The sequence below is a fragment of the Pleurodeles waltl genome, chromosome 3_1, assembly GCF_031143425.1.
Source record: "Pleurodeles waltl isolate 20211129_DDA chromosome 3_1, aPleWal1.hap1.20221129, whole genome shotgun sequence".
Taxonomy (NCBI): Eukaryota; Metazoa; Chordata; class Amphibia; order Caudata; family Salamandridae; genus Pleurodeles; species Pleurodeles waltl.
This window is the reverse complement of record NC_090440.1, coordinates 820,760,437-820,832,525: the sequence shown is the minus strand read 5'-3', so window position 1 is coordinate 820,832,525 and position 72,089 is coordinate 820,760,437.

Here is a 72,089-nt window from a genome sequence, read left to right as displayed (position 1 = left end):
GTCAAGGGCAACCATTCCCGCCTCTGTAGCATATCCTGTTCAGATTACTGCTAAATATCCCATAGTGCACTAATCTGAGGTACATTGAACATGGCAGCCTCTTTCTGCTCTTGGAAGTTTCTGGTATGCTATCCAGGGGTGTGCCTGGGGAATTGAGCAGTCCCTTCCTACTGAATAATATCAAACTGATTTTGAGACCCAACATACTGGGCTGAAGCCAAGCTGATAATAGATGCCCCAGAAACCAAAGGTTCATTTTCCCCAAGTACCCCTTTACATGAATGGGCATCCTTCATCCTTGTCCCCTTCAGATTAATGAAGTTCCTGAGTCCACTGCAGCCTCCCTTCCTGGGCTGGGAGGAGTCACACACCTCACATCAAGGTTGACAGTTAATGCCATTGCTACTATGCAGTGAGCAGTTGTAACACCTCATTAAATGGAAGCACTGATAGAGCCCAGTCTGCTGGAGCTTCAGACAATCTATGATTTTTTAAAAGTTACTTTTCCCAAACATTTGTCAAAAATCCAGCTTCACCAATAAATTGGACTTTTAATAAATATAAAAAATATGATTGAATCATCTTTGCAGCATCTCCTAAATGGAAAATAGCAGGATTATTATTTTACCTGAACTTTATTGTTTCTCATATGAGCTCCTACAGCCCCTTACAGTGAAATAGATTTTGGTGATTACTCTCTGTAGGTACATACCAACACAAAATTCTTGAATGTACCACTTTTAAATTCTAGACACCCTACCATGTGGGCTACAAGGCCTACCCAGGGGCGACTTGTTTATTACTTAAAAGTAAGGTAAACATCTGACAACAAAGGGTCATTTTGACAGGTTGTCCTGCAAGTTTTAAAGCTGCAGATGTCAAGCTACTCAGGAAGGCCAGAATCCATGTTGCCAGCTTAGTGGATGGAACCACTTATCATGGCCTTACTGGACAGTTAAGTATTTTAATAAGGGATTAACCTATACTTGACATGTTTTGGGAGTTCATAACACATACACCAGGCAGTGAACAGCAGTGTTTCAGTGTGCAGTGTTACCCAAAAATTCTATTCAACAAAAAATGTGGTCATGCAAAAAGAGGTTTTTTTCATACATTTCAACAGGAAATGCTATAAATAGCATCAACGACATGGTCCATAAGCAGGTTTCAAGGAGCATGGGAACATATAAAGTAGGTTATGAAATTGATAGGTGGCGAATGAGTATCTTACATGTTGCAGAATGCAGAACAAATTAATATACCAAACATACCAGTTTATAGAGTCAAATTTAGTATAGAAATATTTTTAAGTTGTGGTTAATGGTCATTGTAGTGGTTACCGTAGAAAGATATCTACATTATCTTCTATAATACAGTATGTATACACAAACGAACCTTGCACATGGCCATGGTCTGTATTCAGTGAAAATGGCATCTTGTCTACACACACCTAGAGGTCACACTAGCATCTCAACCACTCTATCTTCTCTGTCTGATTCTGTATTGATCTGTCACCTGCTTGGTGCTTGTACTCTTGAGTGTTCTCACCATCCACTCTGATGGAGTTCCATCCTTGTACTGCATGCTGACTGCATGAGGCTAACATGCCCTTCCCACTCACAAAGCTGGAACCCCATTCTTCAGTTCCCACTTGGTGCATATGGACCCCATGCACCTTCTCACTCACTATGTCAATAGTTCATGGAGCAATACCACTGACCTGGTCAGTGAACTGTTCTGCATCTCATAGTTCCACCTGCTAAGTAGAGCCCTCGCTCCTCGGAACTCCTGACCCCTGTCAGGAGTTTGAGGCACTCCTCCACCCACAGGAATCTGCCTGCGCCTCATCCCTGGTGTCTAGTGAGAGAGCTCTGCTTTCCTACTAGGCTGACTCTCTCCTCCTTCTCTATTCATCTCTCTCTGTGTGTTCTCTCTTCTGTGTCGACCCCCTGTGCCCCTTTTGGCCATTTGCTCTCCTCTGTGCTCTTTCTGACTGTTGCTTTACTTCTGCATGTTTCCCTCCACTCTCTCTCTCACTCTTGCTCTCCCCCCTCTCTCTCACCCCCACCGCTGCTGCCCCTGCGGACCCGCCCCCCTCCTCTCTCGCGCTGCACTCCTGCCGCTTCTGTCCCACAGCCCGCCCCCTTTTTTGCACCATTTTTCACCCCGTTCCCACCTCACAGCTGTCTTCTCCTCCCCCCTCCCTACTTAATGTTGGCCACTGCATGGCCACAAGCAGCGGACGCGCTAAAGGCAAGTCTGTCTGCGCCCATCTGCGCATGGACTGTGCCCAGTGCCGGAACCCCTGGCTCTTGCCCCCCCAATGCGCTACATCCGTCTTCATTACAATGCCACCACCCTCCATGCCCTCAACACTGGCCGCTCATCCGTCTGCCATCAAGCTCACCTGCAGACCCTTCTTCTGCTGGAACTGCACCTTCACCAGCCTCCACACCAACGACCCACCCACCAAGGCAGGACGCAACAATTTCAGATGCATCCTACTCAACACCCGCTCAGTCCACAAACACACTGTCAAACTTTGGAATCTACTCGACTCAGCTTCCCAATACGTCGCCCTCCTGACCGAGACCTGGATGAACCCCTCCTCAGCGCCAGACATCACCATAGCCATCCCAGATGGCTACAAGATCACCCGCAGGGACTGCTCCAACAAACCAGGAGGAAGCATCACCATTGTCCACAAGAACACACTGAGGATCGCGACCAGCACCGAGGACAAACTCAGTACCGCAGAAAGCCTGCACTTCCAAATCCACACTGACCCAAACACCACACTCCGAGGGACCCTCATTTACAGACCCCCAGGTGCCTGACAGCAGTTCAGCGACTCCATCATCGACGTCATCAGCTCTCACACTCTCACATCCACAGACTACATACTCCTTCGGGACTTGAACTTCCACCTCGAGAACACCAACGATAACAACTCTACCACCCTGCTCGACAACCTTTCCAACCTCAGCCTCAAACAGCTCGTTACGACACCCACCCACTCTGCAGGACACACACTTGACCCCATTTTCTCCACCAGCAAACATGTCTCCTTCAGCCACACCACCGAACTCCACTAGACCGACCACCACTGCATCCACTTCTCCTACACGAAACCCACAACACACCATCAGCCACAACAGATTCCCCACCACAGATGGAACAAGGTCACCGAAGACCAACTGATCACCACCCTCTCCTGGATCCCACCCATTGATACCACTGACACTTACACAGCTGCCTGCAACCTCAGGCAATGGATCGATGACCGTGCCAACACTCTCCCCAAATCAAAAATCCTTCCAACAGGCGCACCAACAGAAAGGCCTTCTGGTTCACCAACAACCTCCAAGAACCTAAGCAAACATGCCGAAGACTCGAAAAGAAGTGGTGCCGAGATCAGACACTGGACAACCACACAGCCTTCAAAAACACCATTGGCAGACACTACCAACTCATCCAAACCGCCAAGAGAACAGCCTTCAAAGAACGCATCAACAACAATGCACACAGCCACAAGGAGCTCTTCAACATCATGAAGGAGCTCTCCAACGTCAATGAAATCCCGCCATCACATCTCCCTAGCCACTTTCTTCCACCGCAAGATCGCAGACATCCATGACAGCTTCAGCACTCAGACCCCCCCCTGTCAAGCACTGACACCACAGACTCACCACCCACCGGGCTCCTGCTCTCCTGGACCCATGTCAATGACAGCAACACCATTGAAATCATGATCACTGTCCACTCCGGCTCACCATCCGACCCCTGCCCTCACCACATCTTAAACAAAGCAAGCCCCGTCATTGCGCCCCAATCCAGAAGATCATCTACACATCTGGAAATGGAGACATACCTAGAAAGAAAAAGAAATAACAAGACATCAATAAAAGTCACAGAAAGAAGACTACGAGGAAGAGAAAAAGACAGAAGGTGAGAGAGACAAGAAGAGAAACAAAAGCGAAAGTCCTTGAATAGAAATATAGAAAGTAAAGGAATACATTCTCATACTAAAATAAGGAGTCATCTGACCATTTCTTCCATAATTATAGCCCACGTGAGCATAAGTCCTAACATACCCAGGACAAGGTGCAAACACCCTTTCACTGCCACATAGCTCTGCTCACTAACATTGCCCTACCCACAACCTCAAAATCATCTCATGCGCCAATGACACCCAGCTGATCCTCTCCCTCACCAAGGACACCGCCAAGACCAACCTCCACAAAGGAATGAAAGCCATCGCCGCATGGATGAAGAACAGCTGCATTAAACTGAATTCTGACAAGACCAAGGTACTCATCTTCGGCTCCATCCCCTCCACATGGGACGACTCCTGGTGACCTGCTACACTGGGAACAGCACCGACACCCACCGACCACGCACGCAACCTGGGATTCATCCTGGACTCTTCACTATCTATGACCCACAAGTCAACGCCATCTCCTCCTCATGCTTCAACACCCTCTGCCTGCTTCGGAAGATCTACAAATGGATCCCCACTGAAACCAGAAGAGCAGTCACCCAAGTCCTCGTAAACAGCAAACTGGACTACGGCAATGTCCTCTACACGGAAACCACGGCCAAACTCCAGAAAATACTGCAACGCATCCAGTACGCCTCCGCACACCTCATCCTGGACATCCCCCAACACTGCGACATCACAGCCCACCTGAGAGACCTGCATTGGCTCCCAGTCAACAAGAGAATCACCTTCAAACTCCTCACCCACACTCACAAGGCACTGCACAACACCAGACCAGAATACCTCAACAGACGGCTCTCCTTCTAAACCCCGACCTGACAGCTTCGCTCCGCCGACCTTGCCCTTGCCACCATCCCACACATCCCCAGAACAACCACTGGCGGAAGATCATTCTCACACCTCGCCGACAAGACGTGGAACACTCTTCCCACCCACCTGCATGAGACCAAGGACCTCCTTACCATCGGGAGACATCTCAAGACTTGGCTGTTCAAGCAGTAGCAGCCCCACCCAGTGCATTGAGACCCTCACGGGTGAGTAGTGCGCTTTACAAATTCCCTGATTGATTGATTGCTTGACTAAGCTTCCACTGTGCTACTGAAGCATGTGCCCCCCTCATCCAAAATGGTGGTGCCCTATTGTCCAGGTTCCAAGGGGTCAGAGGATTTAGGAGATAGAACTTTGCACAATACCAGAACACAGGGCAGGATGCATTCCATTGCGATCATAAGCTGAAAATGAAGGTTGTTGGTGTTACAAGAGACAGGGGTGGAGACAGGAAACCATCATCATAATTTACAGGTTTTGTTCAAAGAAAGAGGTATATTTGTAATAAGTCATGTCCTTGTAGATTAGGAAATACCTTTAATAGTGTTGGAGCACAAGCAGATTTCAGAAGTACTTGAAGAGGCTTTTGCAATTATATCAGTCGGCTAAAAGAGACACAATGCTGATACAGATAGGACTACAAAGACCCAGTTATCACCACTAAAGTCTTTCTCTAAAGGCATTAAGCGCTGTGCTGTGTATGAAAGTGAAATGTAACGCCAGAGTTGATTGGAAATCTAGATTACAGCACATAATGATAAGGTCAATGTGAAACCTAGGGAAAAAACATAGACATAAAATTAGGACAGAAGCACATGAGAAAGTAAAGAAGTATGAAGACAATCATCAAGAATAGGAACCATTAGCAGAACGTCATAAATCAAGAGCAGAAATTCTGATTAAATACAGAGGCCAAGAGGAAGGTGTACCCAAAAAGCAAGTTTGGGACATACAAAACCCAAAAGTTATTCTCCATGTCTGAGCAGGTGTTACCTCATTTGTACATGATGGATTTGCTGTTCCAACTTTCAATAAACAAGTTGCGTTTTTTTCAAATGAATATTTACCATGAGTGTTGTGTTTGGAGTGGATATTATTAAGGTGTAACAAACTTATCATTCTAACAGACAGATGACATCACTACTAAAATTGCATCAGTATTGATAAAACCAATAGCAGTGACGGGTGATTGAGAAAGTGTAGTCCTGCAATCACTGCATTTTGCATGATACAAAAAGGTGGCCATTATGAAAGTATAGAAATAACGTGTTTATATTTTGAAGATGTCTAACGCTGTCATATTGTGTCATGGCATTGTGCATTCCACAGTAGCCATGTGGAAAGCATAAACATGTTATTTTCTATACTTTCAAGATGGCCACCATGTTGTGGCACGCCTTGTTGTTTCACACAACATGATAGCCTTCTTGAAAGTATACAAATATTATTTTCTATACTTTGAAGTTGGCCTCTATTTTGCACCAAATCCCCCACCTTGTATCAGACCGCATTGTGGTATGCATCGTGACAGCTATCTTGAAGGTATACAAAACACACTTTTCAAGAGTTCTGCTCACTGCTACTGGCTCTGAGAATGCTGATTGCAATTTTAAAAGCATTATACATTGGCAAAGTCAATATCAGTGATCAGACTTGAGTGGGAGAGGCACAAACAGGGGTGGGAGATTGAAAGGTCAGGGGCAGAGGTAAGTGGTAAACTCTGCTCTGCCGGCAGCGTTTGCAGAGGTTTGCTGCTCCGTCTGGATTATCGTCAAAAACTCTGCCAACCATCATGTTGCAGAGTCAACCACCGCCCAATGCTAGTTTTTAGTTACTTACCAAAAAAATGCTCTGTACACTCCATCTACTCTAGCACGTGTTTCCTTAGTTATTGCAATAAAACATATCATAATGCATTGCATGATATTCCATCCTAACATCACTCCGTGACGGAGGTGAGATGAACTGTTTCCATTCAAATGCTCCCACCAAACTACACAGACTGAACCTGCGTAGCAGACATCCATGAAAAAGGAGATGTGTATCAGCTGCCCTGGATGAACTCCACTGGTGCTCAACATTAGGAAAAGAAGCAGTGTCTGTGTGTGGTGCATTAATTGGCCGCACATGCGCAGCATACAGGACACTGTGAAATCTAGGATTAGGAAGCGGTGCGCTCCAAAGCTCGGGCACTGAATTCAAGGAGAAGTGAGCCCAGCCCCAGGAATCTATCTGCGATTTTTCTCAACTGAATTTAGCACCTAAAGAGGTGGAGGTGTAAAGGTAATGGCCATTGCCTCAAGCTTTGTGAAGTGTTTATGCATACCAATCCCTCTCGTTGTCCATGTCCGTGACTTTAACTTGGCTGGAAAAGTCAATGCTAAACATCTACTGCCTAAAGCAACATCATTTATTATTTTACATCCAGTCCACTTATGATTTTTTTTATCAAGTTAATTGCTACTAGCAACATCTTAAAAGCCTAAATACCATCTGGTAGCCTCAAAGCAGCAACAGAGGAGTATTAGGAAACCTGCTCATTGTAGCTCCTCTTGCACCATGGAATGAATAAACAAACGAAAACTAATATGAAGACATTTTTCAAATAGGACCACAAAGAAAGATAACAGCTTACTTCCGGGTTCAAAGGCCAGATATGGCTTTATTCTTCTTTGTCTTGTGTTTCAATTGGCTCTGTGGACCACAGCATTATGTTTCATTACCTGCCTGTATCCATGGGCTTCGTTGGAATTCTTCTCGTTAAGCTTTCAAGAATAGATTGCCCCTCTCCTCAGTAATTGAATCACTTTTTAAGGGTTTCAGGTAATGACGTGCTCATTAATCCTTTTCAACAGCTGTTTTTCCACCAGACCCTCATTCACAGATAAGATGCAAGAAGATGTCTTTAAATTACAGGATGGCAATGCCATATCCACCACTGGATTCAAGCTAACTGGTTATATGTTAACCCTTCACAAATGTCTCTTTGCTTTTTAGCACAAAGTTCACATCCTGAAAACTTGTGTCTTTTCTTTTTAGCACAAATGTCACATCCTGAACACTTTTATTTCTGCTCGCCGCGGCTGCGTGGACCCACCCAATTATATTACACAAGAATTACAGCTGGTGAAACCTTTGCTGTAGACTGGCAATGTGTCTGAGACGGAATGATCATAACCGGCGCTTTCTTTTCTACCTTGGCTTCCTATACAGACATGATCCTTTTCAAATACCTATGTCTTATTCACGAAGCCTTTTCTATTTCCAGACCATTTACACTTTCTCATCATTTTAACTGTTATGAACCTCGCTCCTGTCTTAGATCAGCAGGGGCACTACTCCCTGAAAAATCCTAGGTGTAGCGTGCTACGATTGGTGGAATGGTTTTCTCAGCTATTGCTGTAATCAAATCCAATCAAATCGGTTGAAATGTAGAAAATCTTTGAAAAACTAATAACAATAATAATAATAACAATACTAATGTAGTGTATTACTCCTTAGCCTGGTCAATCATACATTATTTTCTTTTGACTGTTCATCGTCTAACATCTATTTTGCAATGCACCTGCCAAAGGTTTCCACACTTCTTAAATACAATTTATATTTAACTGTTCTTTAACCATCAAGTCAACACTTAATAGAAGTAGACATTTTATCAACTTTGTATACTGTGAAGAATGCTCTCTAAGCTACTATATTTGCATATGTCGTCACTTACAAACCGGAAAGGAATTCACATGCTTATTGCAACTTTGATAATTGTGTTATACATATCCTCACACCACCTCTTTTGAACTAAGCCTGGACTGCTCTTCAGCTGAGAGTCACGGTGGCTTGGGAGGCCGACTTTCCATTGCAGATAGAGTAATCACTATCCTGATTGATGAGGAACACCAGCATATTTGCCTCTATCTTGCTTAGCTGTCACTGCCACATGAAGGGTGGGAAAAAATGACTAGTTAATGTAACAGGATCAGGTGTGTATTTGTGCGTGGGCGGGGGGCTTGGAAACTAAGTAGACTTCAATGTTTCTTTTGTTATTTTGGTTGCACATTATGTCGTAGTTGGACTCTCATTCCTAGGTGAGACTGCTGGTTTAAAGATGACAGCACTTTTGATTGTAGGCGATTGAGTCACTCCTATAACAAGTCACAACTGTCGTCCCAACTTTCCTGGCTCACAAGCAATACCTCACCAAAAACCCAAACAGTAAAAGGTGATTTCTGGCAGGCTTACTCATGGACTCTAGAGTGTGACATCTCAGGGGAGTTGTGGTTTTCTCACGTTAACAACAAGTCTCACTCGCACACAAGCAATAAAGGAGATGCAGGAGAGTTTTCACTAGGTTTATTGAAAAGACTGCAATCTACGATAAAATGCCTGAGCTGCAATGATTAGGATAATGAACAATAAAAGAAGCATGATTGTGAAGGTGAAAGTCGTGAATACAAAGACCCCCACCTTCTTGCAATAAGCATGAAGTGTAAAATCACTAGCATAGAGAACCTAATGAGAGCTAGGTGTGATAAATGTAATCTGCCAGTACCATGTCTATGAGAAGCACCCCAACCCCCATTACCTTGAATGAGGCCGAGGTCAGACTCTGTGGTGACATAAAGTAGATTTCTACAGCAAGGTGACATGCAGCATAGATGGCGTGGAAGCATCTGGTAGGAATCCCTCTGATAACCTTGTCTGTGTGAGATGTATTTATACAGATCATTTAGGACCCCTGATGCAGGTATGTTCCCAAAAAATAGATAAGGGACAGGCTTGTGGCAGCAATTATGTATACAATTCCCACCAAATGCACATTATCTTGCTGTCACTCATAAGTGGAAAGTGACATGATGTGAATATCTGGTACATCACTTGATTGTGACGCCTTCACAGAGTGGCACTGATAACACAAATCTTAAAATAAATAATAAAATAAATGGGCTAAGATAGAGCAAGAGAAGTGTGTTAAAAGTCACTAGGTGACTGGAGCACAGGCCTGCAAGGCACAGGGCTAAGATAATCTCTTGTTTCCCAATAAAAATGAATATGGATTCACCACACTCTCCCCATTGTCGTAACAAGGATGCCAATATGCTAAAAAAAGGTGTGCGAGTCCAAGCTAAAATGCTCTGGGCTAAAATCACACTAAAACCTTTCTAAAAACTAGGCTAAAAACATCTGAAGAGATAAAGGGGGTCATTCCGACCCTGGCGGTCATGGACAGGCTGGCGGTGCATCAAGGGTAATTCTGACCGCGGCGGTAAAGCCGCGGTCAGAAAAGGGAAACCGGCGGTTTCCCGCCGGTTTTCCCCTGCCCCTGTGAATCCTCCACGGCGGCGCTGCTTGGATTCCGATCCCCTTCCCGCAGCCTGGTTCTGGCGGATTTCACCGCCAGAACCAGGCTGGCGGGAACGGGTGTTGTGGGGCCCCCTAACAGGGCCCCACATTGATTTTCAGTGTCTGCCTAGCAGACACTGAAAATCGTGACGGGTGCAACTGCATCCGTCGCACACCAGCAACTCCGCCGGCTCCATTCGGAGCCGGCTTCCTCGTTGCTGGTGCTTTCCCGCTGGGCGGGCGGGCGGCCTTTTGGCGGTCGCCCGCCAGCCCAGCGGGAAAGTCAGAATTACCGCCGCAGTCTTTTGACCGCAGTACGGTCTTCTGGCGGTTCCCGCCAGGCGGGTTGCTTCCGCCGCCAGCGGGGGTCAGAATGACCCTCAAAATGTTGACCATGACAAGCACAACTGGCCAAATGCCAATCAAATTAATAAGACAATTTGACATGAACCTTTAACTTTAGAATAAGGTGAATGATCATATCATTTAACAATAGTTGTGATCTTGAAGAATGTCTCTGAGGTTGTCGAATAGGAGCGCATCCAGAAATGACTCCACATCATCAGATGTCAAATCGATGACTGGATTGGCAGGCGGATCCACAGAGCAAAAGTCTGCAGAAGCCTCAAGCGCAGGATCCCCAGCATTGGCCGCATTATCCATGGTGCCTGTTGGAGCCAAATAGTTCACAAGAGGTGGCTCATAGGTGGGCTTGCGAATCAGCCTCAGTCTCATGGGGCATGACCGTGAATGAACCCTCATCGGGAACATCAGCAGTTCCTTGTCCACAGGAGGCACTGGCATAACAACAAGACACTCCAATGGTAGATACTCAAAGAGGCACCAGGTGCAATGAAAGACAGGTTGCATGCACCATAGTGCTGGTCGGAATGACAATGACCAATCATGTTCCAATTCCTTTAGCAACGGAGCACCAAAGAACTGTACTGTGCGATTACGGCACAGCTGGGCTGGTGGTAGTAGCTCCATCACTCCGCTAAGCTGAGAAGGCACAATCACTGCATAATTAAGAATAGCAGCAGCAGTATCCTGCCCATCAGTGCCAAAGTCACAGGAAAGCTGCCAAATACACTTGAAAAGAGTGAATGGATATCTGATGGAGTGACTCCGAAGACAGTCTGGAATATGGAAAGAGCCTTAAAGAAATTTACAATCCCCAAAGTGCTTGAAGCTTTGAATATTCTGGAAAGCAACTCTCCAAAGTGCTTGGGGAAGTTGTTATTCAATAGGGATTGTATCTCGGCTGATGATCTTGCTATCTGGAGAGCATAAGTCTCTCTCTCCGATTTTAACATCTGGAACAGTAGCGCTTTAGTCTGCTCATCTTGTCATAATTTAAATTAGTAGCATCAATGTGAGGCCACATTTCTGCTACTCAATATCTCTTGTGTGGGGGAAGAAGAACATGTTCACAACAAGTTACAATTTTAGAGACTAAAATTGCAGACAATTCCTGGTCTCATCCCACAACAGCTCTCATTGTTCAGGACCACATAACTTCCATTCGAAAGTATATGAAATTCTGAACGAATCAAAGGGACGGGAGTACTCTTCAGAAAGCATGCCAAGTTAGCGACCCCCACATTGCAAAAGCCACAAAGTGATACCTGCTTGCAGATCATGGAATGACTAACAGTAATCTCACATTTGCTTCTGCTCAGAAAGACCTCTGATTCACCGTTCACACATTTGAACTTGAAAGGCAACTCCCACTTTTCTTTAATATAGCTATCTCCTAGCCACACGAATCTGCCCACAGCAAAAGCAGTGCAAACTTGCAAAATATATTTGTATTTTCTATGTTTGCGCCAATTTTGCCTCAAGAAATGCCGCAAATGTGGTGCAAAAAAAGTATAATTATGGGCCTTAGTTCTTCATCTGTAACATTTAGAAATGATTGCCAATTGGTTAATTTGCCCAGTGTGGGTATTCTGGGCACATTCATTTCCCTTATTTTTGCTAACCCTTGGCAGGCTGTTTGTTGAATTGTGTCATTCAAAAATATCATCTGAACAGGAATAAGGCATGCTCTGAACAAAGCTTCCCTACTCTGAATTTGCCAATCTTGTGTTCCCCATACACTTTTCACACCAATAGTGTTCTTCCAGTATTCATAACTTTTTACAACAAGTCCTGAAACAAAGTAATCTGAATAGCTTAATTACAGGTCAGTTAGCAAACTTTTCCGTATTTTGGATGGTGGCAATTAAAAGTAATATGACTCTGCATTTGTAGTGTCATGCGCAGAAAAGCATGCAAATCTGTCTGCATATGTTTTGGGGCTCCCCACAGGTGAGGCTGTACAATGTCCCCACTGTGTGTATTTAAGTACTAATCTATGTCTAGTTGCTCGGTGCAGATTTAATGTCCACAATGATTATAACAGATAATTTCCCCATAATTCGCTTTGTTCATGTACACATCATCACTTTTAGATACAGTGTAATCCTGTATCTCAGAAAGCAATGAATCAACTGTTTTAATATCCCAGTCATCAGAAACAACACCAGGTGTAATTACATCAATCATTGAAATTTTGAGACATGTGGAATTAAAATAACCTGGAGGCCTGTAAATATCAAATGGAACTTTATCTCCAAACAATCCCTTCTGGAATTGGTACTGCCGAAATGTTCCCAAGGGACAAGTCTCTTTGAACATTATGGCCCTCATTACAACCCTGGTGGTCAAAGACCGCCAGGGCTGTTTTGGAGGTTGCACCGCTAACAGGCTGTTGGTGCAAACTCACATATTACGAGCGCGGTGGAAGCGCCGCGGTCGCACCACAGGGACCGGTGGTTTTCCGCCACGTTGGTCCCGGTAGTTTTCGGCCACGTTGGTCCCGGAGGTTTTCCGCCACGTTGGTCCCGCCGGATTTAATCCTCCAGGGATTACGAGTCCCCTTCCCTCTAGCCTTTTCATGACGGTAGGAACCGCCATGGAAAGGATGGCGGAAAGGGTAGTCGCGGGCCCCCTTGCACAGCCCCATAAAGCTTTTCACTGTCTGCACTCCCGCGGTGGCCATCATGACATCCCCGCTGGGCCGGCGGAGGGAAACCGAGTTTCCACCCGCCAGCCCAGCAGGGATGTCGGCCGCAACATGGGAGCTGGCTCCAAATGGAGCCAGCGGTGTTGCGGCCGTCCGCGACACAGCATATATTGAGATTGAGGGCCATCGGATTGGCCCATATCAGGATTTATCGACGATAACACTGCAGCGACGTAGATCTCTCCGGCCTGTGACAGACCTCCCCAGGGAGGAAGGTATTAGATACAAATGGGGCCACCCCTTCTGCCTACACTTCACCTGGCAAAATGAACTTCGTAGCATCCGTACACTGGAGGAGGCACAAGGACTGGATGGGATGCTGCTGAACCTCGGAGATCAGGCCCTGAAAGCAACATCACAGGCACAACTGCCTGGCGCAGTCAGGGGACACCCAAAGACACACAACAGACAACATAAAAACCCACAACGGTTGAGAGCCAAAAGGAGTGAGTGGTACTGCTCCGAAGTCTACACAGCCAGGATTGCATATCAGAAGTGGATTCTGATCACTGAGATGAACTGGCTCGCTATGTGGGATCTCCCCCAGTTACCAAGCTGCTGATTCCTGGATAATTACAGCAGGTAGTCCACGCAACAATACAGGCAAGAAGACAATAGACTGGGACACCTGGCTGGTAGAGCTCCGATCCACCGGAGTAGTGATTGAACTCCCGACGGACTGATGAACAGGCACGGACCCACAGCTTTGTTGATGATTGTTCCCAGGCAGGGAACACTGTTAATAGTTTATCCCATGTTGAATGTTCATTTCTTATTACCTCTACACACTATCCCAGAGGGTGCAGCACCCTCTTACCTTATCACTCCCGAGCATATGCATGAGTACACTCACATACTGCATCAACCATACGACGTACAGCACAGCGACACCTATAAACCTTCCCACTGATAACCATACTTAGGGGGTCATTCTGACCCTGGCAGTCATCAACCGCCAGGGCCAACGACCGCGGAAGCACCGCCAACAGGCTGGCGGTGCTTCCTGGCCAATTCTGACAGCAGCGGTAAAGCCGCGGTCAGAAAAGGGAAACCGGCGGTTTCCTGCCGGTTTTCCCCTGGCCATAGGAATCCTCCATGGCGGTGCTGCAAGCAGAGCCGCCATGGGGATTCTGACCCCCTTCCCGCCATCCTGTTCCTGGCGGTTCTTACCATGCTAATGGTCCATCATTCTAAAACTCCTGCTCTTCTTATCTCCATTGAAACAGAAGAGGCATTTGACCGAGTACACTGGCAGTATCTCCACGCAGTCTTAAGGAAAATTGGGCTTGGCCCCAGTTTCCGTGAGTGGATTCAATACAATTATGACAAACCTAGAGCGATGGTCGCTGTGAATGGGGGACTATCCCAGCAATTCCCCATATTGAGTGGCACATGACAAGGATGTCCCGTCTCGCCTCTATTATTTGCTCTATTTATAGAGCCTTTTGCTGAGTATATGCGCAACATCTGGATATTTCTGGAGTGCCAATGGGTGGTAGATCGCATAAATTGGCTCTCTACGCAGATGATATGTTCCTCCACCTGACCTGACCTCAGACCTCAGACCTCACACCCCGGGGGTCATGGCGGAGCTGACAGCCTTTGGTAGGGTACCAGGTTTTAAAACTAACCTTTCTAAATCATCTATATTGAACCTCACCACTCCAGAGTTTGACAGGTCATCCTTGGAGGCTACTCTACCCTTTACGTGGGCCGCACAGGGGATTACATACTTAGGACCATGGATACTCCACACAATAGAGGCCACAATAGACAATAACTACAACAAGATACACTCAGACTTAGCAAAGTGGAAGACACATGGCCTCTCCTGGCTGGGACGCCTAGCCGCGGTCGAGATGACACTCCTGCCTAGGATACTCTATCTTATGCAGACCCTGCCATTGCAACCGCCCCCAAACCTCTTAGACAAGATGAAAACCCTCCTTTGGGAATACATTTGGGGCGGAAAGAAGGCCAGAATGTCCAGAGCTCAGGCATACCTTCCTCAGACCGAGGGAGGGTTGGGAGTCCCACACCTATTGAGCTACTACCAAATGGTTGAATGGAACCGACCCCTGACTGAGAAATACTGGTGTTTTACCGACCAGGCGGTGGCAGGAGTTCACATCTGGAAGGTACCATGGTTGCCCAAAAAACACCGACCACCAGGGGTGTATGTATGTTTCACCGATTCTGAGGACCACAATGAGCGCATGGAACAAAGTTCAGGTTCTGAAAGGGCTCTCCACACAGGTCTCCCCACAGACATCGATTATCAGACTTCCCCCCACACTTGACAACCCTACCTTCATACCCGGGCAAGAAGCGAACTGCTAGTGGATAGGCTACCTTTTTGACGAAAACAGAGTCATGGACTTCCACTGCCCTCAAATGGGGTACGGTCTCCCGACATCTGCCTATTGGCAATTCATGGCCGGTCATCACTGGACGACCTCACCCGTGATACGCCCACATGCTAGTCGACCCCTTACGAGATTTGAACAATGGTTACTGACCAAAGATACAGACAAACTGCTCTTGTCTGACATTTATGCCCTACTGACCACACCAACTACACTCTTCGTAACACCAGCGAGACGTAGATGGGAGAGGGAATGTGAGCGTACATTTACAGACAGGTAATGGCCTAATGTTCTTCATCGGCGTGGGTCACAGTGCAAGCCATGCACACCAAAGAAATGTTCTTGAAAATAGCCCACTACATGTACTAAACACCTGCATGGGTGGCCAAGTGGAAGGTGGAAGGTGACGTGAAATGCTGGCGTCGGTGCGGACAGGAAGGTACACTTACTCACATATTATGGCACTGCCCAAGGATCACCTCCTTTTGGCAGTCCATCCTCCAAGCAATAGAGGACATATATGACACAACCATACCGTGCTTCCCAAGCTACGTACTACTAGGCCTCCCAAACCCTCAAACATATCCTCTCTGCACACCTAAGGGTAGGGCTATTATCTTGGAACTGGGGGCTGCTAAACAACTGCTGCTTTCATATTGGTATATCGAGACCATTCCCACCCACACTGACTGGCTGCATAGGCCATGCTCTCTTATGGGTATGGAAAAATTGACGGCGGCAGTGACTCACTGCCCCTCTTCGATAAAACATGGGGACTATGTTTCCAATCGGATGAACTCAGGGAACTAACTTGCCCATCCTACTTACGCATCCTTCAACTGACGAGCCCTGCCAAGACTTCCCTTTGAACAGGCTGACCGATGAGATACTAAGGCTTTCCCGCTCGCAATGTACGCTCTGAGTATGCATATTGAGTGCGGTAATTATGACACTGTAGGTGCTGCACCCCCTCTCCCCACCCCCCTCCTGCCTTCCCTTTTCTTCTGTTACCTGTCTCCTCACTGGCTGTAGGTGGGAGAAACTGTATTGTTCTTGCCTTTACAAAATCAATAAAAGAGATCTTATATCTAAAACAGTTTCAGTTGCAGGTGCAATGAAGTTGAAGAAAAGTCATCTGGATTGATGAAATAACCAGAAGCAGTCTCTGTGAACAAAGGAGCCGGTGCATTACTGGTGGATGGATGGATCCACTTTGCGTGGAGGTTTATAGTAAGCGGTGTCGTTAGTTTGCTTTGATTTGGAGTAGAAGACAGCCACATCATGGACAGTTCTTGTCGTAAGGTGGCAACAGGAATCAGCAGAAGCTCATTCTCTCCCCTCCCCATTCTCGAGAAGGCATTTGTAGCACTGTTGTATGCTGATTTAATCAGAAGTAATGTTATTCCTTCTGTGAAGAGGTATATCCTGTTGAGGAGTAAGAGGGAACCGGGGACTACCCAAGGGACCTCTGGGTCTACTGTGCAGGTTTGGTCATATGATGCAATTTGATGTTGTCAATGGAGACAAATCTCTATCTTTGGAATCTGACAGCAGTGGTAGGATGACTGTTCTGGTGCCTTTGTATTTCAAAGACTGGAGCTGGTGATCTGTAGGATGAGCAGCTGAATTCCTTCTTCACAGCAATCTTCTCACAAACCAGATCCCCACCTTTAGGAATCCAGCCTGTAGAAGTTGTTGGCTAATCCCTTATTCCTAAGGTGGTAGGACTGGCAGATGAATTATCATCACAAAGTTGCTGAAGGTGCTATAATACAGTGAGACATTCATTTATGTCAAAATGTGTGTCTGCTCCCACCATACCAGGGCCATCTAAAACTGGGACATAGATAGGTATCCCGAAGAAGACCTTAAAAGGATTGCGTCCTCCCAAGGACCATCTTGTCAGAATATTCAGTGCTCTCTGGACCACATATAGGTGATGAAAGCAACTGCGGCCTGAACCTAATACTCTAGCTGTTAAGGACTGCTTTAAGTCACGATTCCTCCTCTCCACAACAGAATTACCCTCAGGATAATTTGGAGAAGAGTAATGGAGTTCAACACCCATCATCCTCACTGTGTCCCTGAATGCCCTAGAAGCAAAAGCAGGGCCTTGGTCCCTGATTGGAATGCTGCAGGGATCTAGAACGAGAATCCACAGTGACTAAGTTCTATTTGTATGCATCATCATGTTGTAAGGGACAACAGTGGTCTAGGTACACACATTGTAGTGGCCTGTTGAACACTAAGAGGGATGTCTGTGGTGAGCATTTGATGTTTGAGCCCTTTATTTGCTGGCAAATGTCACAGCAAAGGACATATTGCTTGGTCATTTTATATAGACTTGGCCACCAGAAGCATTTATGTAAGAGTGATATTGTGGCCACGACACTAGCATGAGCAGATGCAACACCCTCATGCCTGCTTCAATGAGATGTAATCTCTGATCCTGGTTGGGGATCACTCGATCTCCAACCCCAAGAATTGTCACAAACACAAGGGTGACATTCTCTGCACTGATATGATAGGAATATTTTGTAGGGTATGCCTTAGGAAGATGCTTGCCTCCAGCCTAAGCTTTCATTGCAGCCAGAATTTCATTAGCCAATCTTGTGTGGGAATGAGTCACTGCAGCAACAGAAGCTATAGCTACTGTGGATTTGGCTGCTTCATCAACCAAGGTGTTGCCAGTAAGGTGTACTTCTCAAGGTCAGTCACTGTCCTCCACAGCCAAGGTGTTTCCTGTAACGTCTACTCCTTTCAGATCAGCTGCCCTCTTCCACAGAGTTCTGTGTTTTATGGTGTTCCCCTTTGAGTCTCTGAACCCGACCAACTGCCAATGACTGATATAATCAGTGTAGGACTGGGCACAGTAGTACGAATCACACACAATCAATGTGAGCTGTTCTGGATCCGTAAGTTCTAGTGCCAAGATGAGAGCTTTAATTTCAGCCAGTTGTGCTGGGCAGTCCCCCAGGGACTGCATGTAGATATTCTGAGGTTGAATAACACCATCCTTCAACGTTCTGCTCACGGCTGCGCAAGCGGCTGAGTATTGATGTTTTGTAGGTACTGCTGGTTGTGCTGCACCATCAGTGTAGATGACAGCTTGGTATTTGTCAAGTGGCAAGATGTTAAGAGGAGCAGGGTGCTCCTGTTCCTATTGGAGAAATTCTTGTGTTTGAAGTTTTGGATCAAAGATGTAGTCAACATCAGTGGCAGTCAGGGAGTTTGCCTATTGAATCCAATGTGGGTGTAATGCTTTAGCATTAGGATGGTTTGCTTTGGGAACAGCCTTTAAGGCCAGCACCGGGGTAATGACAATATTGCATTTCCCTTGGGCAAGGGCCTCTCCTTGAGGACAGCCATCTGTACAGTAGTCAGAACTTTTTCTCTGGGTGCAAAACATTGTTCTTCATTTGGATATAAATGTGATTTATGTGCTATTGGCAGTGTGTCGCCCTCATTAAAGGTGACATAGGTGAACCCAATGGCACCAGCAATTATTCTGATGACCAAATTAGTTTTGTTGTCATTTGTGTTTAAATAATTCTGTTGTAGCATGTCTTGCTGCAATCCTATAACGATGTGTGTGTGTTCAACTGTCCAGTGTCTGTTTGAGGAATTTGGCTGAATTAATTTATAGCTTGTGGTTAATGCGTTGTGCACAATCTGGAATGTAAGTTCTGCCAAAGTTAAAGAAACCAAGTAAAGACAATAGCTTCTTGTTAGCGTTTGGTGGTTAAAATCTAGCACATTTTTCTAAAAAGTGTGGGCAGGCTCCTGCCCTCATTGGATAACTCGTATCCCAGGAATAATACACCGAGAAAGGCTATTTTTGTTTTCCTAAAATTACATTTATTACCAAGAGCTGTAAATCCTATAGCAATTCGATCAACCCTGGCAAGATAAACGTTGATATCGTCATCTGTGAGATAGAAGTAACACCCACATAGGACAATGCATCAGGATCAATATCATGCAATATTGATCTTACACTGGCTGAAAATAACCCTAGGCTGTTGTTATAACCCTGGGGCAAATGACAGAAGCATTTTTGTGAGCTGAATGACAATACATTCCAGTCCTGACTTTCATGTGCTAGGTTTCGGCAGAATAAAATGTTGGATATTCCAAAGTTGTTTTGTATTTTTTATGCACTATGTTGTTAATTAGTGCAGTACTGTGTGCATTTTGCATTACATATGTGCATGTGCAATTGTTTAAGTCTCTGTAATTTAAGACTATTCTATATGAATGGTATGGCTTTGCAATGGGGAATAACAGGCTATTCATTGCAGAGACACAAGGCTCTATTACTCCCTGGTACTCTAGTTGAGTGAGGATCTCTCTCACTGGAGCTTTAGCCTTGTGTTTAACAGGACATTGGGTCTGAGGCTGGGGTATAGTTCTAATAGGTACTACATGGTAGGGAGAATCTCCATCCCACCCTACGTGGTTGCGGTTTAGCACAGGTGCCAGAGAAAAAGCCCATTTGACAGCATAGGTTTGTTTTTCCGCTTCTGGAATAAGATCAGGTGGCCTGTCTCTTTCTGCCAATAGGATATCACAATTAAGTTCATCCCAGAAAATTACACTAATGGTGCGCTCTATTTCTCCCACAATCTGGATATTTAAATTATAAACCCTGTCAGGTGGGAGAACGTGCCCGTCCGTAGTTGTGACTGCAAGAAAGTCCTTATCTTCTGCCGCATCCTGATGATCTTTCAGACTCTGGCGACATGTTGTGACTTCTGCCACGCTGTCCAGCAGGTTTACTGCCTACGTCTTGTTCTTCAGCAATATTCTCACGTTTGCTGGCTTGTTTACTTGAAATTGCTGCCACCATTTTATTACTAAATTGTGGCTTTTGTTGTGGGATTTGTTTTCTTTCTGGTCTGAAGACCACTGGAAGTCCTTCTTCTTCAGTTTCACATAGCCAGGGTGTTGCTCTGACTGGTCCACTCTCTTACTATGTCTATCCGGTGTGTCGTGAAATGAATAAGAGGGGCGTGAACCAGTAAAACTGTTAGGAGCCTTTAAAGTGTCTCTATTTCTGAGATTATGTCTCCTATTGGAGTTGTCCGAATGCGGAGAGTTTGCTCTCCTACGTCATCTGTCTTTATTTTGTTTTTGTTTAGCCCATTGTTTTTTAGAACCCCCTTGTGCTTGTTTAGTACAGTCCTTAGGGGTGGTACTCTGAATTTTCAGGCTTCCACAGCTTGACACCAAAACTATCCTGTCCTATACTAGTGTAGGTGTCGGAAATAATTTTTGGTAGTAGACGCTCCTCTTCCAACTGTGGAATCTCCCAGAGACGCTGGCGTATAGCCAACACTACTGCTTCCCCTTTAATGTTCCTGAGTATTATTGAGGAGACTATATTGAAGGTGTGCATCAGTTTCATTGCCAAATGTAGGGCTGGAGCAGCCCCAGGATCATTTTGAATTAGTTTTAACACTTCTGGTAAATTGACAGGTGTTGGTGTACCATGTGTGGTAGTGTAAATTGCATCGAAGACCCATGTGTTGCAGTCGTCCACTGAGGGAACCATTCTGAATGGAAAGCACATTGTGAGAATTTTATGTTCATCTTGAGCTCTCATATAGGGAAACACTGCTTCCAGCTGGTTGGTGTTTTGTAATACCCAGAACAGAATCTTCTCAACTTCTGTGAGCACTTTGCCCATGATAGAATGTATAGCTTGTGGGTTAAGCCCAGTAACAGCAAATTGGTGATCAGCTGGTGCAGCCCATGCTGGGGCGGTGTTCAGGGTCCGCATAGCGAATTGTACTAATTGACTGTATAGTTGTACTAGCTAATTGCGTATGTCAGCTACTTGTAGTGCCAGTACGCCAGGATGCGGTCTGTATGTGGCAAGCATGGGCCACTTTGGTCTTTTATTACTTAAAGGACCTAATCTCATGGGCTGTATAACATTGGGTAGGGTGCCTTTGAACCAATTGTGATGTTCTTGATAGGAAAGGGGTATCTCTAGATACTGATTTGCTCGGTACCACTGTGGTACTGTAGATGAGTCCTCCGTTTTTGCCCTGGTCACCCCCAAACATTTTGGACAGATACTGGTGGTTACTGACTCTTGGCTGTGCCCTGGGCACTGCTTTCCAGTCCCAGGGCCAGTGCTCTGTGTAAAGTGGATATGCAAATGAGGCTCATTATAAATGGCAGTATCAACCTACCTATAAGTCCCTAGTATATGGTAGGACATGTAGGTTTAGGGATACCAGCATAGGTAGTGTACCCATAGTTGCACTGCTGTGGTGCCCAGTGTCATTTCAAAGGCAGATCTGCCTTGCTGGCTGCCTTTAAGCTAAAGTTATATGCAAATTCAACTTTGGAATTAAAAGTACTTCCAAAGTCTTAAACATATTAGTCGCCCCTAAGGTGTGCCCTATGTGCCCCTAGGGTTCGGTGCCATGTAACTATAAGCAGGGACCTTTTAAAAATAGTTTTATAAGCCCTAGTGAACGGCCTCCATAGGCTAACATGGGGAGACTTTGGCGGTCATCAGAGTGCCGCGGAAGCACCGCCAACAGGTTGGCGGTGCTTCATGGGTAATTCTGACCGCGGCGGTAAAGCCGCGGTCAGAAAAGGGCAACCGGCAGTTTCCCGCCGGTTTACCCCTGCCCCGAAGAATCCTCCATGGCGGCGCTGCTCACAGCACCGCCATGGGGATTCCGACCCCCTTCCCGCCATCCTGGTCCTGGCGGTAAAAACCGCCAGGAACAGGATGGCGGGAACGGGTGTCGTGGGGCCCCCTAACAGGGCCCCATACTGGTTTTCAGTGTCTGCCTAGCCATTCGGAGCCGGCTTCATCGTTGCTGGGGCTTTCCCGCTGGGCGGGAGGCCTTTTGGCGGTCGCCCGCCCGCCCAGCGGGAAAGTCAGAATGACCGCCGCGGTCATTTGACCGCGGAGCGGTCTTCTGGCGGTCTCCGCCCGGCGGGCGGCACTCGCCGCCCGCCAGGGTCGGAATGACCCCCTTTATTTTAAGTAAGTCCCCGTGAGAGACAGATACCTTGAGTTTGGTATCAAATTAATTGTCATAATAAATCCCACAACTTGCCATTGTTGGCTTTAATATAGCTAGTGCAAATAAAGAGTTTTAAAACTAAAAGTTGCCAACTTCGGCTCTGTAGTGCCATTATTTGATTCGCCCAGCCTCTGGCAGTCTGGCTTGGCTGCCAATGTGAGGTGTGAAATGGCCCGGGCTGAGCATAAAGGATGTGCCTGGGGGAGGAGAACTGCCTCAGCAGATGGTGAAACATGATGGAGAGAGCAGCCAAACTGGTCTTCAAAGGCAGTGAAGGACATTTTGAAGCAGCTCAGGACCTCCCACATTTCCTGCAACCCCAGAAAATTAGGTGCCCTCTTGATTAGATTAGGAGAGGGCAGGAAAGGGGTGTGTTCAAGATTTTTAGCCACAGCAGTGGGTGGGCTCAGCCCTGACCTTCACCTGGACACTGCACTCTGAAGGACTGCACCAGCTGCGCACTTGGGTTTCACCACAAGAAGGACTTTGCCTGGCATCAACCTGCATCACATCTTGAAGAAACTTTACCAGCTGACCATTGTCCAGTGGTCATTTTGAAGTTTGAGCCAGGTACATTTTGGGAGTTGGAGTCCTAAACCTCAAGAAGCAACTCAGAGCTTCTGGAACCTTGGGGTGAGCAGTGGACTCCTAGAGGACCTTCAAAGACCTTCTGGAAGAAGATCGTGAAGCTTGGAGAAGATTGGAAAAAGGCTCCATAAGGGACCAACCCGCCGTTGTGAGTCAAGACGGCTTACGTCGACCGCAACACGGCCTGACTTGCAGGTTCTTCCCGCTGAAAAGCTCCAGAGACCCATATTTCCAGGATTTCACCGGGTACTCCTGGAAATGCAATCTGACAATGTCAACTTGAAATCAGTTCACTGGGGAGGGTTGTCCAAAGTCAGAGAGAAAAAGCTCAAAAAAAGTGACTAAGTCCGAAGGTAAAAAGTTGACCCGGACTACCAGGGACGTTGGATCAAGATGCAGCTTTGGCCTGCACAAATATTTTTGTCCTGAAATATCATCTAAGTCCAAACTTAGAAATCTTTAACAACGCATATCTGAAGAGGGCTCCAGGGAAGCCGGATCGGATATGTGACTTCATCCCTGAAAAAAATCTTTGAGAAAACAACTAAGTCCGAAGGTAAACTTTTGGCTGAATCTTCCTGCTTGCTGTAGCCGCTCCATAGCTGTCAGCATGCATCTTTGACTTTGCCCCAGTCGAGGTACGACCAGATGACCAGATTGGCACTTTTAGTTTCTATCAACTAGAAACCCTTAATTCTTTAAAAATTCATATTCTCAATTCTCCTGATCTGATTCAGTTCATGTTTGTGTCAAATTAAAGCTAAACATATTTCCTATTTTATTTAATGGTTTTGGATGTTTAAACTGTCCTGTGTTTTAGTTTAATTACAATTTTGGGATACCTGAATGATTTACCCACTTTGGCCCTCATTATGACAATGGCGGTAATAACCGCCTACTGCCACGGTGACGGCTGCCAAAAGACTGCCGCTGCGGCTACCAGCCATCCGCCGTGTTATGACCACAGCTGGATTCCCGCCAGGAGGATGGCAGAAATCCAGCTGTGGCCATGCCGGCATGCCAGCAGCAGTGCCATGCCAGTGGTCTGCCGCAAGCCCTATTATGACCCATAATACGGCCTGGCGGTGTTCTGCTGGCAAATGCTGCTGCTGGCAGCAGCGCCCGTCCTGTCTCCAGCCGGAGGACCCCCTGAACACAGGTACGTCCGGTCTCCGATAGGGGAGGGGGGTGGGCAGTGGTGTGTGTGTGTGTGTGAGGGTGTATCTTTGTGTGTGCGTGGATGCGGGTGTGTGTTGCGTGTTGGATGCGAGTGTGCATGTGTGGAGGGGTGAGTGCGTGTATGTTGTGTTTTGTGACTGCATGTCCGCATGTATGTAAGCAAGTGTGTGCGGGTATGTGTGAGTGGATGTATGCATGCGTGGCTGTTTGTGAGAATGGGTGTGTGTATGTGTGTGTCTGTGTGTGAAGGGGGCATGAATGTAGAGGGCATGGGGGTGCTTTGGAGGCAGGGGGTTGGGGAGGTAAATGGAGAGGGGTGAGACCCCTATGAGTGAAAGGGAAGAGATTCCCTTTCACTGATAGTGCCTACCGCCATGGTTTTTGTGGTGGTAAGGAAGAAACGAAAACCATGGCAGTAGGTGGTTTCATAATCCACAGGCAGTACAGTGACGGCCGCCGGGCTTTAGATTGATATCTCCAGCCCGGCAGCTGTTACCGCCGTGGTGGTCGGTGTGGTAATTTGGCGGGTTTGCTTCAGCCAACCAGCCAATGTCATAATATGGTGGAAAGTACCGCCAGCCTGTTGGCAGTACTTCCCGCCATGTTACCGCTGACCGCTAGGGTCGTAATGAGGGCCTTTGTCTCCTAAGTTGAACCTTGTTGCTTGTTGCTAAGCTACCAATGGTTAAGCTGGGGTTATTTTAGTGAGACCTAACTGAACCTAGATGGGGTTAGTGGCCGAGTGCTAAGTGTAGGCACTTACCTGCCTTTAATAATGATCCCCTTTCCTACAGGTATGTTTACCATTTTGTATGTGTGAAATGTATATGTTGTCTCATCTTCTTCAGGAAAGAAGACCCAGGAATGGACTGTTTCTGTTTGGCAAGCTTCATGAGCTTCCAATATAAATGTGACATCCCCAGCCTCGTCTGTTAAGCCATGAGCTATTAAATGTTGTGTGACATTTTCCGGAATGTCTAAGGCATTAGCCATGTTGAATAATGGGTTCAGAAAAAGGACAACAAATGGGGAGAAAGTCCTTTCAGGTGTTCAAGCTTAAACAAGCTACAGCCTAGTGAGGTGCTCCCTGTTCAGCTGAGGAGGATTATCCCCAAGACCAAAGACGTCTCCGTATAATGGTACTTAGGGTACCTGTTGTGTGAGAAACAGAGGTACTCAGGATATCTGTAAATTAGTGCCAAAACATGAATGCTGGTGGTGGCATGTCATAGTTGGACTCTCGCTCCGAGGTGAGACTGCTGGTTTAAGGATGACCTCACTTTTGTTTGTAGGTGACTGAGTCACTCTTACAACAAGTGACTACTGTCGGCCCAACCTTCCCGGCTCACAAGCAGTACCTTACCAAAAATCCAAACAGTAAAAGGTGATTTCTGGTAGCCTTGTGCATGGAATCTAGAGTGTGATATCTCAGGTGAGTTGTGGTGGAACGGAAGTTACCCTTTTCTAACGTGAGCCACAAGTCTCATTCACACACAGGAAATGAAGGAGATGCAGTAGAGTTTGCAATGGAGTTATTGAAAAGACTGCAATCTACAATAAAATGCATGAGCTGCACTGATTAGGGTAATAAACAATAAAAGAAGCATGACTGTGAAGATGAGAGTTGTGAATACAAAGACTCCCAGCATATTGCAATGAGCATGAAGTGTAAAATCCTTAGAATAGAAAACCTAATCCGTAATGAGAGCTAGGTGTGCTAAACCTAATATGCCAGTATCATGTCCATGAGAAGCGCCCACCAGCCCTTGTTACCTTAGAATGCAGCATGCGGCAGTCTCTATCGTGACACAAAGCGGATTACTGCAGCAAGGTGACGTGCATCATAGATGGCATCTTGTAGGAATCACTCTGATAACCTTGCCTGTGTGCGATGTATTTATACAGATCATGTAGGACCCATGATGCAGGTAGGTTCCCAAACAATAGATAAGGGGCAGGCTTATGGCTGTACTTACGTATACAATTCCCACCACATTATGTTCCTGTCACACATAAGTGGGTAAGGGACATGATGTGAATACCTGCGTACATCACTTGATTGTGATACTGATAGTGACTACTTCACGGAGTGGCACTGATAACGCAAATCAAAAATTTCTCTAACTGTAAACAATAGCAGCCATCTTAAAAGAAATAATAAAATAAATGGGCTAAGACGCGTAAGCTAAGTAGGTTAAGGGTCACTAGGTGACAGGGCACAGGCTTGCAAGCCAAAGGGCTAAGCTAATCTTCTGCTTCCCTATAAAAACTAATATGGGGTTACCACAATTGCATTAAAGTAATTCCACCATGACACATTGTATGTTAAGTAAACAGAAAGCATTCATCTATTGAAATACAGTCCAAACGGCTGACCAATATAAGGCATCATAGAATATAATTTTTAATGTGCTTTTTAATGCAGCAATGTTGAAAACTGTACTGGAGATTAAAGTGCAAAGTTTCATTTTTTTCTCCATGATTCATAGTAAAACGAAATTGATGACTGCCATATTTAGCAGGCTTAAAAAGAACCGTTTACAGTTTCCTGAAGAAGATGATTACTTATTGTTGCCTTTGATGTTGACATTAAAAGCATTTTTAATGAATTGTATGAGCCTGCTCTTTCTGTCGTCACTTTAACAGGCTACTCTAGCACAGAGAAATGTATAAATGACATTTAGCTGAACTCACGAAAAACACTTGCATTGTATACTTGAAATCAAAATAGATTTGCGGACGGTTGACAATATGCAATCTAATGTCATTGTTTTGTTAATTTAAAATATGCAGTAAATCTTTTCTGACGTTCCTCTTTTCGTGGAAATATCTAATTGTTGAAAGCAACAGAAAGCAGTTAAAACATTGAAATCCGTGTACAGTTTTCCTTGCGGTATGATTCCACAAAAGAATCTGGCACAGAGGGAGTAGCTAATCTGGCAACAACATGAAATGTACATCAGTGTTCAATGAAACACCATTTAGCTGTTGAACACTTTTTGTCGTTCACATAGATTTTTGGTAGTAACTTTTCCTTCACGCTTAAATTCCATATTATGGTACAATAAATTGATGTGTGGTTTTACATTTTTACACTTTCAGAGCACATCCTACTATAATTTTTGTTAGCTCAAACTTTAAAAAAAAAATTATTTTGGTGTGAGTTGACATGGGACTATAACGTATAATCTAGATTATTTGTCGCTTGGGTGCCGGATCCTGAGATTTCCGTGTAAACTGTAAAGCACAGTTTGGGAATAACAGCTAAACTAAGAGAACTTCTTTTACAGTTCCTTTTTTTCTAAAATTTCGGGTGAATCATGAATCTACAGCTGGTCTGCGCTAGTGTCCGATTAATGGTGTTTTGTGTCGCTGTAATTTATTTGAGACTAGAAATGTTTTATAGCGCAGATGCAGGTTAGATTAAGGAACATGGAGGTAGGGTCAAAAGTGTGTTAGTTAACCCATCACTTGTTCTTGAGGGATGTCTCGTGGCGGCTGGTGACAGACACATAAGTACAAGAGAACCCTTTCTTTCAGAGCTTAATTTGAGCTATAGTCTGGAAGTGGGGCCTACCTGCATTCATTTTTTACTACAAGTACTTATTTTTCCACAACAATCTTCGATCCTTAGCAAGAGAGAGAAAAACCCAAAAAGGGAAAGAAAAAGATGGAAAAATATGGCAAAAGGCGTTAACAGGAATGAAATGGAACCTGCAAGAATGGAATAAACTAGCAGAGAGTGTCTGGTGGTGAATAAAAAAGTTATGAGGTGGAATCAAGACTTGGCAGCTTTGGTATTCAGCACCCCACCCTTTAACAGTGCTCACTGAGAGCATCTAAAAAAAATAATTGGACCCTGGCACTTCTTCTATTGCATATTTAGCATTGCTAGCTTCAATACATGCAGCTGACAGTTAATATCAGTAAGTAGTTGAGGTTTAAGTCATTGGTTATTTGCTGCCCATAAATGCTGCATAGAAGCAGATTTTATTTTTGAAAATGGTGGCAGTATTGACTACAGATTCCTCCTAAGCAAGCAAGTCAGTTAGTCAGAGTAATATGACACACAGCTGTGATGTGGCTTGGCCACTCAGTCCCTATGGGTGTCTAGTGACAGACTTTCAGAAACCACCAAGAATCTGCATTCACCAGCCACAAATAAAGTTCACCCTACCTGCAGAGACCATCAAGGCTAGACGAAGGCTTTAGTGCTTTAATACAATTGCCAGGTACACAAGGGAGAGACTTGTAAAAGCAACTTATTTTATTTCATCTTGGCTTTCCTAATATTGTCATCAGTCTTCATCTCAACTGCTCCTGACTTTGATGGTGGGGGTAAAGGAGAACTACATTAATAAGGTGGAAATGGTTATAGTCCTGGTTTATCTAAACAATAAGAATTGTCCTTCAGTGGGTAGCCCAATGCAGCAGGAAAGATGCTCTGTTCCAATGATACTCAAAGTACGGCCTGGGGGCCACATGCGGCCCTCCTGATGTTTAATTGCAGCCCCCTGGTGATCAGTAGCACTGGGCTGCTGTTCACTTTACAGTGCAGAAACAAACAGAAAGCTGTGACACAAACCGGTACACTTTATTTACACGTAAGTTAAAGTAACAGTATAGAAGAAAAGGTATCCTAGCCAACCTCTCATTAGAAACACCTTTAGTTTTAAAGACATCTTGCACTTAACATGCAGAAACATGATCAACTATGCAAATTTAAAAAAAGTATATTTTATCAACATGCATGAGCATTTTACCTTAGAAGATAAGATTATATCACTGCATTAGAGGCATTAGCAGTGACAGTTTTCAATCATGATCTTGGAAACATTCATGCCGCCTCCATTTGGAAAACAATGTCATTATTGAACCAAGTGGCAACTCATTTGTCAGGTGCACTTTCTGCGTAGTCTCGTTATATAATTGGGACAACATTATAGTATTGTACAGCACACATCCTGAACTCGTATGTGTCAAGGGGCTCTTACATGTGGTAGTGAAGAAAAAGGAGGCAAAGTGAAATTAACCAATTGCCTAGGATCACACAATTTGGTTAAGTGGGGATTCCAAGACTGATAACCAGGTTTTCTGGTTTCACATTTTGCAATTCACCTACCAGGTGATTGTCTCTTTCTTTCTCATGTTTAACATTAGGGCCCATATTTATACTTTTTGACGCTAAACTGCGCTAACGCAGTTTAGCGTCAAAAAGTTTTGCGCCGGCTAACGCCATTCTGAAGCGCCATGCGGGCGCCGTATTTATTGAATGGCGTTAGCCGGCGCAAGCAGACCGGCGCTGCCTGGTGTGCGCGAGAAAAACCACGTACACCAGACAGCGCCGGCGTAGGGGGAAAATGGCGCATGGGCGTCTTAAAATGGGGCAAGTCAGGTTACGTCGAAAAAATCATCGTAACCCGACTTGCGCCATTTATTTTCGACGCCCATCCCCCATCAACATGACTCCTATCATTGTAAAGATAGGAGTCATGCCCCCTTGCCCAATGGCCATGCCCAGGGGACTTCTGTCCCCTGGGCATGGTCATTGGGCATAGTGGCATGTAGGGGGGCACAAATCAGGCCCCCCTATGCCAAAAAAAATTATTAAAAAAAAATAAAAAAATACTTACCTGAACTTACCTGAATGTCCCTGGGGTGGGTCCCTCCAGCCTTGGGTGTCCTCCTGGGGTGGGCAAGGGTGGCAGGGGGGGTCCCTGGGGGCAGGGGAGGGCACTCTGGGCTCATTTTGAGCCCACTTGTCCCTTAACGCCATGCCTGACCCAGGCGTTAAAAAGCGGCGCAAATGCGCCGTTTTTAGCCACGCCCACTCCCGGGCGTCTCTTTTGCCCGGGAGTATAAATACCACGTAAAGGCCTGGGAGTCATTTTTTAGACGGGAACGCCTCCCTTGCATATCATTAACGCAAGGAAGGGGTTCACGCTAAAAAATGACGCACATTCCGGGAACTTTGGCGCTATTCGCCTCTAATGCCATAGTATAAATATGGCGTTAGTTGGCGTTAGTTTAGCGTCGAATTTGCGTCGAAAAAAACGACGCAAATTCGGCGCAAACGGAGTATAAATACGGCCCTTGATGTTAATGCTTTGACTTTAATTCTACGGGCATGAAAATAGAGCATTGATGGCACACAGAAACCATGAGAAGGCTCATTTTGTTGTCCATACCATGCAGCTGCTTCGCGTCCCCCTACGCCAACCTTTCATCACCCCAACCCTCGCTGTACTGGCATCTGTGCGGCCATCGGGCATGCCACAGACAGAACTTTGCGGCCCCTGGGGAAATGGAGTCTTTTCTTCCTTCCCTCTGTCTGCTGAATGTAGCTAGAAAGGATTAAGGGGCATATTTATACTCTGTTTGCGCCGGAATTGCGTCATTTTTTTTTATGCAATTCCGACGCAAAACTTACTCCATATTTATACTTTGGCGTTAGACGCGTCTAGCGCCAAAGTCCATGGAGTTTGCGTCATTTTTTTGCGTGGACACCTACTTTGCGTTAATGATATGCAAGGTAGGCGTTCCCGTCTAAAAAATTGACTCCGAGGCATGTGCGCCGTATTTACACTCCCGGGCAAAATTCACACCCAGGAGTGGGCGGGTCAAAAAAAATGACGTACGGACGCTTTTGCGCCGTTTTTTAGCGCCTGGACAAGGCAGGCGTTAAGGGACCTGTGGGCTCGGAAGGAGCCCAGAGGTGCCCTCCCATGCCCCCAGGGACACCCCCGGTCACCCTTGCCCACCCCAGGAGGACACCCAAGGCTGGAGGGACCCATCCCAGGGACATTAAGGTAAGTTCCGGTAAGTATTTTTTTTTTTTTTTTTTTTGTGGCATAGGGGGGCCTGATTTGTGCCCCCCTACATGCCACTATGCCCAATGACCATGCCCAGGGGACAGAAGTCCCCTGGGCATGGTCATTGGGCAAGGGGGCATGACTCCTGTCTTTGCTAAGACAGGAGTCATTTCTATGGGGGTTGGGAGTCGAAAAAAAATGGCGCAAATCGGGTTGAGGTGAAAAATTTGCCTCAGCCTGACTTGCCCCATTTTTGGGCGCCCAAGCTCCATATCCCCCTACGCCGGCGCTGCCTGGTGTACGTCGTTTTTTTCCACGCACACCAGGCAGCACCGGCGGGTAACGCCGGCTAACGTCATTGATTAAATACAGCGCCCGCATGGCGCTTCAGAATGGCGTTAGCCGGCACCAATTTTTTTGACGCAAAAATGCGTTAGCGCAGTTTTGCGTCAAAAAGTATAAATATGGCCCTAAATACCTTATTTGGCCACTGGAGGGTAAGCTTCCACATGCTAGGAATTGCATCTGCCATCGTATCCACAGCCAATCCTCCATATGTAGAAGTTCAGCCTTGTCAGCAGTGTTTTTTTCCTCAAAAAAGAGAAAAGCAAGAGATTCCCACCAACACAGCAGGACGTCCTTCTGCTAAAAGAAGCAATGTCAGCCATGCTATTGCGACATGGGGAGCGGACTAGCATTTTACATGTTTTTATGCTTTTGAAGGCAAATCCTCAAAGGAGGATTGTTCTTGGTTAAAGGAGGAAATTACTATCTTTTGTGTGGTGTAACCACAGATTTTTACCTTGACTGTTTTTGATGACTGTTGAACTCAGTGTGCTTTGCCCCTGCTAATCAGTTGTAAAGAGCATGTGCTCACCCTTTTGACATGATGAAATTGTATTACACGAAATTGGCATGTTTAACTTACCTACATCTCCATACTACATGTGTACTTCTCTTAACATCTCATGAAACGTAGGACTGAGAATTTATTTGGCTCTAAAAGCCTCTTGAGGACTGGGACAGACCAGCCAAGCTGATCAAATGAAGGCGTGTTGTCACTGAGCTAAAGATTTAGGTTTGCTTTGCTCAGAATTTTACAGCAGCAGCAAATATCAATTCAGCAGGACCTTGCAGAGAAGGTATCTGGCCTTGTGCAGCCCTATTCGGCTATAGTCTGCAGCCTTAGCACGTTAGAAGTATCTGTGTCCAAAAAATTGACTAAGTCTTCTTGTGTCCTTCATGATTTAGAATGGAACATTTATGGATCCTGGAGTACTCCATATTAGTATGTGACATAATCGCTAAAGAGGAATATATGAGAGGTTGCTTTAGAATGTTGGAGTACAAACAGAGGAATAAAGACATGTGATTTACAGCTTTGTGTGTGGCCTAATCATTTATTCAGTACCAGGCTTGGGAAGATGCTAAAACTGGTGACAAGGATGGGATAAGTAACTTGATGAAGAAAGTGGTCTCCTGGAGAGTTTGCTGTGGGCTAACCAAACTGCTTGTGTGTGCCACAGTTAAAAGTTAAAAGTTGTCATATATGAAGTCAAAGTGCGACTTCAGCCGATGTGAAGCATGCAAATGGAAAGAGAGCATCACAGAAAAGTCTATGCATCTTTGGTCAAGAGACTACGACCAAGATCCTACAACCAAGATCCTACAAAAAGGTCTGCGCTGCCTTGCAAAATAAAGTTACACAATATACAGAGTGTTAATGCTAAAGATGGATTCAACCAGGTTTACAAACACAGTTAAAGACAATTATCAAATATCAAAAGCGCTAAAGGCAGATCAACCAGGTGTAAAACAATACAAACCAAATTATGCAAAGAATAAAGTAAAGGACTTACCCAGCCCTCTAAACAGAATCGCTGCATAACGGCCAATGCGTGGCCTAAGAAGAAGCACAAGTGTTGTGCTAAAGGAGCAGTCTATATTTCCAGTAGCCAGAAACTCACCAGAAGGGTGTTCAGCCAAAGGTGTCCATGAGGGACGACCCAGAGGCTTTTCCATCGCAGGGCATGAATGAACAGAGTCTGATGTCCAGTCGGAGAGACTGGGGAAAGCGCTATTCCCAATGTCAGTAAGATCCACACTAGTTTAACAATGGTGCAGCCTTTCTCAACCACTACCACAATTCGACACTACCAAAAAGCAAAATATTGCTGATAGATGGACTACATGATAGAGACATTTGAAGATGTCATTGATACATTTGAAGAGACTGATAAAAGTAAGGTTATCAAATATCTCAAATATCTTGCTGGTGATGATGCAAAGAAAGTCAAAGAAAGAAAAAGAAGTCACATAGTATCAGATTGAAAATGGATTGAATTTCAAGTTCAATCTAGTAACAAACTTTGATTATGAACAATATGTTTTCAGTCAAGAACTTCAAAACGTTGGCAAAACAATCAATGAATTCATAGAAACGCTTGACACACTCATCAAACACTGTAAATTCAATTAATTTAATGATGAAAAAAGCCATGAGGCTAAGAGTTATTGATGTATGCTTATCCAATCAATTCAGACAGTGAAGGCTGAGAGAAACTCTTTGTCTGGAGCGAGTGTTGATGGTTACCAGTGCTGAGAAACATGCTAAGAGACAAGCTGCCAACATGGAGGCAGGAGTTGCCCAGAGCAAGTCAGTCATGAGTGTGAAAAGTAATTTGAAAATAAGACTGAAGGACACAAAGGCCCTCAGTATGACATCAGTGGTTTCCTGAGGAAACCGCCGATGCCAAGGGCGCCAGAAGATCACCAGTGTTGGCAGTCTTCCGCCCACCATAATATGGCTACTGCAAGATTTTTGCCACAATAAGGGTGGAAATTCGGGAGTAGGCTTGCTGGTGGGCGAGGTGTCTGGCCAGTGCTACCACCTTCACAGCCCTGCCAGTAGGACACTGTCAGTCGTATTTTGACCAAAAAGACGGCCTGGCGTTGTCCTGCTGGTGGGGCGCTGCTGGCAGTATCAGTGCCCTGTCCCATTCCCTGCTGGATGACCACCTCGCCAGACAAGGTAAGTCAGGCGTCTGTCAGGGGAAGAGGGATGGAGGGTGGGGCGTGTTGTGTCTTCATGTGTGTATGAATGTGTGTGTGAATGTGTGTATGTGTCTGTGAGTGTTGTGGTATATGTGTGGTTGTATGTATGTGAGTGAATACTTGTATGAATGTTACAGTGAGTGCGTGTCTGCATGTCAGTGTGAATGGGTGTGAGCATGTGTGAGTGAATGTGTGTATGTATGAGTGTAAGTGAATGTGTGTGGATGAGTGTGAGTGAATGCGTGTATGGATGTGGTGATGCATGGGTGCACACGTCATGAGTGTGGGTTTGGGGGGGTGCATGATTGCAGGGAGGGGGTTTGTGGGGGTTGGGTGGCATTGTGATTCTGGGGGGAAGGGGGTTAGGGCATGGTGTGATTCTGGGGGTGGTGGGGTTAGGAGATTGCTGAGGGGTGGGGGTTAGGTGATTGCTGGATGGGAGGGGGAGTCTTCTACCGGTGATAGGAAAGGAATTCCCTGTCACTGGTAGCCGGCTCATTATATCACTGGCGTTCATGTGTGGACCGTCAACCTGTTTGCGGTGATACCGCCACATTATCCCTGGTGGTCAAAAGACAGTCAGGGTTAAAATGAGGGCCAAAGTGATGTATAAACGCAAAAATGAGTTGTGTTTCAGATGTGGATTTGCATTTTCACATGAAGGAAAGTGTTCCGCCATTGATCAGATATGCAAAAGCTGTGGTAAAGACTAGCCCTGGGCCAAAAAGGCCCCAAAACTCAGCTGTACTACATGGAGTTCTGCAAGCTGTGGAGTGCATTAGGTCATGCTATTCATGCTGATTTTTAGCACCAAGTGTTTGTCCCATGCTGAAAAATCAGCGAGAACAGCACCAGGTGCAGCGCAAGAGGGTGCTGCTTCTTTTCTACCCCTTGAGTAGATTTTCAACTCGAGCGGCAGCTTCCTCAGCGCAAATGGAAGATTTCTCAATGCAAGTTGTAGCAACAATCTGCCACCTCCCGCGCTGGGAAATGTAACTGGACAGTGGTCTGTAGTAAGATTTTCCTCACTTGTGAGGAAAAAACCTCTGTGCTCTAAGCAGATTGGGAAGATCTCTACAAACTCCGCAAACAGAGCAGAGATCACTGCCCACCCCTAGTAAAGACAACCATTTTGTGACGATGTGCTGAGCAAACAAAAAAGCAAGTGTGTTATGGTGCAGAGACAACATGGCTGCCAGAATGTTCTAGAAGGAACATTCAATGCGCACCCAGAAGAACAAGCAGAAACATCCGTTGAGGCAAATAGACACTAAACAAAGCTGATCATCATCTAATTTATCGTCAAACAGTTTTTCAGCCTCAGTAACAAGTGAAAGTGAAGAAAACAATTTTGCCATGTCAAAGCTTACCCCATAAAAACATGCACTTGTTGCACTAGTTGCCTGTGAGGAGAAAAGTCAGTCAATGAAATGTTGAAATGTCAAAATAACAAAATCATACAAACACTGTCCATGGATTAGACTGAAAATAAATGGATGTTTAATACCTTTCATCATTTATAGTGGTGCTTCAATAAATTTGATTTCTTAAGAAAAGTACAGTGAACTCTGTCCGTCACTGTAGCTCCTGCTGTCAAAGAACAAAGTACACACATGGGCTGCATCAACACCCATGAAGAGCTTAGGTCCTTTAATGGCAACAGTGATACATAAGAAAACAAAAGTCCAAGCACCAATCCATGCACATCAATTTACAGCAGTAAGTGCCTGTTTGCTCTGTTTTAATACGGCTGCTGAAATGGGACTGATTTCAGTGAATGCTCCTCACGAGATAGCAAAGCCAATTCCCTTAATTGTTTGATGGTTTGGGAAAGTTAAAGACTATGAAAAGAAATCTGCATATTATTGAGGATGTCCATCCTGTGGCTCAGAGACATAGACAAGTTGCTTTTCATTTACAAGAAGCTGTTGAAATTAACTTGAATCATTGCTAAAGCATGACATTATTTAATGTTCCATTGGTTCAATACCCTGGGTTTCTTTCATAGTAATAGTGCCTAAAGAGGACCATGAAGGAGATGTGCGCATACTTTTGACATGCGCCCAGCGAACAAAAGAATTTAACAAAAGCGACAACCAAGGCCTCACATTGCAGACAGGATTATGCAATTAATTGGTGTCAACATTTATTCTCGTTTTGATTTGAATAAAGATTATGAATTAGAAGAAACTGCTGATATATTACAACTTTTGGGACACATGTTGGTCTTTCTTGCACTAAGAAAATAGTGCTATCTGCTGGATGAAGATTCTTACATTATTACCCATAATGACAAACAATTTGGGGTAATTATGAGTAATTAGAATAGAGAGAATTACGACAGGTATGCCCACCCACAGTCGAATCTCACGTCTGTAGCCGACTCATGCTCCACAACTGTCAGTCTCAAATTGGGCCTATTTGATAGTGCACCATGACCAGTTGACCACTGTTGGTGCTTGGCACTTTTTGCACTATTTTAAACTTTAAACTTTCAAGATTCATATTTCTGTTCCCCTTAGTGGATTTGTGTCATTTCGTCATCATTTCTTTAGTTAAAATGTATGCTATTTTTCTAAATGTGTTTGGGTTTGTGTTATGTGCTAATAATTTTATGGTAAAACATAAATACTTTAACTATTGTCTCTATTTACATCTGCCTGTTCTGTGCCTTAACTACCAGAGAGAAGAGCTCCGATTAGTTTACTAACTTTACTGCTTCACCCTGACAACGATTGCTTAAGGTTGGTCACCACCCTACTTAACGTATATCCCCAATGTCTTATAGTAAACAACAAATGAATGCCTCTGACAAGGTGAGATTTTTCTTTCAGCATCTGCGGATCTAGGTTTCTGCCCAGGGCCACATGCTGTCTTTTAGACCACACTGTATGAAGTCTGCTTCTCCAGCCCACTTAGGCCATGCTCACCTTTGACACTGCAATGCAGAACACTGTGTGGCTGAAGTGTGGCGCGAGAGCCCATATCCATAAAAGCACTTTGGATACAGCCAGGCAGGAAAAGTACTGGGTGGTTCTACTGAACTTAGGAGAGTTGGTAGGGTTCAGCAAGGGCAACGCTTGTGCAATAGGAAGCAACTTTTAACGTCACCAGAACACCCCCTGTCTGTATTAATTTGTTGTATTACTTTTTAGCAAGTGACATTGCTTTATTAGATAGAAGAGGCTCTCTTGGAAGGTAATTATCATGCAGAGTTGTATTGTACCCCACAGTCTGAAGCTAAGCTACTACCAATCTGTTACCCTTGCATCATTTTAGATGTCTTTTCCTGCTATTGAATCTCTACACCGTCTCCCTCTTCTGTTTACTTCAACTCTGTGTGTAAGCAAAGTATTATCCTTGAAGTTAAGCCTTTCAGAGCATCATGCTGCTTCTGTGGAATTATGGACCTGACATTGTGCATAGTGGTGGCCACAGTCAAAAAATTAAGGACTTGGCATCATAAGGCCTGCCCTAAATAGGGTGGTCCATTTGATGCATTGTCCACTAGCTGCTGTACAACATAAGGATGTTTCAGATGGAGAAGCTGGTTGCCGCTCCACTGTAGAAACCTAACACCCATCAAATGAGGTATGATGACTGAGAGGATAGAACATACGGCATTTACCAATTTTTACCAGATGTCCAGTTACCAATATCTAAATAAGGTCCTAGTTCTTGTTGGGACTTAGAAACAACTGAAGATGGTGGTTTATGTCCTAGTAGTACTCTCTAAGGATGAGCTTCACTTGCTGAAGACCCTTCAGGTAGACCTGATATAAGCAAAACTGTAAGGCCAACTCTTTTCATAACACAGCAGCGTTATCATGCGCTGCATTTGCCCGTTTACATAATTCCCTGACTCTCAGGATTCTGGAGAGATCAGCCTTGAAAAAGTCCGTGTGGACGAAACACGTGTTGGCTGTTTCTGAACACTGATATGCTTTCTCTCTAACATATGGACATGACTATCTTTGAGCACTGATTGGAGCTTTTCCAACATAAAGGATTAAAGTATTTTCTGCAACTTTACTCACCGTGGACTTATTATTTGGAGTGCCCTGGTTGCTCTTTTGTCTTGCATTTTGTATTATACAGCACGTGACATAGGTGGTGTTTGTCCGCCTGTGTTCTGTGCATCTCGAAACCCATGATGGTTGGGTTTCCGTACCAGGTTGGCACCCTTCCCAGGACTTTACATATGATATTTGTACTTTTTAGCTCCCTGTTTTAGATGTGCGACGTTTAGCATCAACCACCTTTCTAGTAACAAAAACTGTAAGGCTAGATCCTTTTGATTTCAGAAAAAATCCAGATATGTAGACTCCAATCCACATTAAAAATATCTTATACAGACCTCAACCAGGCTATGTGGACTGGGCCTTATGGAGTTTTCTCTTCCCTATGCAAACTATTTGGTCTTTCTCATTGACTTGTTAGTAAGTGTAAAGTGCTCTGAGCAGACTGGAAATCTGGGATGTAAGTCTGGGTAGGTTTGTGTACAATGTGGCCTTTGATGACATAAGAGTTTCAGTATTGGCAACAGAGATGAGGTGTCAAGCTGGCAGCAAGCAAACATGTAAAACTGATGGACTGAATGTAGAACATGGACAGAGTTTTGTCTCCTCACTGCAACCTATATGGGTCAAAGCTTTTGTTGTAAGAGGCACAGGATGTCCAACTCATTTAAGATCCAGACATATGCACAGTCCTTTCTAGACTTTGAGCCAGATTTAAAAGAAAGTGGCATAGCGCTAAGCTGAGCCAAAATTGGTAGTGCCGCCCTGCTCCACTTCAGAAACACAGGGATGCACCGTATTTACAAAAATAGGGCACACCCCTGTGTTTCCCTTAGTGCTGGTGCTAAATTTAGCTGCCTAGCGCCAACGCAGGCATCCTTGCAAGGGTCCCTGCATTGCAGGGGATGATTGTTTATTTGCAAGAAGGGACACTTTCCTGCACATAAACAATCATTCATGCGTTTTGCTCTTTCTATGTGTGCTGCAGAATCCAGCACAAATAGGAAAAGGAGAAATATAAGTATTTCTCCTCGTTGCACCATGCTAATGCCACCCCTGAGTTGGTGTTAGTTTTAAGCACTGCCCAAATTTTACGAATCCTGACAAATCTGGGGCAGCGTCAAAATTCACTGGGAGTTGTGGTGGAACACCCACGGCAACACCCATCGCAGAAAACTGCATTGGGGCCCATATTTACAAGTTAGCAAGATACAAATATGGTGCAGGGCATTGCACCACCAGAGCGTCGCTGAAAGTAATGCACTGGTGGTGCAATGGGCTTGAAAATATGCAATGATTACTCATGACACAACAAACTTAAGGAATTCCCTTCTACTGTCACTCAGCATCCAACCACGTCTGCTCTCCTAGTCTGGTAGGGGCATCCAAAATGTGCAGAGTTTGCTTTCGGGCATTTACAAAAATATTTGGGAAAATTACACAAAATTATGCAAAATGTGAACCCATCTTCTAGAACTACATTTTAAAGTGAAATGCATCCTTAGTCAAAACAATTGAGCAAAAAAAAACATGAAAAATGTAATTGACACATGCAATAGCCATTTGCTTTCTGGTTGTTGAAAACAAATATTGGGAACCCTGTATTCCTGGGAATCTGGGTGTAAATTGAAAAATTGAATAGAACAGAAACAATCATTCTCTTGAAGAGAGCCTTAAGCCTGAGCCCTCCCGGCAAACCAAAATGCAAAAAGACAGATACTATTTTTTTTAATACCTTTGTGCATATATTTTTTACTCACTTACATCAAATGAATCAGCACAGTCATAAACAACAACAAATAGTAGGTGCTCCAAGATGTAACACAGTGCAGGTAAAAAGTGACAAAGGTGATTTCTGGTGCCAAAATCCCATTAAAGGAAATACAGAAAAAAGTATGTTGACTGATTTTTAGAATGTTGGAAATAACCAAGAAGTGTACTAATGAATATTCCAATTTTTTACACATTGAATGTAAGTTACAATATGATATATCAATGTTTCGACCCACATGTAAACTTTACCGGGGTTTTCTTCAGGAAAAGAATGGTACCAATCCTAGTACTAAATCCTTGAGATATGCAAGGAATTAATCTGCGCTGAAACTAGTGAATGTAGGATTTGTCCAAGCTCATCTGACTCAAGATAGGAAGTCCAACATGGCCCGTTGCCAGTTTGCAATTGAAAGGCCCAACAACACCATCCAGCAAATCACTGTGGAAGTCAATTACTTGTTTATTGCAAATTTGCAGTGGGCAACCAACACCTTCCAAATGATTGTTAAAAGAGATATTTGCAGGTGGCAGTGAGCGAAGTTGTGACTACTTGCATCATTAGTTGCCACCAGCATCACGTGCTGGGGCACCTTTCCTTTTTGTACCTAAGAAGCATCAAGGTCTTTACACTAGTAATGATTTTTGAAGCTTAAATCAGATCATGATCAAGGATAGTTATCATTTGGAAGGACTTATACAGGATATCTTAGAGACAGTACATGGGATTCAGGTCTTTACTAAACTTAATTTGTGAGGCGCTTATCGGCTGCTGTGTGTAAATGGAGGCAAAAAGTATAGAATGGCTTTATGAAACCTTTTTGGGTATTTTTAATATTGCATAATGCATTTTGAGTTGTGTAGCACCCCTGTCATTGTTCTACACATTATGAACTCAGTATTCTCTGATGTCTTATATCAGTTAGTTTTATTTTATTTAGATGATATTCTAGAGTGCATAAAGAATCCTATGGAACTTCAAGACATGTGAGTTTGGTGCTGTCCTAAAAAGGTTTCAGCTATTTTGAGTTTTGTTTTTACCTAATAATAGTTAAAAGAATCAAAGCATGTTTGTATTTACAAACTTACAGAATATTTCAGAAATAATTAGTGACAATACCCATGTTTTAAAAAGGAAAATAAGAAAATAGAGTTTGCCAGGTGATCAGGCTTTTCCTACACTGAAGCTGATGTTTACTCAAGGACCAACCTTTCATTTGGATACTTCAATGAAATTATTTGTGAAGTAGACTCTTCTGAAATGGCAGTTTGTGTATTTCTGTTAACAGAGCCAGAAACCGCTGGTCCTTAATTTATCCTACGTTGTGTCACAGCCTGACCAGAACTGCTCAGTACTTGAAAGGGACTAGTCTGAAGAGAGCATATTTCAGAACACAGGAGATATACACTGAATCTGAGTCTGAAGGATTTGTAAAGCGCATAGCCACCTGAAGGCCTCCAAGCACTGGTGCAGAGTCACCTGACAAACAGTGGACATTAGGGGCCTGATTCTAACTTTGGAGGACGGTGTTAAACCGTCCCAAAAGTGGCGGATATACCACCTACCGTATTACGAGTTCCATAGGATATAATGGACTCGTAATACGGTAGGTGGTATATCCGCCACTTTTGGGACGGTTTAACACCGTCCTCCAAAGTTAGAATCAGGCCCTAGGTGTTGAATAACGAGGTCTTTAAGGCCTTGTATAATAAAATCTCATTGGTGACTTGCTGTGTTTCAAAAGGAAGAGAATTTTAGAGTTTGAGGGTTAAATAACTGAAGGACCGGCCTCACCAGTGGGCCTTCCTTACAGTAGGTATCTGAAGCAGCTGAGTGAAAGAGGATCTGACCAGTCTCTTTGGGAAATAAGGAGAAGCAAAATAACTCAGTAGGAGGGGAACTCTCCCATATAAAGCTTTGTGCATAATATATAAAGCTTTGAATTTGAATCAGTTGTTGGACCGGCTGCCATATGTAAAGTCTTAAGGGCTTTTTTCACTAGTGCTGTCTTGCCAAACCTATCAGCAATCTGGCGGCTACATTTTGTACCACCTGTAACCTATTGGTAGCGTATCCTGGTGAGCCAAGATATAAGACATGATCATAATCAAGCAGTGAAAGAATAAGGGCCTGGTTGATAAATCTTTTTGCCAAGAAAGGAAGTATAAAAATAACCTTTCTCAAAAGTCTCAGTACTCCAAAATATTGGACAGCTAGCCTGCTACCTTGGTATTCCATGGTAGCATTGCAGTCAAGCCATATTTTGAGGCTTTTTATCACCGCCTTTGGGCTTGGCAAACATTTAAGACAGGCTGAAGGGGTAGTCAGAATCCCTTTGCTGAGATGATTACCTAAGATCATGACCTAATTTTTATTCTCATTCAGCTTAAGCTTGCTGCTTGTCATTCAGCTGGACACTGATTGTGAACAGATCAACAGATTATGATGACTGAAATGAGAATCAGGTGAGATGGACATTACCATTGAGTGTCATCAGCATACGAGAATAAGAACAGTCTAAATGATGGCACAATTTTAGTTAGTGATAACACATATAGATTGAAAAGAGTGGGGCAGAGAGAAGATCTCTGCGGAAATGCACAACTTAAAGGAAGACTATCCAAGTAATAGGATTGGTCGAGAACTTGAAAGGTCATATTTTCCAAAAAGAGGATAGCCACTTTAGGGCAAAACCTGTGACTCCGGCCTTGGAAATTCTATGGATCAAGGTAGAGTGATCCACCGTGTCAAAAGCAGCACTCAGATCCCAAAGGACAAGAGCTGCTGCACCTTCACAGTCCATCAGGAATTTCATTTTTTTTTCTCTACCATGAGCAGGGCTGCTTTGGTACTTTGTTGAGGCCTGAAGCCCATTTGTGAGGGGTGGAGGATATTTTTCACTTCAAGAAAAGATGACAGATGTATGTTAATGTGTTTTTGAAGAATTTTTGATAAGCCTGGTAAAAGACAAATAGGTCTAAATTTACTTAGGCAGTCTGGATCAAGCCCCAGTTTCTTTAACAGGGGCTTGACAATGGTGTGCTTCCAACTTTTCCCTGAAAATAAGCACTCAGTTTATTGCTATGTTCGAGCAATGCTTCCCAAGCCGAGTTCATAGACTTTGGTTTGGTAATATCCTTCAGAATCTGAAAAACCTCCCTGGTAGAATTGGCAGATCGCTGAATTTTTTTCAGAATAGTAGGCAACCTGGGCTGATTTTATAGCAGCATGGTAGCATCTTATCAAACTTCTGCATGATTTCAGATGATTGCATTCCTTTTTAAGGGCGAGAAGATTGGCATTAAACCAAGGGGCCTTCTTCCCCAGAGGTGATGACCACATCTAAGGACATTGAAATCCATTCATCAAAATAATGGGCAGAAGGTGTAACAGAGTATACAAGGCAAGGTCTGGTAGATTGGGGACTTACAGACCATACCTCAGATTTTAGTTTTGACAAACAACATTCCAGTCAGGCAGTTGGAGACTTAGGCATCAAAGGTAAAGGGACCGATAAGGTAAACGGAATTAAAAAGTGATCCAACCAGATTAAGGGAATGGGATCCTGAGATTGAAGATGGTTCTAATTACTAAAAACTAAGGACCTCATTACGAGTTTGGCGGTCCCAGGGCTGACATGTTGGGAGTGGCAGTCATACCACCAACAGGCTGGTGGAGAAGACTGCCAAATAGTGACTTTGGCGGTATTCCGGCTACAGATGACTAAAGGCACCTGCAGGCCGGCAGAGACCATGTTAGCACTGGACATATTAGGAGGCTGCACATGCCAAGATTTTCACCACGGTCGCACCACCACGGAAACCCAGACAGAAACAAACTCTATCAAATGAGACACTCACCTTCAGGAAGCCATACACGCCTGGAGCCGCCATGGAACTACAACTAGACGTCAACCCGCTGCTCCTGCTCGCCGAAAGACTTTGGAATCTTCACTGATGTTGACGACAGCAACTGTAAGTACACAACCTTACCTGTTACTGTTGTATATTGGTAATGTTTTGCACACTTACACAAGATATCATCAGGAAGGGGTTGCGAGGGTGACACTCACGCCTAACTGTGAACTGACATGCACAAAACATATACATTCACGTAGACAACAGCACATACACAGTACGCACACACACGTCAAAAACACACATGCATGGAAACACAGCACAGGCCCAGTCTCACACAATAACACACATCACCACTTCACAACAACACCAAAACCTCACCATTGTCAGCACATTGGCAAGCACTCACAATAGACACTACCCAGGAACACATCACACATACAGCATAATGTTCAACTATTAGAGAACAAACACATACACAATTACACAATCAGACAACTTTCCGATCAACACACAATTCACACACACAGCACATTGTACCTATCATATCATGCATAAAACACGCACACTCACACAGTTAAAGCACACAAGCTTCACAGCACAGCACAGCAACAAACACATGTCAAAACAAACACCACACAATAGAGAGACATGTCTGCTACATACACATGCCCATCACACAACACACACCCTATCCTTGGGGGGCAAAAGCACTACACATGCCCACACATACTGGCCATACAAAATAGGAAGCACAAGCACCGCACACACAAATACTGACATACAAGTAAAGTCAGCCAGACACAACTCTAACCTAGTAAAAGAAATGCAGGATAAAGATGTAACCAGGAAACGAACAGCTGGTTGGTCTGAAAATATTGTCTGGAAAAATATGAATAAAGTAAAAGGCCATAGGCCAGTCCATAGTCCTAATAATGTACACTAAAGGCACATATTGGTGTAACAAACTTGACTCCTGATTGCCATGTAACCTCTACAGGTAGGGACATCAAAGGGGCAGGTAGGTACCTCAGGGATTATCTGGGGGTGGTGATAGTGGGGGCAGGGTTTGGGCTTAGGCTTGGGGGAGGGGGAGACTTCATGGGAGGGGTAGACTTTTTGGTGGGGGAGGGGCTTGGATACTTGCAGTGGGGTAGGAGAGGTCTTTGAGGTGGAAGGGATGGACTTGGGAGGGTAACAGAACATTTAGGGGTTTCACTGGGAGAAGAGTAGGGAAAAGGGCAAACTCAGAAAAAAAAGATTTCACAGACAAACAGGGGAGGTCATAGCAAAAGGACGTGGGTGTGGATGGAGAGAGATTGCTTGTATGAGGTGTTGGTGTGGATGTCTTGGGTGCATGTTTGTGGGAGGTATGCTTGTGGGTGGTGGGTCCCTGTTGGGTGGCTGAGTGAGGGTGTTTATGTGTTTTGGGCAGAAGGGGTGGGAGTACTGAGAGAAGCCATGATGGGTGAATGGCTGTTTGTTGGTGTGGTGACTACAGGTATGGTGGATGTGCTGCATGTAGGAGTGCCAGTGGTTGTGGTGTCTGCAGGTGTGGTGACTGAAATGGATGTCTGAGGGTCTGCTGTGGTGTTCTCTATAGGTAAGAAATATGTAGTGGTTGCTCTGTGAATGTTGGTGTGTTGTCTGCAGGTGTGTCAGGTGTGCTGTCTATGATGCTGGAGGTGGTGGGGATGTCAGGGCAGGCTGTGACTGTTGCTTTGTGTGCATCTGAATGTTGCTTGTGTGTATGCCAGCTGGTGTGTCCTGTGGTGCTTGTATGGATGTTGAGGTGGATGCATGCCTATCTGTTCGTGTGTTTTGTCTGGGTCCGGGAAGAGGGGCTTGGGATTGGGAAGAGGAAGGTAGAGGGGGAACAGTAGACAAAGGGTAGCGGGCTACCGTCACTGTGAGGGTCAGAGCGTGAAGGGATCTCTGTAGGCCAGCCAGTGCACAGTGAATGCTCTCCAGAATGAATTACTCTGTTGGATTTGAGTTGCCAGTCCCTGGATGGCATTCACAATGGTCAACTGACCCACAGAGATGGACCTCAGGAGGTCAATAGCCTGTGATGGGATTCATAATGGTCATCTGACTCACAGAGATGGACCTCAGGAGGTCAATAGCCTCTTCACTGGGGGCAGCATGGCTAACAGGGGCTTCAGCAGTTGTGCCTGGGGCAAAGGCGGCGCCCACCCTCTTGGGTGAGCTGGCACTGCCAACTGGGTGGGGAGCTACAGGGAGGGCGGTTCCAGAAAGGTGTGTGGTAGACAGAGAAGGTGCTGAGATGGTTCCTGATGGGTCCACCACCGCCAGGAAGTGTCCAATTGAGGAAGATTCTGAAGATGATGAGGTAGATCCTGTCTCCCCTGTGGCACTCCCCTCCTCCTTCAGGAAATTGGGTCCCTCGGTGTTGGTGTTCACATGACTTGCGGTCCCGTGGCCAACAGCTTCCCCACTCAGCTGTGCCCCGTCTCCTTTACCTGACGATGCTGATGCTAGGAAACAGAAAGAGAGGTAGGATCATCACATTCTTTTCAAACACTAACATCACACTATATACATCATGTACATTACATCTAGTTGTGCTACACCCCCAAGTAGAACCAGGTAAGGGCCAACACCATATCAAACAAGATACAATCTACACCCGTACATTACAGAAATGTCAGACACCAGCTAGGACACTTATCGCACACCTACAATACCATCATATCAGTAGAGCTATCACACATATTCCATGACAACCTGACTTGGCAACATGATTGAGTCCCCATTCACAGCAACATAGTCAACCAACAACCAATATATGAGAAATAGTGGTGACATTGATTTCCACATATCACATACACAAAATCTACACATGCTTACAGTATTACCTGATGTCATGTACCAGGAAAGGAACCTTATGATATGCTAAAATCAAGACAGCATGTTGCATACAAGCCAAAGCCATTTCATGTCACAGAGTCTACAACCTTCACATTTGAAATTTTCAAACATGCACCTACTATATTTGGCATATCCAAATTTGAAGTATGATAGAATCTAAACATGTCACCAACAGAAGTACCAATAGTGATGTAGGAAGGGATGATGCGTACTTTGTTGACCTACTCATCTTAGTCATTTTCCATCTGTAAACAAAGTCTTGACCACTCATAGGGGCCTATTTAGCCCGTAGCCGTTACCCCACAGACAACCAGATATAGCATGACTACTCCTTAAATATAATGGATACCTGTCATGTGCATGAAGGCCACATACAATGCAATGTATCATGATGAGTAACAACATCAATAGCCCAATGTTTGAATGCCAATGTCATTATCCACACTTCATAAATGAGTAGTCTTATAAATGCATAGGAATATGTCAATAACATCAAACTGCATCTGGGGATACCATGATAGAGGCATATACATTAAGGCTAGCCAAATGGCTGACTATACATACCATCCCACCCATGTGAATGTGAATTACCACAACCACACCTGTACCACAATGTAGTCTGTGCAAACAGCAGGTTTCCATACAAAAAGCATTCAAAACACATCCAAAAATGCAAAAGAAACTCTCTATGATACATCCCAATGTTTATTTATGAAAGAACCTTAAAATGTGCATATGATGTTGGCAAAAACCAGTGAATAATGTAACTGTTCATAAAATGTCTTGACCTTTTTAGCATGACCACAACACAACAACTAAGGAAATAGCTGTGTATCCACTTACCATCCAAAGAACATGTCCATTGTTCTAAAATTCAGAGCACTGATATCAATGTACGGATTGCAATACTGTAGTAGTCTAGCAATATCTAAATTGTTTCCAACATGTAGAATGTCCACTCAGATGACACGTTATTGGGGCGAATGGACCGCCCTCACTTGCCAAATGGTTCACCTTCTAACAGCTCTGAGCAAGTATAGCAAGTGTAGCATGTGAAATGTCAGATGAAGTTGTCACTCCTCAGAAACCTCATGAAAAGTAGGTATGACTTAAACTTGTCAGACTCTATGTTGCACATAGACATGGAACAAGGGGCATTCTAATGGACAGAGGGTAAATACCTTCAAAACTTACTATCATGATATTGGTAGAATGGTCCTGAAGGTGGCAAGTAACAACCACCAGGGTATATAAAGCAGTATAGTGGTACACACATGACACAGTCACATGTGCATCATCATATGCTTTTATACAGAAGGGATACATAGGAGAGTAATATGTCCCAATACACAATAGTGTGTGCACACCTATGTACCAATGTTGAAGATCTTATATCTATGTGTTCCTTGGAGATCTTTGACCCTTTGCACTTACCACATTGTCACAGCTTAAATTCTATCACTTCATACACTGACCTGGCATAGGGATGAAAATGTGTTAAGTCAGTACTTACCCCCCTGTGGCTGCTGTGCTGCCCTTAAATGCCAATCCAACTCAGGGCAGGCCACCACCAATATGCGGGCCATTAGGGGGGTCAAGGTTCAACGGGCACCCCTTCCTCCTTGGGAGAATATTCCCAGCTGGGCCTCTTTTGTCTTCCAGGCCCAGAGTCTCAGGTCTTTCCACCGCTTCCTACAGTGGATGATCTGCCAGCTGTGGACCCCCAGGGTCTGCACTTTCTTGGCAATGGCACATCAGATCCTCTTTTTCTGGTGGGTGTTGACCTGCAGAGATAACACAGACAAGAGGAAAAAGTCATGTCCACATGCACCATCCCAAAACAAGAAGGGTGAAAAGAAAGTCAGTGCAAGTAGCCATACATACACTTCCTCCAACATCCCCTTCTAAGTGGAATGACCATCTGTAGACAGGCCATGTGTGAAGTGGAGTCAGGCATACAACAATCATATCCAGTACCAGGTCTTGGCTAGAAACATATGACTAGCCCACAAGCATGTCTTTAAACATGGTATAAGTATACAACTATTTCATACACCACCCTCATTTATTGTGTTATACAGTTTTTCGGTGGGTCAGGATACATACATCACACACTCCAATCATGTATCGGGTCTAATCACTATCGAAGCGCGTGTGCACATGTCCATCTATCCACACATATCTTCCCAATCCTTCATTCCACCACATTTCATCAACAACATCATACATTGGTATTGCAGTGCACTTACCTGCTCCTCTTGTGCACCATAAAGCTGTTCATATAGGGGTAGGACCTCCTCCACAAAATGTTCCAGCTCATCAGGCGGGAAGATAGGAGCCTTATCACCTGTAGGACGTGGCATGATTGCTCCCAGAAGCAGTACACAGTAGCTCAGGTCCTGTATGTCTTGTTGGCAGCAGTATCAGGAGTCCAGTGAGGGATGAAGTATGTGATGGCGGTAACATCTGCCACACACAGGACAGACACCGCCGGTGAATGTCTTCATTGGCACAAGCCTGCCAAAGGCAGCAATGTGTTCCAGTGGCAATGCCCACCATGGTTGCGACTGCCTACCATCATGACAACATCTGCCGGCAAAGTTAGGTCACTTTCTGATGTCCAGTCCAGTAGGTCAGGCATTTTGAGGTTCATATATGTACGTTAAGGTTATTAAAGTTGCGTCAATAACTAAGATTAGTAGTTATGATAATGTGTTAACTGCCGGATTAATGCAAACATGTAGCAATGTGCATGTAATATATATAGGATGTTAAAATGGTGAATCTTGAGTTATGTACATGTAACAGTATTGTCAGCAGAGTAATGATGATCTGAACATAGTATAGTTGTTCCACATGTGTCACATGTTAAATAAGATGATGTCAGTTTTACAGTCAGTGACATGTTTCTCCATTCAAAGAACATGTTAGGGGTTAGAGGATCTGATTACAGTATTTAGACAAATATTGGCTAGATATGTGCTGAGTACAACTTTTTCACTGTTTCATGTGACATAATGCAGCTTTATTCGTGAAATTGATGGGATCACACTTATGATGTATAGATTGAGTCATACACATACATTCTGGTGTTGTCCCACATAGTTACCCTGGCCTGAGAAGAGCAAGACAACCTCCATTGTACCGTCCACTAGCAGACGTATACACAATTGAGGAGCGACAAGTCATCCAAATATACCGCCTGGATAGGCAAACAATCATCGATCTCTGTCGTCAGTTGGAGCCAGATCTGATGCCTGCCATTTGTAATCCCAGTTCCATATCTCCCATTGTCCAAGTCATATCAGTTTTACACTTCCTGGCCACTAGGTCCTTTCAAAATACAGTGACCCTAACTGCAGGGATGTCTCAGCCCATTTTCAGTCTGGTTTTGAAGGCTTTATTCTCTGCATTATTGAAACACCTAGACAGCTACATAAAATTTTCCCAATGTGAGAATGTGGCCCATAAAAAAAACTGGCTTTTATGCTTTGGGACACATTCCACATGTGGTTCAAGTTATCAATGGCACCCACGTAGCCTCAGTTACCCCAAGTGCTAATGAATGGGTATACATAGGAACAGGAAAGAATCCACTCCATCAACGTCTGGCTGGCCTCTGCATTTGACATGTTTGTGCAAAGTATCCTGGGTCATTCCATGATTCCTTCATCCTACGAAACAGCAATATCCCACTGCTAATGACATGACTATATACAGAGAGGGCCTGGCTGGTTGATAAGTCATATGTGTCATGTGTATCTGTACCTTTTATCTTCTACCAAAAATGTGAATGTCCAAGATTAATCTTTTGATTGTTGTTACCATACCTCACAGAGGACTCTGGCTACCCAAACCGTCCTTGGTTGTTGACACCAGTCAGGTACCCAACCACGCCAGGTGAAGTCCGCTTCAATCAGGCCCACGAAAGGACAAGGCGTGTCATGGAGCGGACTTTTGGGCTCCTAAAGGCAAGATTCCGCAGCATTGATAAGTCTGGAGGAGCCCTCCTCTACTCACCCAACAAGGTTTGTAAAATTATTGCTGCCTCCTGTACATCCCACAACCATGCCCTGAGACATCAGATACCATTTATACCAGATGAGGGGGAGCCAGCAGATCCTGTGGGTGGAAATACAGTTTTGCCAAGTGAGGATGAGCTTGATGAGGATGAAGCTGGAGACGTCAGGGCTGATCTCATCAATCAGTACTTCAACTGAGTCAGGGTATGCAATGTGATGTAATAAAAGTGATTCAGTGGTGTATTGATGAGGTTAGGAAGGCCAGATAATATTCTTATTATGGCACTCAGATAGGTCATAAGTGACTCAAAAGCCCATGACTCAGATATGTACAAAACTGTTGTGTACATTGTCTAATGTTTTCACAATGCACTATCAAAGTCACATTTATACATATGATTTGGCAGTGTAATGTACATATATCAATGTGACCTATACCATAGGTTGGTCAATTACAGATTGCAGATTGAGTGTTTGGCTCATCCTCATTTGGCAATGTAAACCAGTTACTGTCTGGCAAGAGATTTGTGGTGTGTGAGTTCTATGGCTAGACTGTCAGGACAGTGGGATGCTTGTGTCCTTTTCCACACTAAAGACCCGTTTGGTATTGAAGGTGGGGCCAATGGTGCAATGTGTATGTTCATTTTTCCCTGGCACATGTCATAATGTGGTATCCAGACCCTTTAACATCATAATGGTTTACAATGTATGTGAACTAAATTGTAAATAGCTGTCAGTGTGTTGCCACTTTGCAGAGCTATTTCCATGTTTCTGAAGACTAACAGAAGTGAGTGGCAAGCCTACAGATACCTGGCCATGGTATGTGGAAAGGTGCATGACTGGGAACATTAGTAGTGACCTCTGGCTGTTTCATGGGCTATGGTCACTTTGTAGCTATCGTTTAGGTTTGTAATAAGGCTTTAGCTGATGATGCATTGAACCAATCTGTTTGCCTCCTAGGATACTAAAATACTGACATGTCCCTAACTTCAAAAGTCTGTGTGTTGGTGGTGAATGACACCTATGCTGAAACAATGAAGTTTGCAGACGTTCTTCACTATGTGGTCATTTGAATTCTCCAAATAAATATATGGGAATGTACAATACATGCGATTCGCTTCATGTATGATACATTGTCAATGCAATATGTATCATGGTTATACAGTACATGTGTAATGACCATGACAAATGTTTTACATTAGAGAGGAACATTTTGATACAAGACTTGTCATACATGCCAGTTGTAGATGGTTGACAAATAACACTAACACATGTTCTGTGGTTAAGTGGTATTTATTGGGGAGTGCACTTCAAATTGAGTGATAAGAAACAAAAATTACACTACACTAAACAGTGAAGGGTTCAGTCATGGTGGATGAAATTATCAGTGTAGCTTCTACGCCATTTGGAAACACAAGTCCAGTGTCCTTGTACCATAGGAAAATGGAGATAGGTTTCAGAACAGTCAACAGGGTGTACCTGTGCCACACAAGGGGAACCAATCAGTAGAGGTTCACTTCCCCGCAGTGGTTTTGGTCTTGTCATCTGCTCATCCTGGATGTCTGAGTGGACTTCCACGTTTGTGGGGGGTTCTACTGCTACACAGGGTTTCTGAAGCATTCCCTTCCCCTGGCAGGGCCTCTATTTCACTAGCAGCCACAGATGTAGAAAGGTCTGATGTTTCATTGCTAGTGGACAAGGCCTGGTGTTGGGTACAAATCCTACTCATGGTGGTGTTCATGTCCCTCAGCACCCCAGCAATGGAAGCCAGGATGGCTGTTTGGACCTGCCACTGTTGCATGGCTTCCTGGTGGTGGCCCTCTGCAGTAGTCTGATCTCCTCCATCATGGTCAGTACCTGGCCCATCATGCCTTGGGAATGTTGTTAGGCTCCCAAGACTTGGGAGATAGTGTCCTGGTCAGTTGTGTCCCGTGGAGCCCCCATCGTCTGGCCCACACCATCCTTCACACATGCCCTATCCCCACGTACCTGTGCCTCTGGCACAGTGTGCCCACTCCCACCGGTGGCAGGACCATCATTGTCAGGGATGACAACAGGAGACTCAGATGCCTGTAATGGGGGGCACAAAATGGAAGACACTGTCCTTGGGGCACAGGTTTGAGGGACAATGGTTGCCTGTGATGTGGATGTAACAGGGCTGGGAGGAGTCGATGGGGGTAGGGTATGGCTTACAGTTGTTGATTGACCAGGTGTCCCTGATGGGCCAGCTTCATTCATAGTGTCCAAACATCAAGGGATATTTTCCTCACTGGGGCCTTCATCCAGAGGAGTGGTGTCAGTCTCTGGTGCCCTCTCCATGTTGAGAATGGCAAGGTTACCTGTAGGATAAGAGGAGCAAATAGTTGATGTAGGTGATGCAACAAGTGATGTTTAACTTTGACAACTAGACATGCTGTGTGACATGCACACACTGCCTTTATATGATCCCTTGACAATGACAGCTGCTTCCAAATCTGGGTTAGAGCAAAGTGCGACACAGATATTTGCAATTGCATTCACCATGCTCCAAGCTCTTGTACATTTCTCTCCTAGTACAGTGTATGGCATCATTGATGCAAATGACAGCTGGACAATGCACAATGGTGACAGAGCTGGTAAACAGTATGGGAGTTACCATTCGACAGGGGCCTCTGTATGGATGAAATGCAAGTACATCCAGTTTTCCATACAGTTTTCTACCCAGATGTGTATTGCCATTGTTAGCAAGGGTTTTTCAAAGGCTAGTTTGGTAGGGGACACAGCTGTAGCTGTGTTCTACTTGCAACAGTACAGGTAGAGGGCTGTAGCAGTGCTGTCATTGCCATGGACTGTAAAACAGTGGTGCATTCAAGAGGGGTTACATTGATTGTTAGTTTCATATGCAAGACATTTTAAAATGTGGTACACTGTTCTGGTTTTCTTACAGGTGGAACAGTGCCTGCTGGGAGTTGTAGTGCTGTCAGTCCCTGTACTTCACATGCCATACACAAACACTGTGTCCCCAGGTGAGTTTAGATGACATGTGGCATGCCAAAGAGGGGTATTCAAACATTTGAACATAGGGATGGTTGGGTCACTGAATTGGGAAAAGGTGAGCAGTGAGCATTCAAGACATAACTTTTTGGTGACATGAATAGTGTATTGACTTACAAGACTCCAATCTCCCTGGTATTCCTGTCAGGCCCTCAGGATGCAGGATGACCACGACCTTCCCTTCCCATGATGTGAATGTAGTGGGAGGCGGTGGGGGTCCACCTCCAGTCTTGGGGACCACCAGCTGGTGCCTGGTTGCCATGGAATGTACTTTCCCCCCGAGGTCGATCTACCTCTTCCTGAGGTCCTCCCTTGTGCGTGGGTAACTAGTTATAGTCTTCTCATCAGACCTCCAAACTCGTAATGAGGCTCTATGTATATCAAGTGACCTTTCTCATGTGTAAGTCCGGTCACACCTTTAGTCACTTGCAACAAAGCCAAGTCCTGGAGCAAGAATATGATTGCTGGTGTGCTAGTGTCTTTGGTATGCAAATTAAAATATCTGAATACACTAAAATCAGCTTTCTTTACTTTCTTTACTGCTAATTCTGTCACAATCTCAGGAAGGGAGTGTAATAACTGAGTCTAGGGGCCAGGAGGTCCACAATACCTGAGAATATAAAAGTGGGGTCCATAGTGGAAGAGAACAATAAACACTCACAACTCAGGTCCTCTAATGAGAACAAAATGCCCTTTAATGAATCCATGTAAATTATAGCAACACCCCCTCCTCCTTTCCCAACATGATCTAATCTAACTATAGAGCAGCCTGTGGGGGGAGTGCCTGAGCTGCATCAGGAGCAGAACCCTCATGCAGCCATGTCTCATTAAAAAAGGATATTTGAGGCATCCCAAAATTTAAAACTTCTAATTTATGAACATCTAATGAATGATAATTAACTAAGAACAGGTGCCAGTGAGTGTAGGGAGTGCACATAAGTGACTCCCTACACTTAGGTAATGATTGAAACCCAGAGGTCTTACAGGTTAAGAAGGGGAGATTAGGATTCATATGGTAAGGACAAGTATTTGCTGTGGGGCCTTTAAGGGCCAGCAGCTGTGCTGAAGAATAACATGCCTTGTGATCTAAGAAAGAGGCATAGTCGCTGGACTTTGGTCCACTTTAGTTGCAGACGCTCACCGACGATCTTACCTTAGCGGTGACATTAGCCTCCGGCGTGCATCTGCAGTGAGTCTGCACTGAGTTTCTTATTTTGAAGAAGAATCAGTCAGATGATTAGAGCTTGAAAAAACATAATGGCAACCAGAAAGTGTGCTGAAATATTGCTAAAAAACACAACCACTTCCTTTACCCGCAAACCATTTACAATCAAGAAGTTTGATTCCCCAATGCATAAAACTGTTAAATTAGACTTAGTAAAAAAATGTAAAAAAAGATTCTAATAACATAAAAGTATGCACACTGACTGCTGGAATCGGCACTGCACTAACCAGGTGTATGCGCTGTGTTTCTCATTTTGAAGAGGAATCAGCCGGACGACTAGAGCATGAAAAAACCAAAATGGAAGCCAGAAAGTGTGCCAAAATATCATTAAAAACACCTCCACTTCCTTCCCCTCTAAACCATTTACAATCAGGCAGTTTGATTCCCCTAATGCATAAAACTGTTAAAATAGATTTGGGGAAAAGGTTTTAAAAAAAAGGATTCTGCTAACACAACAGTACGTACAATGACTGCTGAATTTGACATTACACTTACCACGCATCTGCAGGGTGTTCCTCATTTTGAAGAGAAATCAGCCGAAGTGACCCAAAGTGCACAAGAAGAGTCATGACCCACACAGGAGACCAAAATCTCAGGAAGTGGTTTAGTACTGCAGCCTTTTTCTAAATTTGTGGAAACCATGTCCCCAGTATTCTATTGTATGTTAGGGCCATTAAAGACTATATAAACAGCAAAGACAGAGTCACATTCAATGAAGAGAGCAATATTTCTGTCACTTATGATATGGAGTTATTATACACAACTATCCCATTATGTTCAGCTTTAGAAACCATCTGCAGAATTATAGAATCAAGCATAATTGATGATGGGATACCAGTAGAGTTTATCTTCTAGTTATCTGAGTTAGCACTCACTGTTGGACCTTTCAGCCTTTGTGTGGTCTTCCTTCAAACATTTTGGCTACTTTGCCTCACTTTTGCTGATTTGTTTTTGTTGGCTTTGGGACTCTGGGCACTTTACCACTGCTAACCAGTGCTAAAGTGTATGTGCCCACTCCGTTAAAACATTGTAACATAAGTAAATCCACAATAGGTATATTTAATTTACCAGGGCCTGTAAATTAAATGCAATTAGTGGGCCTGCTGTACTGATTGTACCACCCACTTAGTATCTCTTTAAACATGTCTCAAGCGTGCCACTGCAGGGCTTGTGTGTGCAGTTTGACTGTATGTTGACTTGGCACTAAAAACCCCTGCCCAGCCTTAAACTCCCCTTTATTATAGATTTGTTAGCCCTAAAGTAGGCCCTGGGTAGCCAACAAGGCAGGGTGCTAGGTAATTAAAAGGCAGGCAATATACTTCAACATTTTACATTTCCTGGTAACGAAAAATGCCCAAATTAATTTACTGTGAGGTCTATCCCTCTCATAGGTTAACATTAGAAGTTCATTATTTCATTTAATAAAGTGTAATTCCTGATTGAGAAGGAGTAGATCTTTCATGTATAATACCTATGGAAGTGCAATGATAAATGCTCTTTAATGGTGAAGTCAGATTTAATATTACAATTTTGAAAATGCCACTTTTAAAAAGTTGGCATTTTCTGTTTATAGCCCTGGGTGCCTGCAGCCTGTCTCTAATATTTGCCTGGGGTGGGGTGACAGCTGGTTTATTGCACTCCCCTTAGACAGCATCACACAAAGGAAGAGTAGGTGTGACTGATTGGCCATCTGCATGTTGATGGGCCATTCTGGGCAGGATGGGAAGGAGGAACTGACACACCTGAATGGGCAGTGTCCTACTCCCACACAAAGTACTGCTTAACTCTCTTTTGTAAGTCTGGAGCCTGGGCAGGAAGGGAGGACCTCTGTGCACTTCAAAGACCACACTTGCACCCCTGGGTATAAAAGCTGGACCTCTGACACTACCAAATCAGTAGACTTCTGGGTCTTTGAAGAACTCTGCCTGGAAGAAGGACTTCTATGCTGCTACAGGGACTATCACTCTTTTTTTTTTTTTGGTCCTCATTTACATACCATCCTTTCTCACCACTAGAGGATATAGGCGGGAAGGTCATTCAATGCAGAGTATAATATGATTAACCGCTGCCCAACTCTGCCAGACCTTACCTGCCCAGAGATATGGCCTCACTATACCCACTCCACTTACCAATAATGGCCGATGGTGGTATATTAGAGGCATGTTTAATCATTGGACCATGCCAGACCAAATGTGCTCCCCTATCCTCCCCATCCTCTCCCGAACCTCACCATTGCGTCAATTGATTCCAAAATCTGTTTTTTTTTACTGTTCTTACTTGTATCCAGCTTCAAGTTATACATTAAAGCATCTTTCCAATCCGTAAGAGTCGGAGATGAAACATCAATCCATTTTTTAGAAATCTCTCTTCTTGCCACAAGCGTCATATAAAATAACAGTTTAGAGCTATCCCTGCTAATCAGCTGAGGTCCTATCAAACATTCAAAAATCACAAGCCTGGTACTTGCCTTTAGTCTTATAGAGAGTATTTCACTGATAGCATCACCAACCTCTGCCCAGAACTTACTAAGCTTGGGGTATTCCAGGAACATATGATTGTTGTCTGCTGCCAGGGTCCCACACTTTATGCATCTGACCGTATTACCCTGATCCATTTTAGAAAGCTTTGCTGGTGTCCAGGAAACTCTGTGAATTGAAAACAAATGATTCCTCCTCAACGCAGCAGGTTTGACAATATTATATAAAAGTGTAGAAGATACTTGCCATAAATCTTTATGCTGGCGCTCCGGCAAGCAATCTTCCCATAACTTCTCTGGTAGGGTAAATTCACCATCCACGATATCCATAATTAGCCAGTATCATCTGGCCACCTCCTTCTTCAGCGGGATTTCCAAATTCCACTGGTCTTCCAACTCATTTGTACCAGCCAGCTCCACTTTTAAATACCTCGCCCAGCTAATAATCTGAAGATACTTGAATTTAGACAGGTTACCCCCTACCTCTCCATTCAGGTTTTCAAATGATCTAACCTCTCCATTATAGCAAAATTGTCCCCAATACAAAAAACCTGCTGTCTTCAGAGGGATTGCCAATGCATCCTTAGTCCATTCCGGTGACCCTGGGGAGTCCCAGATGGGCACCTTTTTTGCTATAATACGACAATTGTGTGGCCCTCCTGACTGCATGCCAAAGTCTCACTAGATCTTGTAGCACCTTAAATCTTACTTTCTTAAAGTATTTAGGATCTCTGAACTTATACATAAAGCTTGTCTGTGACTCATTATCCTCTGCCATTGCAATCAGTGCCTGCCCCAGCTCTGACCGACGTGGGTGATTAAAGGTCTCCCTCGCATTCTTCAGAAAGAAAGCCCACCCATAATATTGCATATCTGGCACAGCCAGCCCTCCTTTTTCTTTCCTCCTTCTCAGTTTTTTTCCCAGGAAATACGTACACCTTTAGATGCCCAAATAAAACTGCTGATTTTTCCTTGACGTTTCCTTAAAGAGTCCTTACTAAACATTAATAGTATTGAATTAAAGATAAATGTAAACTCAGGGACAATCACCATCTTAATTAAATTAACCCGACCAATAATACTTAGGGGAAGATTTAACCATCTCTTCAGTAGGATGTATACATCCCTCATTACCTTCCTAAAATTTGTTTCTGCCAATTTACTTATATCCTGTGTTATAGTAATCCCTAAATATTTAACCTCCTCCTTCTTAATTATAGGGCTACATAACTCCATATTCCAGGCCATCACCTCCTTCTTTTGATTATTAACTGCATAACCCGAAATACTCCCAAAATCTCTCATCAGTTCTTCCAATACCAAATTAGTCTGAGTTAGATTAGAAGTATAAATCATCAGGTCATCTGTGTACAAAGACACCTTCATAGAAAAATTCCTACACACAAAGGGGGGAATTCGCTGGTCATTCCTAATTCTAGTAGCAAGTGGCTTCGTATACAAATCAAACAATATTGGGGATAACGGACACCCATGCCGCGTTCCCCTTTCTTTCTTGAACGAGGAAGTGAGAGCGCCATTAAGCAAGATTCTTGCAGAGGGATCCTGGTAAATTTTTTGTAACGTCCTAATAAAATGCCACCCAAGATTATAACCCTCACATACCATGTTTAAATAATTCCAGTTAACTCTATCAAAAGCTTTGGTTGCATCAACCATCACAACTGCTAGAGGGGAATAGCATGTGGTGGCCAAATCAACCGATGCTACCAACCCATATATCAAATCCTGCATATGTCTTCCTTTCAGAAACCCATTCTGATCTATATGCAGAAGCTTCCCCAAAACACCCCCTAGTCTATCTGCCAAAACGTTTGCTAAAATCTTATAATCGCGTTTTAGGAGAGATATTGGGCGATATGATTCACAACTCCTGGGATCCTTTCCTGGTTTTGAAATTATCGTAATAATAGCTTCCCTCCAAGGGGGGGGGGGTCTCACGACAGTCTCTAGAATATTGTTAAGGAGTTCTCTCAGAAAAACCATAATACTACTACCCAATACTCTATAGACTTCAGCAGGCAGCCCATCTGGCCCTGGTGCCTTGCATAATTTACCAGATTTTATCGCTTGCTCAAGTTCTACCATATTAATTGGCTCATTAATCACCTTGTTCTCCTCCTTACTTAGAGATGTCAGTTCTAATCCCTCTAACCATCCCTTCACCCACTCTGCTGAAACTTCTAATTGCTCAGTGTATAATTCCTTGAAAAAGTTTAAAAAGGTGTCTTCCACCTCTTTCTTATTCTTCCTAAACTCCCCTCAAATTCCGTCCCGAATTTCCACCACCTGATTCCTAACTATACCGGTTTTTATCTTCCAGGACAACAGTTTACCGCTATTCTCACCATATTCAAAATGAGAAACCCTGTTGGCCTCACATCTCATTCTAATTCGATTATCTATAACTGCTGCTAAATCCAGTCGAGCCTCTTGATCTTGTTTATATAACTGATTAACTTCTTCCTCCTCAAGGTCCATAGCTGCCAATCTTTGCTCAACCTGCCGAATCAAATTTTCTAACCTGCTTATTTCTTCATAATACTTTTTCCTCTTATATGCAGCTGCCCTTATCAGCTTCCCCCTCAAAAAAGCTTTGAAAGCATCCCATACTAACACAAGCGAGGCTGATCCTTTATTAAGATTGAAAAATTCTGGGGGGCGTGGCCAAGATGGCTGCAGGAGCGGACGCCTGAATTAGGAGCTCCGCTCACGGCACACCAAACTGCAACAATCCTGCTCGCTGCCGTGATCGCAGCTGACCAGTGCTTCGCGGGTGGGCCTCCCCGTGCTGGGACATTCATGAAAAATCTGCGAGCTCAGGGCCCGCTCCTTGGGTGAGTTGCCAGGGATGCTGGAGTGATGGTGCAGTCAGAGCCTGCAACCGTCGGATCCTGCTGCCCGGACCGGGAGTTGTGCGGCCCCCGAGCACCGCCTGGTCGAATTGCCCGAATCCTCCCCGGGACCTTGCTGGCCGTGGTGGGGGGACGCCCGGGCCTCCTCACTGCTGTCGCTGTGATCGCCCCCGTCGAGGGAGGTGCTCCGCGGGTGCCGCACCCCGGCCCGGCCGTGCCCCAGCTGGTGGGCCTGGCCCGGAGCGGAGAAGAGGGCGGTGAGAGTTGGGAGGCGAGGAGCTGCCCCCTCGGATCTTCTGCCGGGGCGGCTCCTTCTCCAGTGTGACCCGTCCTGTTTCAGTGCGCTCGCGCCCTGGCCCCCTTGGTCGGGCGCCCCCTGCGCCAGGGCCGTGAGAGCGTTTCTACATGTAGTGATGGTCCTGGGTGATTCTGGCCCAACCGAGCGCCGCACCTGAAGCACGGACGTCACAGCGCTACGGTATTGGACCGGCATAGGCACAACAAGAGCGTCGGAACAACACCAAGTAAAAAAAAAAAAAAGGAATAAAGGAAAAAGGAGGAAAAAAAAGTGAAAATACAAAAAGGACAACAAAAGGAAATAAACATACTAAAAACCAAATTCAGAAAAAACAATTGCCAATTGGGGAGTACTTGAGCAGGCTACATCTGGAACACAGGTGGTGGTGAATTGAACAGGGACGTAACACACAAAATGGTACAAAGGCCCAAGTAAGACTGAACATGGCCAACAAGTATTAAGGTGAGCCGGGCGAGATGAGCTGGCATGCACAGGTCGTGATACAGGCAGCGAGCCTCAAGGGGGAGAACCCAACACATATAGTGCAGTTAATGAAGCTACCAGTGTGCATAATCACCCAAAAGCGTAAGCAACCACAATTTCAAAGGACCCTTTGAGGCACCATATTTGTTCTAACAATAGCATCCTCCTTGAGCAACCAGAGCTCGATAGTATCTCACGGCGGGTGTTTTTCTTTTCCCCTGCGGTGCACTGCTCGGGGTATGCCAGGCCTCTCTGGTCATCCCCCACCCGCCAGAAGAGGCGACTAACAGCCGCGGAAACCCCCAAAAAAAGGCGCATAAACACACTACTAACTTAAACGGCCTCCACCGGGCTACCACACGATCTCACTCGGATACAAGTCCCTCTTAGCTGTCGCAGACGCCTGGTCACCACATTTCACAGTAAATTTCCCCCGGGCTCCAGGTAAGCCGCCCGAGGGATATCCCATCCCTCCATCGCCGAGACCGATGCACATCAATAGCCGACAGCAGAACAAGACTCTCCCCTGATCACTCGCCAAGTAATAAGTTTGTCTCCACAATAAACAGGACCCTGACAGCCACCTAATGGGCATAGTCTTCGCAGTACACTCTGGCCCCCTGATACCTCTCTACTGCCTGCCGCCTGGACTTGGGCCCATCGGCCAACCTGACTGTTGTCTCCGACAACCTCACCCAAACCAAGCTCGCCGCGCAGACTGGAAGGGACCACAACTGGGCTACACCATGGTCAAGCCGAAACACCCCAAACCGGAGACTCACATGGACGGCGACTGCCTCTCATCCGCAAGTCACCCTGAACCACAAGCTACAGCACTCCTCCAACTGAGCGAAACACTGTGAACACATTCTCTACAGTTCGACAAAATCATGCAAGCAATAATGGATACCAAATCCTCACTAGAAGGGAAAATTTATGCTGCGGCACTGGAAGTCTCATTACTCTGCGCTGACCACCGCAAACTAACAGATAGGGTACACAACACTGAATCAACGCTGAAAACTGTCGAACCCGAAGTGGCAAGCATGAAGACCAAAATCCAACAAATGGAATCGGAGCTAGCGCAATTGCAACGCAGAGCCGAGGAGGCGGAGGGTCGCTCAAGACGTAACAACATCAGATTCCTCGGCATCCCTGAACGCACAGAGTCACCTAAAGCCGAGGAATTCCTAGAGAACTGGCTGAAGGACATAATGAAAACACAAGACATCACCAAAGCTCTAGTGATAGAGAGAGCCCACAGAATCCCTGACAGACCCCCGCGCCCCGGAGCACCACCTAGTCCCTTGATAGCACGGTTCCTAAACTACAGAGACAGAGACTCAGTCCTCCAACACTTCAGAACCTCGGACCCAATCACCCTGGAAAACAGCAATGTAACAGCCTACCCAGACTACACGATGGAGGTGCAATGTAAAAGAGCATCATACCTCAAGATCAAACAACTATTGCTTGAACATAGTATCACCTATTCACTCATGTTCCCAGCCCGCCTCCGTGTAATCAGCGACGAAAAAACTATATTTTTCCCAACACCCGAGGACGCATGGACATGGATTCATGCCAAGGGCTTAGTCGACTCAACTAAAGAAGACGCAACAAACGAAGAATGGACCACCTCCAGCTCCAGAAGGAAGAAAAAGTCAAAAGCAACGACACGCCTAACCAAGACAAAAATGGCAGCGGATCAAGCACAAATCCTAAGAGTGACCAGCACATTCACTCGATCATTAACAGACACCAGGAGCGAAGCAGACCTTGAGGACGTCTTCTCACCAGAAAGCGTGGTCAGCTTATCCACCTCCCCCTGCTGGTGGGCCCCAAGCACACTCCACATCTAGCAGATGAACTCTGAGCGCCCGGGGCGGGTGCCCCTCGTGAATTCCCATATGCTGCTGCATTCGATGCTGGGGTCCCTCCCCTCAATAGTCGCACACGTCCGACCACAATTGTCCTGCGTCGAGGATCGCTCAGTCGTTGTTGCAGAGGGCCCCAGCTCACTGCTGCTGAGTAGCACGTCCTCTCACAGGATCACGCAGGGAAAGAAACATCCTGGAGGTGGGCCAAATGGGTGCCGGGCCTCAATTAACCCACGGCCCCCTCCACCTGAACGGTACCCGTATGGAACTGATCAACCTGGACTCCATTTTAGGCACCGGTTGTGCCACCCTGTTTGAAATCGGACTCTTCCCGAAATATCCTTTTTGGTTAGTTCTTCTCCCTTTTCTTTCTTCTCTAACTTGGGGACTATCCCCCTCTTTCAGGGTCACTGCGGCCTCACCTTGGGGATCGGGGCGCCCGTGGGGGCCAGGTGGAGCGTGCGCGGGGTGGATGGCAGAGGGTGGCAAGCGTAATTGGAGCACGGTTCCTTGGTTCGATTTATTGGGAGTTACACTACACCACTCAATACAACACACAAAGAACAGATATACAACATAATAACCTGGAATGTGAAAGGTATGGCTGGAATAACCAAACACAACAGGATATACGCTTATCTAAAACGCCACCACATTCACATAGCTATCCTACAAGAAACACACATCACTCCAGAAGATATGACACGACTGGAGAGGAGATGGGTGAGACAGGTTTATAGCTCTGGTACTTCATCTTTCACCAGAGGGGTTTTGATTTGGATAGCACCAGGGGTCCCCTACACAGTACATCTCAACACAACAGACAGCGAAGGCAGGTTCATACACATAGTCGGCCTGCTCGACGGGGAAACGCTAGGGATTAATGGGCTATATGTCCCGAATGTTAGACAGGGCGAATTCCTGCAAAAAAACGATCTCACAATTATCAAATGACCTAACTATACCCAGAATCTGGGGCTGGGACATGAACTGCGTCCCACAAATAGATATGGATAGATCACATCCTCCCATGGTGGCTGCCCCAGTAACAAAAAATTCACTGATGATACAAGCAAGGATGTCAGACCGCCGCCTCGTAGATATATGGATACACCTACACCCTCATGACAGAATCACAGGTGCGGAATACACAGCCAGGGCAATTTCGGACCACTGCCCACTCATTGTTCATATTAGATGGGGTAGACCGCATGCAAGCATCCCAACCTGGCGCCTTCAACCCCAGCTATTGCGGGACCCCCCGTTCAGAAAAGAAATAGCTACGCACATCTCCTCTTACTTCACCCAAAACACTGGGACAACGAGCTCCAGAGCGAATGAGTGGGATGCACACAAGGTTGTCATAAGGGTGATATGCATATCAACGACAGTGGGAGTACGACAAACACTGACACAAGAGCTCCGTAAATTGGAACAAGAAGTTCACACTCTAGAGAGCAAATTTGCGCAGGACTCAACCATACATGCAGAGCTCTCCAGAACACATACTCAATGGGACGAGGCAGACAGACGACTCAGGCAATTTGATTGTCGCCATCACATGGCCCGTACACATGCGTAGGGGGACAGATCAGGTAAACTCCTGGCATGACTATTAAGAAGTGAACGCCGGAACTCCCCCATAGGAGCCATCCGCCTTGACACAGGGTCAATAGTAAACACTCAAGTAGAAATAAATAGGGCCTTCAGAGAGTATTACTGCACATTATACAAGGCTCCACCCCCCCTCTGCAGAACATCTATGCAAGTTTTTCAATGGCATTAACTTAAACCGCCTAACTACAATACAGGTGGCGGAACTAGATAGACCGATAGATCTCGCTGAAATTCAAAGGGCCCTGCAACAATTAACACACGGCAAAGCACCCGGTAGTGATGTCATACCCATTGAATAATACAGCACATTCCCGTCTCAAATATTAACCCCATACCTAACAATGCTAATGGAGGCCGTAAGTCGTGGTCAATTACCCGATACTTGCCGCGAGGCGCTGATAGTAGTACTGCCTAAAACGGGTCGTGACCCATTAGATGTTCGCTCGTATAGACCATTATCGCAGTTGAACACAGACTGAAAATTACTTGTTAAAATATTAGCCAACTGCTTGCTCCCATGGATCCCGGATCTGATCCACCAAGACCAGGCTGGCTTTATACCAGGCCGCAACACCTTCAGTAATATACAGAATTTGCTACGCCTAATGGCAAACTCCTTAGAGGGCGACTATCTCCAGGTAGCCGTTTCACTCGACATAGAAAAAGCATTTGACACTCTGGGGTGGCCATTCCTGACAGAAACCCTCCGCCGCATGGGCTTCGGACGTACATATATTGACTGGGTAAAGGTGCTCTACGCTAGCCCAACGGCGAGGGTCAAGACTGGCGACACAATTTCCGATCGATTCAACATAGAAAGAGGCACCAGGCAGGGTTGCCCATTATCCCCCCTGTTATTCGTCTTAGCTATTGAACCGTTAGCCGCTCGACTCGGGACACTGGCCCCATTATGGGATGTCCGCGAAGGTCACACACACCGGATAGTGTCCCTGTACGCAGACCATGCATTAATCTTTCTTCGTAATCACACAGAGTCCCTGCCCGTACTGCTGAGGTTGCTGCATCGATTCGGCTCGGTATCTCAGGGATGGAAACCTTGGTCAAGTGATCAGCTCCATCAGGGGCTCTCTGCCCTTTTGGTGCTCCCTTCCACTCTCGCCCATGGGCAGAGTAGCCATAGCAAAGATGATAATATTACCACGCCTGCTGTACTTCTTTATGGCCCTTCCACTGGTACTACCCGCCTCCTTTTTCAAACCCCTGAACAGTTTACAAACAGACCTAATTTGGGGCAGCAGACGGCGGCGCGTTGTGTTATCCAAAATTCATCAACCACTTACAATGGGTGGATTAGGCGCTCCCAGATTCTAATTATATTATGCATCTGCCCAACTGCATTGGATATCTAACTGGCTCGGAAACCCCACCAGTGCAGAAACACAGACAATTCTCTCGGACCTCGGCAATACCAAGGTACTACACTTCCTCATAAATCGCGATGTTCCCAAAAATTCACAGAATATTCTGTTGAACACAGCGATTGGGGTTTGGAGCCGATATGCACTAGCGGGCGATAAAAACCCGCAATATTCCCCCAAGATCCCACTTTTGGCCATTTTGAAACTTGCTTATGTTTACTGGGAACACGCGCGTGCCCCAAAAAATGGAAACAAACAAACGAATGTATAGCCCTAGCACTGGTGATGTATAGACGTCTCATAGCCATGCACTGGAAAGCTCCTGGCACCCCGGGAGTAGACCAATGGAGAGTTGAGCTGTTGCGCTGGGCCAGGGCTGAGGCGCAGGCGTTGCAGCTCCTTTCTGAAAAAGGGATCCCGGTCAAGGGCCTGGACACTTGGGACTCCTTCGTGTTAGCCATAGAAAGTAAAGCTGACAAGAGACCTCCCTGAATATGGTTCCTATTGGTCAACGCCTGACGTTTAAATGCTGTATGTAGCACACCATCACCTTCGGACAACCCGACAAATACAATAAGCTATAAACCAACATAAGCAATTGAGATATGGTCACTGGTGGTTACCCAGTCATTCCGCACAAAATTTTGAGGGTTCACTGGCACTGAACTAACACAGGAGGGACAATACATGGACACACTGTTCGCCTTGACCGGGCCCACTTCCGCGGCCCTCACCCTTGCGGGGTGTTCACCCCTCCCTCAGACCCCCTCCCTACGGGTGCTGGTTCCCTGGGCTCATTCCGACTCGCCCCTGGGCTGGGGATTGGAACTAATCGGCCTGGGTGTAGAGGCAGGTACATTAGTTCATGAGCGGCTTGCTTCGACCCTCCTGCCCCCCCCTTCTCCCCTCTCCGGCCCTCCCCGTTTCCCCCCCTCCCCGCGCACGCCCGGTCTGACCTTGATCCTACTTTAGCTCCTTTCTTCTTTACTCACATTCTCTTGGTTAATTGGTTATTTTTCCCTTTTTCTTTTTTTTTTGTCTTTCTCTTTTTTGTTTCTCTTTTGTTGTTTCGTTTATTGCATGACATGCTAATCTTGTGCTCCAACGGTACATTATCCCCCCCAGTCTCATCCCCCATGGACGCGTGGGCTCTCCCGTAGATGTGCGTGCATTGGAGGCGGGGATACCGCAGGGGAATAGCAAATGTAGCAAACAAAGGAAATTTGTATTACCCCCCAAACTGGAGCACAATAGTAATTGCAGTTGTTTGTATCCTTTTTTGCATGGCTTGTTGGTTGAGATAACAATAAAAAAATATATATATTTTTTTTAAATTGAAAAATTGTGCTGTCCCTCTCCGTAACTCTGCTACAACCTCGTCATCCAATAATAGCGTTCTATTCAAAGTCCACCTTCTTTCTCTTTTGTCGCCAAGCCAATTAAACTTCAAACTCACCGCCAAATGATCCGATAGAAGAGCCCCAATATGTGAAACTTCTTCTACAGCCTCTTTTAAACTTTCATCTATTAGAAAATAATCAATTCTAGACTGATGTCTGTATTTTTTGTTGTTAAAAGTATAACCTCTTTCACGCTCCTTCTTCTCTATCCAAACATCATATCAGTCAAATTGTGACATCATTATTCGAACCTGAGCATGCATTTTCTCGTTAACTCTCGACCTACTCAGTGAAGACCTATCCAGCTCATAATTCAATACTACATTGAAGTCCCCTACCCATATAATAGGATCCCAATATTGCAACAAAAAAAGTGACACTTCTATCAACGGGGCTTTATCATGGCGATTAGGACCGAAGTACCCCACTAGAGTAAACGCAAAATCATACACAATTAATCTCCCCACCACCCATCTCCCCGATTTATCCACCGGACCCTCAACAAAAGATATATTAGCATGAGTTTTTATTATAATGGCAATCCCCTTATTACACCTTGCATAATTAGAGCTAGCTATCTGCTGCACCCATTTACATGGTCGAAAAACCTCCACACACTCATCCATGAAAAGGTGGGTTTCCTGCAAGATCAACACGTCAAATTGAGCGTCCTTCAAATATTGCACCATCCTCCTTTGTCTACTCCTCACCCGGAGGCCATTAACATTCGAGGACAGGAGCTTCAAAACAATTGTCAACATCCTCCCTCAAGGGGGCCCACAGCCCCTGTTAGATCTTGTGTTTTCCCATCTTCCTCTCTATCCACAGCAACACCCAGGACCTTTTTTTCCTGTTTCCCTTTAATACTCTCCACCCAGTGCTCCCCATCACCACCCTCCCCCCCAAACCATCCCCTTCTTCCCAACCCCAGAAGAACCCTCCCTGTCTTCATATACCTGCGTTGCCGCCTATGAAGGGTCATCATGCAGGACGAGGAGCCTCCTATCACCATAACCAGCTGACCGTTGCTAGAGGAGGAGGCCTACACCGCACCAGAATCTTGCTCTAATTTATTACTCAGGTCATAAACATCATTACAATCACTGAAATTATACATCTTATTATTTGCCATTACTCTTAAACCCTTCGCTGCCAGGCCTTTTCCCCCTCCTGTGCCAGGCCATTTTCTTGCCTATTTGGAATAGTTCTCGCTTAGGCCCTCATGACTTTTTGTCCACATAAGCTACCCACGCCAAATTTTCGTCCTTTTTTTCCAACATCCTAGGAATTCTAGAGGTATCCAGACTTTGTGGGTTCCCCTGAAGGAGGACAAGAAATTAGCCAAAATACAGGGAAAATTTAATTTTTTTAAAACAAAATGGGAAAAAGGGGCTGCAGAAGAAGGCTTGTGGTTTTTTCCCTGAAAATCGCATCAACAAAGGGTTTGCGGTGCTGAAATCACCAGCTTTCCAGCTTTCAGGAACAGGCAGACTTGAATCAGACAACCAAAGTTTTCAACACAATTTTGGCATTTTACTGGGACATACCCCATTTTTATGATTTTTTGTGCTTTCAGCCTCCTTCCAGTCAGAGACAGAAATGGGTGTGAAACCAATGCTGGATCCCAGAAACCTAAACATTTATGAAAAGTAGACAATATTCTGAATTCAGAAAGGGGTAATTTGTGTAGATCCTACAAGGGTATCCTACAGAAAATAACAACTGAAAAAAACAAATATTGAAATTGAGGTAAAAAAACTGCAATTTTTCTCTACGTTTTACTCTGTAACTTTTTCCTGCAATGTCAGATTTTTAAAAGCAATATACCGTTATGTCTGCCCGACTCTTCTGGTTGCGGGGATACATAGGGCTTGTAGGTTCATCAAGAGCCCTAGGTACCCAGAGCCAATAAATGAGCTGCACCCTGCAGTGGGTTTTCATTCTATAACGGGTATACAGCAATTCATTTGCTGAAATATAAAGAGAGAAAAATAGCTATCAAGAAAACCTTTGTATTTCCAGAATGGGCACAAGATAAGGTGCTGAGGAGCAGTGGTTATTTGCACATCTCTGAATTTCGGGGTGCCCATACTAGCATGTGAATTACAGGGCATTTCTCAAATAGACGTCTTTTTTGCTCACTCTCTTATATTTGGAAGGAAAAAATGTAGAGAAAGACAAGGGGCAATAACACTTGTTTTGCTATTCTATGTTCCCCCAAGTCTCCTGATAAAAATGATACCTCACTTGTGTGGGTAGGCCTGGCGCCCGCGACAGAAAATGCCCCAAAACACAACATGGACACATCCCATTTTTTGACAGAAAACAGAGGTGTTTTTTGCAAAGTGCCTACCTGTAGATTTTGGCCTCTACCTCAGCCGGCAACTAGGGAAACGTACCAAATCTGTGCATTTTTTAAAGAGACCTAGGGGAATCCAAGATGGGGTGACTTGTGGGGCTCTGACCAGGTTCTGTTACCCAGAATCCTTTGCAAACCTCAAAATCTGGCTAAAAAACCCACATTTCCCTCACATTTCGGTGCCCTTGGGGGCAGATTGACCTAAAATCGACCGATCTGTCCCCAAGGGGGGCAGAAATGGTCTAAATGCAATTTGCCCCCCAGGGGAGCGACCCTTGCCTAATGGGTCGCTCCCCATCTCTAAAAAAAACAAACAAAATAAAACACAAAAAAAAAAATTGCCCTGGCGCCTAGAGGTTTCTTCCTCCCCTGGGGCAGATCTGCCTAGTAACAATAGGCCGATCTGCCCCCGGGGGGGGCAGAAATGGCCTAAAATAAATTTGCCCCCCACCCACCCTCCCCGGGAGCGACCCTTGCCTACAGAGTCGCTCCCCTTGTGTGACATTGGTGCCTAGTGGTTTCTTTGGGGGCAGATTGACCTAAAATCAGCCGATCTGACCCCCAAAGGCAGCAGAAATGGCCTAAATACAGTTTGCCCCTCCAGGGGAGCGACCCTTGCCTAACGGGTCGCTCACCATCTGTAAAACAACAACAACAAAAAAATACCCGGTGCCTAGTGGTTTCTGCCCCCATTGGGGGAAGATCGGCCTAATTAAAATAGGCTGATCTGTCCCCCAGGGGGTGAGAAATGGCCTAAAATAAATTTGACCCCCAGGGGAACGACCCTTGCCTAAGGGGTCGCTCCCCTTGCGTGAAATTCACAAAGAAAAAATAAATTCCCTGGTGTCTAGTGGTTTCTGTCCCCTTTGGGGGCAGATTGGCCTCATAAAAATAGGTCAATCTGCCCCCAAGGGGGGCAGAAATGGCATAAATGTAATTTGCCCCCTAGGGTTTTCACCTCTAAAAAAAAAAAAAAAAAAAGATCCCTGGTGCCTAGAGGTTTCTGCCTAATAATAGGCCGATCTCAGAAAAGGCCTTAAAAAAATTGCCCCCCCTGGGAGCGACCCTTGCCCAAGGGGTCGCTCACTTATGCCAATTACCAAAAAGAAAATAAATCCCTGTTGTCTAGTGGGCGTTTCAAAAGCCGGATTGCTTTACAATCCGGCATTTGAAACGCTGAGAGAGACTTCAAATGGAAGGAAATTCATTTCCTTCCCTTTGAAGCCTCTCTCGGCCTACTGACAATCTGACGTCACAGGAGGGGTGGGGGGATCGGGGGTGGAAGGGGAAGGGATTCCCCTTCCATCCACGACCTGGGTGTGTGGGTGGGGGGCCCATTGGGGGAGCGCTAGTGCTCCCCCCGGTTCCCGGGTGCGGGACAAGGTTATCTCGTCCAAGGCACCCGGGAACCGGTGCCTTGGATGAGATCACCTCGTCCAAGGCACAGAACAGGTTAAGGATACCGGGAACCTTAATTGGGCCGTTGCCCCCAGACTTCTCAATATATTGATTATTTTCCCCAGCTCCCATTGGTTATTTAAGGTAATAGATGCAAGATCCAACCTAAACTCAAATGGAGCGCCATTCACCAAGAGTGACTTCTTCTTCAATGCCATCTCCAAAATACGTTCCTTAAACCCATATGTAAGAAAGTAAACCAACATTTTTCTTGGCCTGTCCCTATTTGGAGGCATTTTTGCGGTGACCCTATGTTCCCTTTGAATATCTTTTGCAATGTCGACCTCAGCATCCTCAAATTTATTTCTTCTTTTATTAATCCTACCACAAATCCCTTCAAGTCATCTCCCTCCAATCCCTCGGGTACTCTGGGAAACCTCAGGTTATTTCTCCTTTGATTGTTTTCCAAGGATTCCAACTTAGCCAGCACCCCTGTGTCTCCTGCTTTCAAACCCCTTATCTGCTCTTTATTAGCCCTCAGATCACCAACCTCTTCCTCCAGGGCGGCTGTCTGACCAGCCAGGTCGTCTATTTCTTTGCCAAGATTTTCACAATGATTCCTGATCTCCTCCTGATTAGTTTTAGAAGTCTTAAAGCCGCCCTTCAATTCCATGGCTAAAGCCTTCAACATATCTGTGATGGAGTCACTGGATAGATTTGCATGCTCACCCCCATTAAGAGGATCTATTCCCTCTGCAGTCTGTATGTCGAATTGACTGACCCCCTGTCCTGCTCCAGCAGATCTGGCTTTCCTAAAACAG